General features: G+C 38.6%; 2 protein-coding genes across 3 annotated transcripts; one reads left to right on the top strand and one right to left on the bottom strand.

Moving 5' to 3' along the window:
* The first annotated feature begins 41,187 nt into the window (after positions 1–41,187).
* On the top strand, positions 41,188–42,752 carry LOC127120196 (ribosomal RNA small subunit methyltransferase, mitochondrial). The gene is made up of 2 exons (XM_051050602.1): positions 41,188–41,724; positions 41,848–42,752. The coding sequence occupies exons 1-2, from the start codon at positions 41,395–41,397 to the stop codon at positions 42,496–42,498; spliced, it is 981 nt and encodes a 326-aa protein (XP_050906559.1). The 5' UTR covers positions 41,188–41,394; the 3' UTR covers positions 42,499–42,752.
* A 1,180-nt stretch (positions 42,753–43,932) lies between these two features.
* Positions 43,933–55,039, bottom strand: LOC127120195 (3-epi-6-deoxocathasterone 23-monooxygenase CYP90C1). 2 transcript variants are annotated; one of them, XM_051050601.1, is made up of 10 exons: positions 54,580–55,038; positions 53,427–53,515; positions 49,865–50,186; positions 49,591–49,740; positions 49,181–49,456; positions 45,035–45,124; positions 44,848–44,926; positions 44,637–44,743; positions 44,410–44,537; positions 43,933–44,331 (listed from the first exon to the last, which is right to left on the bottom strand). In XM_051050601.1, the coding sequence occupies exons 3-10, from the start codon at positions 50,048–50,050 to the stop codon at positions 44,241–44,243; spliced, it is 1,107 nt and encodes a 368-aa protein (XP_050906558.1). In that variant the 5' UTR covers positions 50,051–50,186; positions 53,427–53,515; positions 54,580–55,038; the 3' UTR covers positions 43,933–44,240. The 2 variants fall into 2 exon arrangements, with proteins under 2 accessions (XP_050906558.1, XP_050906557.1); XM_051050600.1 differs by lacking the exon at positions 53,427–53,515 and having other exon boundaries at positions 54,580–55,039.
* Positions 55,040–72,089: the final 17,050 nt, after the last annotated feature.

Below are 72,089 nucleotides of genomic sequence, written 5' to 3'. Positions count from 1 at the left end.
ATCGCCCTGATCCTCGTTCCAGACGAGGTATGTAGGCAGGTGGTCGTGCGAGACCACTCCGGGCAACCTTTTTCTTTTTTGCGTGCGTTTACTTGTTATCTGATTGTATGTTTGGGTTCGGATGCCGACATAAGCCCAGTGATTGGCTGTCGGGCTCCACGTTTGCCCTTTTGAGTGTGTTTTGGTTCGGATGCCGACGTAATTCCATCCAGTGGTTGTCGGGCTCCATGTTTGCCACCCTTGCTTGTTTGTATGTTTTGTGTTGTTTGGCGTGCGTAAGCCGAACTACAGTGACTCTGATTCTTGTTCCAGACAAGATATGTAGGCATAAGGTGCGATACCTTATTGAGCCCGTTTCTCTTAACCCCACCTGTGTTCCCTTGCGTGTGTGTGTGATGTTTAGCAACCTTTTCTTTTCTTAGAACGTGGATCCCGTCGAGTACGACGGACGTGAGGGGTGCTAATACCTTCCCCTTGCGTAACCGACTCCCTTACCCTGTCTCTTTGGTCGCGAGACCATTTCCTTTCCAGGTTTCTCTGAGCGTTTCCTTTCCCTATCTTGGGATAAATAACGCGCAGTGGCGGCTCTGTGTGTGTTTTCTTTTGAGCTTCGCCGGTTGATTTTTCGCAGGATGCGACACATACGATGGCCAAGAAGATTCTAAGATCAGGGTATTATTGATCTACCATGGAAGTTGATTGCCACCATCACTCCAGGACTTGTCACAAGTGCCAGATCTATACGGACAAAGTACATGTACCTCCTGCTCCATTGAACGTGTTGACAGCACCTTGGCCCTTTGCAATGTGGGGCATTGATATGATTGGAGAGATTAAACCTACTACTTCTAATGGACATCGTTTCATTCTTGTTGCTATTGATTACTTTACGAAGTGGGTAGAGGCAGCCTCATTTGCTTCTGTCACCAAGAATGTGGTGGCACGGTTCATCAAGAATAGTCTTATTTGTCGATATGGCATCCCTGAAAGAATTATCACTGATAATGGTACTAATTTGAATAACAAGATGATTACTGAACTCTGTACGCAGTTCAAAATAAAACACCATAACTCTTCTCCGTACCGGCCAAAGATGAATGGCGCCGTAGAAGCTGCTAATAAGAATATTAAGAAGATCATACAAAAGATGACAGTAACATACAAAGACTGGCATGAGATGTTACCCTTTGCTCTTCATGGTTATCGCACTTCAGTGCGCACTTCGACAGGGGCAACTCCTTTCTCTTTAGTCTAAGGAATGGAAGCCATTTTACCAGTGGAAGTTCAGATTCCCTCTCTAAGAATTATGAAAGATGCAGGCTTAGAGGAAGATGAATGGATCCAGACTCGACTCGATCAGATAAATTTGATTGATGAAAAGAGACTCGCGGCTGTTTGTCATGGGCAGATATATCAGAAGCGCATGACCCAGGCTTTTAATAAAAAAGTCAAGAGACAGGTATATCAAATTGGCGACTTGGTAATAAAGCGTATCATTCTACCACAAGGTGATTCTAGAGGCAAATGGACTCCCACATATGAAGGGCCATTTGTAGTTAAGAAGGTATTCTCTGGTGGAGCCATGATGCTTGCTACAATGGATGGCGAAGACTTCCCACATCCCGTGAACGCAGACATAGTTAAAAAATACTACGCATAAAAGAGACCCGCTAGGTCGATGTATCTAGGCAAAAGTAAGGGCATCCCGGCGAACCAAAAGGGTTCGGGCAAAAATTAGGGATAAACTTATAAAAATGTACACCCGGCAAGTCGAAAACCTGAAAAGGCGGCTTGGGCAAAAAAGGGTATCCTGGTGGACTGAAACCCTGAAAAGGCGGTCCAGGCAAAAATTAGAGATTAAAGCGTATGACTATGTCCCGTTCTCGGTCAGCCTCACCAAAGTCAAAGGGACTGAGCAAGCCAATCACTTCTATTCGACAGCAAGGGATGAGATGCTTGAAGACATAATGACAGTAGTGGAATTAAAATCAATAAGACTTTTTCTTCATAGATTTTTCTTTGTTTTCTTGACAATTTCCTCTTACTAGGATTTCTGTCTCCTTGTACTCAACTTGCCTATTTATAGGCCCTCTTTCAATACAATTTATTTCCAAAAAGATGCTTTTGTCTTACTTTCTCTGTTTTGTTTGCATAAACGTCCATTGATTTAATTCGAATTAATATATGCGTTTGAACATGATTGATGTTTACCGAAAATACATGCATAAAATAGAAATAGCAGTTACTAAAAGACTTTAGGGTCGAGGATAAAGTCTAACCATGCTTTCCGATGAATCCGGTTGCTAATCCTATTCCCCAGCAAAACCAGTTATTTCCCAGAAGAAATTGGCATTACTAGACAGACTGGTCATCTCTTTTATCCCCCAGCCAGGTCCTGTTGAATATTTCTACCATCAGACAAGAAATCAAATATCCCCAGCTAAGAAAGGGTCATCAATACAAATATCTCCAACCAGAATATGGGGATTTATTTTCCCCTGGCAAAGTTTTTCGGACGCATAATTCATTCACGCATCATTTCACATCATATACGTGCATACAATGTTCGCATTTATTTTCAAAAACATAAAACATCTCATGCATCATGACATGGCACGAGGCTAACTTTTTTTCAGGTTAATTATCCTCCCGATACAGTCAAAATAAAGGTTCATTCAGACGAACACCCTCATCGGTTACATTTGAGATTCAGATGCATCTTTCAGATTCTGATAAGCATTCTGACATCCTCCTAATGATGGCATCTTTAAGCCCATCCCAGACATTTATCGCGAATACAACATATACAAACATTATCAGATATAACATAACATACAGCTTATTCTGATTCAGCCTAACGTATGGTTCCTTCAACTGTTCCAATACGGTCTAGCGTACGACCCATTTGGATGTTTATCCCCTTAGATACTACCTAGCGTACAGTACATTCTGAAGCGTAGTCTAACGTATGACTATCCCTCATCATCAGATACAGCCTAACGGACGGCTCATTCTGCTACTCAGATACGATCTAGCGTACGATCCATTCTGATCTTTATTCCTCAGATACTACCTAACGTACGGTACATTCTGAAGTGTAGTCTAGCGTATGGCTACCCCTTTATCATCAGATACAGCCTAACGGATGGCCCATTCTGCTCAGATACGATCTAGCGTACGATCCATTCTGATCTTTTATCCTCAGATACTGCCTAGCGTACGGTACATTCTGAAATATGGTCTAGCATACGACTACCTTTTATCATCAGATACAGCCAAATGGACGGCTCATTCTGCTACTCAGATATGATTTAGCGTACGATCCATTCTGACATGTTATCCCAGATACAGCGAGATGGACGGCTCATTCTGCTACTCAGATACTGTAGCACCTCAAATTTGCACCTACATTTTGTACATACATTTTCATCATTAGTTCATTAACATAATTTAGTCCACTGCATAACATTGCATTGTCCATTTGCCCAAGTGCAAGTTCAGCTGACAAGTTAGGTCAAACTGGTCAGGAGATCAGTCAATCAAGCAAGCAAGGGCAATTTTCATTGAGCCAAGGCCCTAGGGTTGGTCCAACATGTTCACATGACCTAGGGGTCCTTTTGAAGTGTTTTGGTCAAGGTTTGATTGCTCAGAAGTCATCAGTCATGGCTCAGTTCACCAGAAACCCTAAAAAGTCAACTGTTGGTCAACTGTGCATTTAATCAGTGATTGGATGGTGGGAATTGGTTTGAGAAGGCTCATTCATGTCCATATAAGCCTCATATAACATGTCAAACATCATCATGGAAGAATTTGAAGCCAGACAAGAAATTTCCAAAAATAGAAACTTGACCTGTAATTGAAACTTGCCAAAAATGGAAACTTCTTGATCCTAAACTTACATCATGATACAAGCTTCAAATGAATTTTTGCCCAACATGAAAGTTGAATATCTTGTTCTCCCATTTCCAAAAAAGTCCAAGAACACTCAATTCCCATGTATGGTTGGCAAGTTATGATCAATTCATTCTCAAACATTTTTGAACTTCAAAAGGCCATATCTCTCAAACCATTTGGCCAAATTGGGTGGGGTTTTTTTGCAACAAGTCACATTTGATCTCCTCTTTCCAAATATGTAACCATCATTCACCAAAACATCATAGATCAAAATGACATTTTTGGATTGGCTTTGAATTATTTCAAGTGTGGTACAAAAATGAATTTTTGAAATAACCATTTTTAATCAATTGTGCCAATTGGGAATGTTCAGGAATGACATTTGGAACATGTTACAAGGCCCAATTTCGCAGCTTTTGCTCATGCACCATGCACTTAGGCCAAAATGCTCAAATTAGCAAAACTTCTCATTAAACCAAATTGTGATTAGCATTCACTTAGCAAACCTTAAACAACACATATAAGGTTCATTTTCTGCTCAATGAAGCCATAGCAGCCACTTTACAAACATATTTTCTCACTCTCTCTCAATTTCTCATCTTGGCATTTTGAACCTCTCTTGGAAAAATTGCAAAGAGCACGACTCCTTCTTGGTTGCTACATGATATATCATCCTTGTTGAGCTCATTTCAAACCTCAAAAACCAACTGTAAGCAAAGCATATGACTGTTCCATTGAAGAACACATCAATGGCAGATTTGGATTTGAGCCATCCCAAGCTTTCCTGAGCCAAACTCCCTTCATCATCCATCAATACAAGCTGGAAGCTACATCTGTTTCGAGCTAAAACATCCAAATCCCAACTGTTTCACTATTTTCTTCAAAATCAAGTAAGATTTCGAACCCTACCATTTTCTAAATCTTAACATGTTTTGGAAAGGTCTTTGCATGCTGAGTTCTATGGTGGTCTTGGTTTTGAAAATGATTGTGTATTTTTGAAGTTATGTGGAAATGAATTTTTGTGTTCATTATTGTTCTTGTTCGATTCATGCTGTTTATTTTGATTTAATGAAAATGAATGATGGATTCGTGTTGTGTGATGTTTGCTGAGTCCAATGATGCATTTAATTTGAATTTCTGGAAAATTATTTTCGTGAGTTGATTGTTGAAGATGATGATATTGTTCATGTAAACCCTAAGTTCGTGTGCTGCCCAGAAAATCCTCTTTCACGTTGCATGACACTGTGCATTCATACTGGCCAATCACGTTATTTCATTCTCATGTACCAAAGCGCTGCGTTTTGATTAGTTGGTCCGGTATTTACAAATTTGCCATCGCCCGTGCCATTGGTCTCACTAAATCATGTTGGTTTTAATATTTATTTCATTTGGATACATCAACTTACAAAATTCATAAGTCCTTCATTTTAAATCCAATTTTCATGAGAATTTTTGCATTGTGTTCATCTGGATCTCTATTATTTAATCATGATTTTTCCTGATTTTTTTGCATGAGTGGATTTTAATTGGTATTAGGGTTTGTGACATGTGACCATTTTTTGTACCTTTTTCCAAAACATTTGTGAAATGATGATGCTTTGTCCAATGGCTTCCAAATTTTTTGTGCACAAACTAGACACATTCATGGTGATTTTGGTTTAGAGTTTATGAATTTATCATTTCTGGTGTGAGAGTTATGATTTTTTGAAGCAAGGTGTGACAATTTGTGTCACACCATTGATGTGCAACTTCATGATTTTCTTTACCAAGCTTCTTGACCTCAAATTGCTTCGAATTTTTGCATGAATGCACTTGGGTATGTCTAGTTTACATGTGATTTTTATTGGAATTATTTGTGGCATTTCCTAATTGTTTGGGATTTTCTCCCCTGTTTAGTCATATGTTAACTTTTTGTGACACATGTTCCCATTTCATTTGTGAAATTCTCATACTTTATTGGATGAACATGAAATTTGACATGTGATTAGTAGACATCTTAAGCTTTGCCATGGTTTTGATCCCATTCATTTCTCATATGCTATCACTGTTTTATGAATTATTCAAGTTGGTGCATGTTTGGTTGACTTCTTTGAGTATGCTTGAACTTGCCTTGCCTTTCTGATTTTCATTGGCCAACTTCCTTTGATCCAAATGAGATGAAATTTGATATGCATATCATGTTATGGATTATGTTTGAGCATGAATTATTTGATGATTTTTGGAATTGTTTATGATTGGTTTTGAGTTGAGTCTTGCTGTTGACTTCTATGAGCTTCCATATGCCATGCTTTGACTTTTTTTGCTTATAAAATGATGATGATGAATGATATGATTGTGAAACCAATTGAGTTTGTTTCTTGATTGTTTGAACTTGATTTTGGACACTTGCCACTTGCTGTTTTGACTTTCTTATCTCTTTTTGACCCTAGGCTTGTCCTAGTGGTCTTGTTGCTCATGTTTAAGCTTGTTGTTTCAGGTTAAGCAACAAATGCTTCAAAGAGATTAATACCAGTTGCTTGAGTTTGATGTTTTATCATGGACTAACTTGTGTGTTTTGTAGGTTGTTTAGCTCACTTGCTTTGAGCTTGTGCTTTGCACAACTGATTGACTGTATTATCTGTTTGGTTTATGTTGTTTGTTCTAACTTTGTGTCTGATATACTAACTGTGCTTGACTGATTTCAGGTACTTTAGTTGCTTTTAGTTCCTTGTGAACTTTGCTTTGCTTTGCTTGATAAGCAATTTGCATTGAGGTATAATTCCTTACTCCATGTAGTCTGGAAGACCTGGCCTGTTACTTGGCCAGGCAACTGTCTGAAGTCCTCCTTAAGAGGCAATGCTTGTGTGTGTTTACATTTGTCCCAAGCAGGAAAAGTCCTTTAAATAAGGCAATTGGTGGATATAAGAGATATGTAGTCTATCTCCCACTATTCTGTGAGTCTTCTCCTTGCTCCCATGACATGGTTGTAGCATTGAGATCCTAACCCAAGATCTATCGAGTCAATAATCTGTGGAGAGAGTTCCTACTTTCTGAACTCCCACACCTTCTGATATTCAAATGTTCTCCCTGACCAGGGATAAGAGCAATGAGGCACACCCCTCATATCCTTTCATCTGCTTCACCTTGGCTCTTAATGTCAAGGTTAAGAGCACCATTAACCCAGTTACAGAGGTTTGTTTGTTGAGGTTGATATGACCCCTCGACTAAAACCTAACCTTGATTGAGCCCATTGTTTGCATATAGTGTGTGCTACTTGTGCTTGTGTGTTTGTTTGACTTGCTTCCTGTGCAAGTTAGGTTTAGTTTAGCTTGCTTCCTGTGCAAGTTAGGTTTAGTTTGGCTTGCTTCCTGTGCAAGTCAGGGTTAGGATAGGCTTGCTTCCTGTGCAAGTTAGCTAGAAACCTTAACTTAGGGATGATTTGCATGATAACATCTAGGCTCGAGTCGTAGTCTCCCTAGTTGTGTCTCCCTCTGTTATCTGGTTAGGCTAGTCTTTCTCCCCTCTGTAGGGGAACTACATCGCCCTGATCCTCGTTCCAGACGAGGTATGTAGGCAGGAGACCGTGCGAGGTCTCTCCGGGCACCTTTTTTCTTTTTGTGTGTGTTGTTTGACGATTGCTAGGCTCGAGTTCCTGACTCCTTAGCAATTTGTTGTCTGTTTGTTCTTGTTGTGTGCTTGAAAGCCGGTATAAGTCCATCGAGTGGCATTTGGGTTCCAGTGTGCGTGTGTTGGTTTGGATGCTGATGTAAGTCCAGTGATTGGCATTCGGGTTCCACGTTTGCCTTTGCCTGTTTTTGTGTGCGTGTCAGCCGAGCTACGAATGCTATGATTCTCCTTCGTCCAAGGAGATACGTATGCATAGGACGCGATATCCTAGCGAGCATGTGTCGTTTCCCCAGTTCGAACTACTTTGACTCTGATGTCTATGCCTGATAGACTAAGTAGGCCCAGGATCCGATATCCTGCCGAGTCAGTTTCAGTCTTGTTTGTTTTCTTGTGTCTCTTTCAGCCAGTGTGTGTGTGTGTGTGGTGTTTGTTTTAGCAACCATTTTCCTTCCTATTGTGCGTGGATCCCGTCGAGTACGACGGATGCGTAGGGGTGCTAATACCTTCCCTTCGCATAACCGACTCCCGATCCCATTCTCTTTGGTCGCGAGACCATGTCTTTTCCCAGGTTTACTCTGAGCGTTTCCTTTTCCTCTTTTGGGATAAATAACGCACGGTGGCGGCTCTGTTGTCCTGTTTTCCCGCCGGTTTTTCGCGTAATGCGACAGCTGGCGACTCTGCTGGGGACTTCATAGATGTTGACCTGTGCTGGTCCATCTTTCCTAAGCGAGTCTCTCCTAGCGTTTTAGGATAGTTTAGGTTGCTTGTGTTGCTTTATTTATTGCATTTATTATTCTGACTGTGTATATATTTGCATAAATATTTGCATGCATTATACTACCATGTTGCCGTCCTCTGTGCAGGTGGTTCCTCTGTTTTGGGGTGGGTGTTCTGAGTGGGGCTAAAACCCAGGCCCGAGTATACACCCAGGATTAGTGTGGTCTCATGTTGCCTCCTCCATGTTAGGTCAATATGTGCCTGGCAACGTGATGTACCACAAGCCGGACGAGGTTCATTTGATAGTGCTCTCCTCTGTGGGGTACTCCACTTTGTTTGAGTTACTTCATTTGAGTTGTTGACTCTGGTGACCGATCATTTCCCAGATTTTTGGTTTAGACGATCTCAGGAGAGCTACAATGGCACACCCGAAAGGGTAAACCCATTGAGTATCTTTGCCCGATTGTCGAGACTATTATCCGCCTTAAGGTGACCTGATTAGAATTTACCTGTGAGGGGAGGGTGGTTCTTACAGATGCATGTTCAGATGGTGACTTTGTTGGTGACTTTTGGTTCCGTGGATCAGAGTCCTATTTATGAGTCGGATTTATGGTCATTTATTGCCGAGACGCCGGAGTGTTGTCCGAGTTATTTATCAGTGGGGATCCGTTTATTTCAGGATTCCCCGGGCCGATTCAGAGGATTATGGGTATTTGCTCAAAGATTGTCTGATGGTGATGATGGTGTATCTGTCAGTTCCGTTTATTTCGGAACCCTTGAGTTGGATTTGTGGTTACATATTCCCTCAGATGGTTGTGATCGGTTCAAAGATCAGGGCTGTGATTCAGTGCAGATGATCAGAGGACTTGGAGGATGGCAATGCATTGCATTCATACACTTGCATCATTCCCATTTTGCATTCATCTGCACCTAAACTACGTCTAGCCATATGGGGAGTATTGTTGATTAAGAATCTGGTTGAGAGACATCTGGATGTCAAAATGTTATTGGTGAAATATTATCTGTCTCGATGAAACCAGAATCAAAGGACAGAAGCTTCCTCATATGGATAGACGTTGCATTCATGCATATTAACCTGTTTGCTGTTTTGCAGGAATCATTGCTCGTGCTCGCAGAACTGTACCTTTGCACTCAACCCGACCTCACAGATACTTCACGAGGCGCAATACTCCCAGACTAATGGATCTCTCAAACACTGACATCCTCGAGCTGAAGGATAAGATGAATGAGCTGATCAACATTATGCAAGGCTTTGCAGTTGGTCAGAAGGCTCTAGCGGATAAAGTCGAGAAGCTCGAGCGGGCTTCAGCAGCAAACAGTGGTGTAAACTTGGATGGTGTCTCCAACCAGGGGCTGGGTGGTTCTAGAGATGGTGGAAAGAGAGCAACGGTGGGTATGGCGAATAACACCGCTGAGGGTTTCGGTGCTGTTGGTGGTCAACCGGGGCAGAATTTGAAGAATAGTCTGTTTCCTCCATTCTTCGGGGTTGAGGATGACAGAGAGGAAGACAGGGAAGCAGACCAGTTCTCGATGCATAATGAACCTTTTGGTCAGTACAGTGCTCCGCCGCAGAACAAAGAGATTCAGCTGCTGGCTGAAAAGATCAGAGCTCTGGAGAGCTATGCCACTCCCGGGGTGGTAAACATGTCAAACATGGGGCTAGTGGAGGGGATTGTGATCCCGCAAAAGTTTAAAGCGCCCGCGTTTGATCGCTATAATGGGAGTTCCTGCCCCGAGACTCATCTGCAGGCTTTTGTCCGTAAGATCTCAGCTTACACCATGGACCAAAAGCTGTGGATGTACTTCTTCCAGGACAGTCTATCCGGAGGCTCACTGGAGTGGTACACCAAGCTCAAGTCCTAAGATATCAAGAATTGGCAAGATCTGGGGGACGCATTCTTTAAGCAGTATCAGTTCAATGCTGATATGGCCCCGAGTCGTACCCAGCTACAGGGTATGTCTCAAAAGAATAACGAAGGGTTTAAAGAATACGCTCAGAGGTGGAGGGAGTTGGCTGCCAGAGTGCAACCTCCACTAGTTGACAGAGAGATGTCTGATCTCTTTATGGGGACTTTGCAGGGGGCGTATGCTGAGAGGATGGTTGGTTGTCCGGTGACCAACTTTTCAGATATAGTTGTGGCTGGGGAGAGAATTGAGAGCTGGTTGAAGCTCGGGAAGATTCAGGGTGTAGCTTCGTCGTCTGGGTCAAAGAAGCCCTTTGGGAATGGACAGAGGAAGAAGGAGGGTGATACCAGTGTAGTATACGCACAAAGAGGACCCAGTAGGGATCGTTACTTCCAGCATACTGCTGCGGTAACCATTCCTGCTAAGCATCAGCCTGCACAGCAACAACAACAACAACAACCTCAACAGCAAAGACAACCATTTCAGCAGAGGCCTCAGAGGGCTGGTTATCAGGTGTGGGGGAGAGCAGTTGATAGGCAGTTTGACAGGCCGCCTGTGACTTATTCTTTTCTGTTTAAAAAGTTGATGGACTTGGGGCTGGTACAGCTAAGGACTCTGGCACCTTTGAGACCTGATCAAAGGCCAGCCAACTATGATGAAAATGCAAAGTGTGAATTCCATTCGGGTGCTCCTGGACACAATATAGAGAACTGTAAAGCTTTTAAGCACACAGTTCAAGACCTGGTGGATTCGAAAGCTATCAACTTTGCACCATCTCCCAACGTGAATGCTAATCCCATGCCCGCGCATGGTCAAAGGGGGGTGAATGCTATCTCTGAGGAGGGCAGAGTTGGGTTGTCAAGTGTTAATCAGTTGAAGACTCCTCTGGCTGAGGTCAAGAGGCAGTTGTTAAAGAATGGGGTTTATCCAGGCTGTGATGAGCAATGTGCTGAGTGCGTTGGTGCCCCTGATGGGTGTGAACTCTTAAGGAAGACTGTCCAGAGTTTGATGGATGATGGGAGTATTTTGATTGAGAAGGTTGATATGGGAAAAGAAGAGGTCTCCACCATAACAATTTATTTTGACCCGGTAGATTTGTCTACCCTGGCGGAGGCGGCTCCAGTTACCATCACGGTACCTGGACCCATTCCGTATGACAAAGAGGATGCCGTACCATGGCATTATGGTGGAGAGGTATACTGCAATGGTGAGAGGGTAGAGGATCAGACTGCGGATGAAACCACAGTTTCGAAGGTGGATAATGCCGGTCCTAGCGGTTTCACTCGCAGTGGCAGACTGTTTGCTCCGGATGCCTTAAGGAGAGAAGAAGGAGAAAAAGAGAAAAAAGAAAAGGCCGAGGCTTTAGCCAGGGCAAAAGGGAAAGCAGTGGTGAGTGATAGTACTCCAGTGGTGACACCGGCGCCGCTTGGGTCGGAAGAAAAACTTGATGATGATGCAGAGGAATTCTTGAGAATCATCAAGAAGTCTGAGTACAAATTGGTTGACCATCTGCAGCAGACTCCTTCCAAAATATCCATTTTGTCCTTGCTGTTAAGCTCTGAGGGTCACAGGGAGGCTTTGTTGAAGATTTTGAGGAAAGCCTATGTTCCTCAAGAGATTACCATTAACTAGTTGGAGACGGTCGTGTCTAACATGCATGCCAGCCATGGGTTGGGTTTTATAGACATGGACTTGACTGTGGATGGGAGAAATCACAATCGGGCGTTACACATAGCGATGGAATGTAAAGGAGCCGTGCTTTCGCATGTGCTGGTTGATACCGGCTCCTCTTTGAATGTGTTGCCGAAGAAGGCTCTGGCAAAGTTGAATTGTGATGGGCTGATTCTGACTCCGACTGATTTAATAGTGCGGGCATTCGATGGGTCGAAGCGGGCCGTGTTTGGAGAGGTTGAGCTTCCTGTGAAGATAGGCCCAGAGGTGTTCAAGTCGACTTTTTACGTCATGGATATCCAGCCGGCATATAGTTGCCTGTTGGGTCGACCATGGATCCATGCTGCTGGCGCAGTGACCTCGACTTTACACCAAAAGTTGAAATACATCTGGGAGGGACAGGTCGTCACTGTCTGCGGAGAGGAGGATATCTTTGTCAGCCACCTGTCCTCATTCAAATATGTGGAGATGGATGGCGAAATCTGGGAGACGCCAAGTCAAGCTTTCGAAACCGTTAAGGTGGAGAATGCTCTGTTTGCCAAAGAGGAGGAGAAACCGTCCATTGCTTCGTACAAACAGGCCGCCGAGGTGGTAAAGAATGGAGAGGCTCCTGGTTGGGGCAGGATGATGGATATCTCCGCAAAGAAAGATCGCTTCGGAGTGGGTTACCAGCCGGGCCGAGGCTCAGGACAAGGCAGAGGACGCCGTACGTCAGTAACATTCACAAGCGCCGGAATGCTGGATCCGGATCACATCTGCATGATGAGTGAGGAAGCTGATAGCGACTGCGACATTGACCGGTGGATAAAGCCGTGCGCACCAGGGATGGGAATCCAAAACTGGAAGGCTGAAAAGATCATCCGGGTCACTCTGTTGGAAGAGTAATATTTTTCTTGTTTTGATTTTATGTGCATGAAAGCCATACGCGTTGCCCGACACGTAATGGTCCATTGTAAGGGCCACCTCATGTTTAAATTTGCAAGTTCGCATCATTAATAAAAGGATGTTTTTCAATTAAAAGCGGTGTTCCCTGTTTTTCATTTATTTTTGCAGTTTAAAAATAAAAATAAAATAAAAATGACAATGTTTTCATTTTTCTTTTTCAATTTGTCACACACCGGTTCTAAAGCAATGCATGAATCAACATTCATGCAGATGTGATTCTTCTCCGGATCTCATTGATAACAATCCTGTTACACCCTCGTATGACTTCGACAATCCAATCTATCATGCTGAAGAAGAAGGCGAAGAAGATTGTGAACTGCCAGGGGAATTAGCCAGGTTGTTGAAACAAGAGGAGAAGGTGATTCAGCCGCATGAAGAGCAGATTGAGGTTGTGAACTTGGGTACCGACGAGGTCAAAAAAAGAAGTGAAAATCGGGGCTGCTTTGGAGGAAAGTGTCAAGAGCAGAATGGTAGCACTGTTGAAAGAGTATGTCGACATCTTTGCCTGGTCTTATCAAGATATGCCAGGGTTGGATACCGATATTGTTGTGCACAAGCTACCGTTGAGAGCAGATTGTCCTCCAGTGAAGCAGAAATTGCGCAGAACTCGACCTGACATGGCGATGAAAATCAAAGAAGAAGTGCAGAAGCAGTGGGATGCTGGTTTCCTTGCTGTCACTAATTATCCGCCGTGGGTTGCAAATATCGTGCCAGTTCCGAAGAAGGATGGGAAGGTGAGAATGTGTGTGGACTACCGAGATCTGAACAGAGCTAGTCCGAAAGATGATTTTCCGCTACCTCACATCGATGGGTTGGTAGATAATACAGCTCAATTCTCGGTGTTTTCCTTCATGGATGGCTTTTCTGGCTATAATCAAATTAAAATGTCGCCAGATGATATGGAGAAAACAACATTCATCACACCGTGGGGTACCTTTTGTTACAAGGTGATGCCATTCGGTCTCAAGAACGCCGGTGCTACTTATCAGAGGGCCATGGTGACTTTGTTTCATGATATGATTCATCATGAAATCGAATGCTATGTTGATGACATGATAGCAAAGTCCCAGACAGAAGAGGGGCATTTGGTAGATTTGGCCAAGTTGTTCGACCGGCTGAGACAGTTTAGACTGAGGTTGAATCCGAACAAGTGCACGTTCGGAGTGCGGTCCGGTAAATTGCTGGGGTTTATTGTAAGTGAGAAAGGAATCGAGGTTGATCCTGCAAAAGTAAAAGCAATAAGAGAAATGCCTGAACCGAGAACGGAGAAGGAGGTTCGTGGTTTCTTAGGTAGATTGAACTACATTTCACGGTTCATATCTCATCTAACAGCCACGTGCGAACCGATATTCAAGTTGTTGAAAAAAGATCAAACGGTCAGGTGGAATGATGATTGGCAAGCGGCATTTGAAAAAATAAAAGAATATTTGCAGGAGCCTCCGATTCTGATGCCTCCTGTGGAGGGAAGACCGTTAATTCTGTACTTGACGGTCCTTGAGGGGTCTATGGGGTGTGTATTGGGGCAGCATGACGAGTCTGGTCGAAAAGAGCATGCCATATACTACCTTAGCAAAAAGTTTACCGACTGTGAAACAAGATATTCACTGCTCGAGAAAACTTGATGTGCTTTGGTCTGGGCTGCTCGCCGACTAAGGCAGTACATGCTGGTTCATACCACTTTATTGATTTCCAAGATGGATCCAATCAAGTACATTTTCGAAAAGTCAGCATTGACCGGACGGGTTGCGAGATGGCAAATGATTTTGACTGAATATGATATACAGTATACCTCTCAGAAGGCTATCAAGGGGAGTGTATTGTCTGATTACCTCGCTCAGCAACCCATTGATGATTATCAACCGATGAAGTTTGAATTCCCTGATGAGGACATCATGTTTCTCAAATCGAAAGATTGCGAGGAACCAATCCCGGAGGAGGGGCCTGACCCTGAATCCGAATGGATTTTGATGTTTGATGGGGCCGTTAACGTGAATGGAAGCGGTGTTGGTGCTGTTTTGGTTACGCCGAAAGGATCCCACATTCCTTTTGCTGCCCGGCTAACATTTGAGTGCACCAACAACGTGGCTGAATATGAAGCTTGTATATTGGGAATTGAGGAGGCGATTGATTTGAGGATCAAGAACCTTGTCATATATGGAGATTCAGCTCTGGTGATAAATCAGGTTAACGGGAAGTGGTATACGCATCAATCTCATTTAGTGCCGTACCGAGATTATACGAGGAGATTGTTGACGTTTTTCACCAAGGTGAAGATGCATCATGTGCCTAGAGAGGAGAATCCTTTGGCAGATGCTTTGGCTACTCTAGCCGCCTTGATTAAGGTGCAGTGGTGGAATCAGTTCCCCAGTGTTGAGGTTGGACGTTTGGATAGGCCGGCTTATGTGTTTGCTGTTGATACAGCGCCTGATGATGAGAAGCCGTGGTATTACGATATCAAGCGCTATCTGGAGACTCAAGAGTATCCCGAGGGAGCATCTAAAAAGGACCGAAAGACTCTGCGGAGGTTGGCCATGGTGTTCTACCTGAATAAGGATGGGGTTTTGTATAAGAGGAACTTTGATTGGGTCTTGCTAAGATGTGTTGATGATAAAGAAGCAAGCCAATTGATGAAAGAGGTTCATGAAGGATCGTTCGGTACCCATGCCAGTGGGAATGCAATGGTAAGGAAGCTGCTGAGGGCAGATTATTATTGGATGACAATGGAGGCCCAATGTTTTAATTTCGTGCGGAAGTGTCATAAATGCCAGATTTATGCTGATAAGGTGCACGTGCCTCCAAATCCTTTGAGCTTAATGTCGTCTCCATGGCCGTTTGCTATGTGGGGCATTGATATGATCGGAAAGATTGAGCCTACAGCTTCGAATGGGCATCGGTTCATATTAATGGCTATTGATTACTTCACCAAGTGGGTTGAAGCAGCCTCTTATACGAACGTGACGAAGCAGGTTGTGGCCAGGTTTCTCAAGAGAGACATCATTTGCAGATATGGGGTTCCCGAGAGAATCATTACTGATAATGGTTCTAATTTGAACAATAAGATGATGGCAGAACTGTGCCGGGAATTCAAGATCGAGCATCATAATTCTTCTCCTTATCGTCCGAAGATGAATGGGGCGGTTGAGGCAGCCAACAAGAATATCAAGAAGATTGTGCAGAAAATGGTGGTAACTTATAAAGACTGGCATGAGATGTTGCCGTTTGCATTGCACGGGTATCGAACGTCGGTGCGTACATCTACTGGGGCAACTCCTTTCTCATTGGTGTATGGGATGGAGGCTGTATTACCTATTGAGGTTCAGATTCCCTCTTTGAGAGTCCTGATGGACGTGAAATTGCAAGAGGCTGAATGGGTAAGAACCCGATACGAGGAGTTGAGCCTAATTGAGGAAAAGAGGCTGGCGGCCATCTGTCATGGGCAGTTATACCAGCAAAGGATGAAGCGTGCTTTTGACAAAAAGGTGCGACCTCGGGTATATCACGTAGGTGATATGGTGCTGAAAAGGATCCTTCCTCCTCAAAACGATCGAAGGGGCAAATGGACACCGAATTATGAAGGTCCATTCGTGGTCAAGAAGGTCTTCTCTGGCGGAGCCTTGTTGCTAACGACCATGGATGGCGAGGATTTTCCATCCCCTGTGAATGCGGACGCAGTTAAAAAATACTTCGTGTAAAGAGACCCGCTGGACGAAAAGAATAAAACAGTTCAGGCAAAAATGGGCATCCCGGCGAACCAAAAACAGAAAGAAAGGTTCGGGCAAAAATTAGGGATAAAATGAAAAATTGTACACCCGGCAAGTCGAAAACCTGGAAAGGCGGCTTGGGCAAAAAAAAAGGGGTATCCCGGTGGACTGAAAACCCGAAAGGGCGGTCCAGGCAAAAGAGGGATTGAAAAGAACAACTGCGTCCAGCATGATCGTTTGCGTTTTGGTTAAGGCATCATGGATAATACCCGGTGGGGATCAATCAGAAACGTCTTGTTCAGAAGGCAGAAAGCATGGAGAGTCTGAGGATATATGGGGTGTAACTAAGTTGGAACTCGATGAGATCACGGGTTTCACATTGCCATTAGGATAGATTTTTCCTTTTGTGCGCAATTACCTCTTTTCAGGAATTGCTTCCTTTGTATTGCTCATTTGAGCCACACTTTTTTCAATCAATAAAATGCATATTCAGTCAAATAATTTTGTTTTTGTTTTTCATTACCGCTTTGATTGCAAAAACATCCAATTATTTTTGATAAAGAATCTTGCATTTTGAGACATACAGGTCCCTTCCAATGCATGTTTATAAGATTGAGAGCTTGAAATCTTATTCGGAAGGTTGAGGGACCCAAGTGTTGAAATCTTGACACGCCTGGGGCACGGTTTTATCTGACGATCTCCTTTTGCAGGTGCTGTTAGATATTTTCGCTCACTTGCAGGTTGTGATGTGGAAGCTTTTGACAAGACAAATCCCCGTGGAGTCCGGTCAGGGACGAATGAATATGAAGGGATGACGAAGAGACGTTGAGACGTGCGACGATCCTTGAATGATAATCAAGAAGACTCTTCAAAGTCGGAAGACTGGAAAGTCTGTGGAAATTCCCCGCAGAGTCCAATCAGGGACAGGCGAGTTGGAGGAACGGTGAAGAGACGGCGAAGGACGTCCGAGGGCCTTTGAAATTAATCAAGAAGACTCTTCAAAGTCGGAAAATTGAAATTTCTGTATAAGTCCCAGGAGTTCGGTCTTCGTCGAGTGCGGAGCGATTGGAAATACAAGATGATGGAGCAGAAAAGGTCCAGACGAGTCTGGGAATTCTCAAAAGTGGAAAGCTGATACGAGATTAGGAGGCGGATACTATGGTTCGACAAGTCGACGGGTGTTCTGTACCAACTTTTCTCATTTCCCCAGCGTAGTCTCCAAACAGAGTCGTGAGAACTAACTCTCCAGCGGATCCGAGGTCTGTGGGTCCCCTAGTCGAGTCAGGATGGTTATCCCAGGCAGGTTTAAAACGATGTTTCCTCAGCAGCAGGCCCGAAGGTTGCTATCCCCGAGTGGAGCGGGTTGCAATGAAATATATCTCCAGCGGTGCTCATCCTACCAGTGGATTGGACGAGTTTCCGTAGCAGACTGATATCTGCATCCCCAACTGAGTTGATTCTACCTGTGGATTGCATGGGTTGTCCCCAGCGGAGTAGCATTCGTTTCCCCTGGCAGGGTCAGGATGGTTATCCCCAACAGGTTTTAGATCGATGCTTCCCCAGTTGCCAGGCCTGGAGGTTGCTGTTTCCTAGCGGAGTATCTGTGAGCATTTCCCCAGTGAAGTCGTCAGGTATCTGTGAGGGTTCTCCAAGCAGAGTCGGGATTGATATCCCCCGCAAGTCAAAGATCGAGGTATCCCCACTGAGTGTTGGTGGTTCCTATCCCCCAGCAATTCCCCAAGCGGATTGGGTGCAAAGGAGGCTTTCCCCAGCAAGGGTTACCTTTTCCCAACAGCAGCGTCATTCCCCGGTAGGGTGGAATCGGAGTATTGACGAGTTCCTCAGCAGAGTGTCTCGAGCTCCCCAGGAGAGTCCCTTGAGGGGGACATTTTTTATGCATTCATCATGAAGAATAAGCATAGCATATTGCATAATAAATCGCGTAGCATTATGGAGCATTACGCAGAAAAGTCAATCATGCATCATATTGCACGCATAAGCTAGGCTGAAGCCGTGGTTACCGTTTGAGACGTGGTTTTATCAGAAGTGAAGGTGTTGCTCCGCGGAGTTTAGTATCTTGATTTTGAATCAGAGGTGTTCCTCAGTAGTGCGATACTGGAGGAGTTTTCTATCGTGCGAGACAGCGATTGGAAGATGTTACTCTGAGGAGTCTAGCATCATGACGTCAGATCAGCAATGTTCCCCAGTAGTGCGATATTGGAGGAAATTTTTCTGTCAAGCGGAGAAGGAAATGGAATCAAAGGACGTTACGCGATCAGCGCGATTGCGGGGTTCAAACGGAGAAAAGGAAATGTTGAGGCATTTTCTGGGAACGGGGTTCAAATGGAGAAAGGGAAATGTTGAGGCATTTTCTGGAGAGCGGGGTTCAAATGGAGAAAGGGAGATGTTGCGGCATTTTCTGGAGAATGGGGTTCACAATGGCGATCGCGAGTTATCGTCAGGCGACTGGGGTTCAAATTGGAGAATGGGGTTCATTATTTTGGCAAAACAAGATGTTGGGGTTCAACTGCAGCGATCGGGGATCATTTGCGCAAAAGAAAAATCTCGGGGTTCAAGAAAAGCATGAAAAGGAGAGATAATAATCCTCAGCGGACGTGTGGTGTTCAGGCCATGGTTATCCCTGCGTTACCGTTTATTTTGGTATCCAGGTCGACGTTACTATTTCGGTGATCAGGCCGACTTTTTCCGTTCCAGACGGATTCTTGTTTCAAGACTGTTCCTTTGCCGATTATGACAGGCGTTGTTAATTATTTTCCCAGCAGAGTGCAAATTTCTACGGTTCTTTGGTATTCAATCCCTGTGTACCCTGAAAGTCTGACAGCCGTTGCTCTCATCCATTCGGGTTCCCAGCTGATTGAATAGGGGCAGCCGTAGCACCTCAAATTTGCACCTACATTTTGTACATACATTTTCATCATTAGTTCATTAACATAATTTAGTCCACTGCATAACATTGCATTGTCCATTTGCCCAAGTGCAAGTTCAGCTGACAAGTTAGGTCAAACTGGTCAGGAGATCAGTCAATCAAGCAAGCAAGGGCAATTTTCATTGAGCCAAGGCCCTAGGGTTGGTCCAACATGTTCACATGACCTAGGGGTCCTTTTGAAGTGTTTTGGTCAAGGTTTGATTGCTCAGAAGTCATCAGTCATGGCTCAGTTCACCAGAAACCCTAAAAAGTCAACTGTTGGTCAACTGTGCATTTAATCAGTGATTGGATGGTGGGAATTGGTTTGAGAAGGCTCATTCATGTCCATATAAGCCTCATATAACATGTCAAACATCATCATGGAAGAATTTGAAGCCAGACAAGAAATTTCCAAACATAGAAACTTGACCTGTAATTGAAACTTGCCAAAAATGGAAACTTCTTGATCCTAAACTTACATCATGATACAAGCTTCAAATGAATTTTTGCCCAACATGAAAGTTGAAGATCTTGTTCTCCCATTTCCAAAAAAGTCCAAGAACACTCAATTCCCATGTATGGTTGGCAAGTTATGATCAATTCATTCTCAAATATTTTTGAACTTCAAAAGGCCATATCTCTCAAACCATTTGGCCAAATTGGGTGGGGTTTTTTTGCAACAAGTCACATTTGATCTCCTCTTTCCAAATATGTAACCATCATTCACCAAAACATCATATATCAAAATGGCATTTTTGGATTGGCTTTGAATTATTTCAAGTGTGGTACAAAAATGAATTTTTGAAATAACCATTTTTAATCAATTGTGCCAATTGGGAATGTTCAGGAATGACATTTGGAACATGTTACAAGGCCCAATTTCGCAGCTTTTGCTCATGCACCATGCACTTAGGCCAAAATGCTCAAATTAGCAAAACTTCTCATTAAACCAAATTGTGATTAGCATTCACTTAGCAAACCTTAAACAACACATATAAGGTTCATTTTCTGCTCAATGAAGCCCTAGCAGCCACTTTACAAACAGATTTTCTCACTCTCTCTCAATTTCTCATCTTGGCATTTTGAACCTCTCTTGGAAAAATTGCAAAGAGCACGACTCCTTCTTGGTTGCTACATGATATATCATCCTTGTTGAGCTCATTTCAAACCTCAAAAACCAACTGTAAGCAAAGCATATGACTGTTCCATTGAAGAACACATCAATGGCAGATTTGGATTTGAGCCATCCCAAGCTTTCCTGAGCCAAACTCCCTTCATCATCCATCAATACAAGCTGGAAGCTACATCTGTTTCGAGCTAAAACATCCAAATCCCAATTGTTTCACTATTTTCTTCAAAATCAAGTAAGATTTCTAACCCTACCATTTGCTAAATCTTAACATGTTTTGGAAAGGTCTTTGCATGCTGAGTTCTATGGTGGTCTTGGTTTTGAAAATGATTGTGTATTTTTGAAGTTATGTGGAAATGAATTTTTGTGTTCATTATTGTTCTTGTTCGATTCATGCTGTTTATTTTGATTTAATGAAAATGAATGATGGATTCGTGTTGTGTGATGTTTGCTGAGTCCAATGATGCATTTAATTTGAATTTCTGGAAAATTATTTTCGTGAGTTGATTGTTGAAGATGATGATACTGTTCATGTAAACCCTAAGTTCGTGTGCTGCCCAGAAAATCCTCTTTCACGTTGCATGACACTGTGCATTCATACTGGCCAATCACGTTATTTCATTCTCATGTACCAAAGCGCTGCGTTTTGATTAGTTGGTCCGGTATTTACAAATTTGCCATCGCCCGTGCCATTGGTCTCACTAAATCATGTTGGTTTTAATATTTATTTCATTTGGATACATCAACTTACAAAATTCATAAGTCCTTCATTTTAAATCCAATTTTCATGAGAATTTTTGCATTGTGTTCATCTGGATCTCTATTATTTAATCATGATTTTTCCTGATTTTTTTTTGCATGAGTGGATTTTAATTGGTATTAGGGTTTGTGACATGTGACCATTTTTTGTACCTTTTTCCAAAACATTTGTGAAATGATGATGCTTTGTCCAATGGCTTCCAAATTTTTTGTGCACAAACTAGACACATTCATAGTGATTTTGGTTTAGAGTTTATGAATTTATCATTTCTGGTGTGAGAGTTATGATTTTTTGAAGCAGGGTGTGACAATTTGTGTCACACCATTGATGTGCAACTTCATGATTTTCTTTACCATGCTTCTTGACCTCAAATTGCTTCGAATTTTTGCATGAATGCACTTGGGTATGTCTAGTTTACATGTGATTTTTCTTGGAATTATTTGTGGCATTTCCTAATTGTTTGGGATTTTCTCCCCTGTTTAGTCATATGTTGACTTTTTATGACACATGTTCCCATTTCATTTGTGAAATTCTCATACTTTATTGGATGAACATGAAATTTGACATGTGATTAGTAGACATCTTAAGCTTTGCCATGGTTTTGATCCCATTCATTTCTCATATGCTATCACTGTTTTATGAATTATTCAAGTTGGTGCATGTTTGGTTGACTTCTTTGAGTATGCTTGAACTTGCCTTGCCTTTCTGATTTTCATTGACCAACTTCCTTTGATCCAAATGAGATGAAATTTGATATGCATATCATGTTATGGATTATGTTTGAGCATGAATTATTTGATGATTTTTGGAATTGTTTATGATTGGTTTTGAGTTGAGTCTTGCTGTTGACTTCTATGAGCTTCCATATGCCATGCTTTGACTTTTTTTGCTTATAAAATGATGATGATGAATGATATGATTGTGAAACCAATTGAGTTTGTTTCTTGATTGTTTGAACTTGATTTTGGACACTTTCCACTTGCTGTTTTGACTTTCTTATCTCTTTTTGACCCTAGGCTTGTCCTAGTGGTCTTGTTGCTCATGTTTAAGCTTGTTGTTTCAGGTTAAGCAACAAATGCTTCAAAGAGATTAATACCAGTTGCTTGAGTTTGATGTTTTATCATGGACTAACTTGTGTGTTTTGTAGGTTGTTTAGCTCACTTGCTTTGAGCTTGTGCTTTGCACAACTGATTGACTGTATTATCTGTTTGGTTTATGTTGTTTGTTCTAACTTTGTGTCTGATATACTAACTGTGCTTGACTGATTTTAGGTACTTTAGTTGCTTTTAGTTCCTTGTGAACTTTGCTTTGCTTTGCTTGATAAGCAATTTGCATTGAGGTATAATTCCTTACTCCATGTAGTCTGGAAGACCTGGCCTGTTACTTGGCCAGGCAACTGTCTGAAGTCCTCCTTAAGAGGCAATGCTTGTGTGTGTTTACATTTGTCCCAAGCAGGAAAAGTCCTTTAAATAAGGCAATTGGTGGATATAAGAGATATGTAGTCTATCTCCCACTATTCTGTGAGTCTTCTCCTTGCTCCCATGACATGGTTGTAGCATTGAGATCCTAACCCAAGATCTATCGAGTCAATAATCTGTGGAGAGAGTTCCTACTTTCTGAACTCCCACACCTTCTGATATTCAAATGTTCTCCCTGACCAGGGATAAGAGCAATGAGGCACACCCCTCATATCCTTTCATCTGCTTCACCTTGGCTCTTAATGTCAAGGTTAAGAGCACCATTAACCCAGTTACAGAGGTTTGTTTGTTGAGGTTGATATGACCCCTCGACTAAAACCTAACCTTGATTGAGCCCATTGTTTGCATATAGTGTGTGCTACTTGTGCTTGTGTGTTTGTTTGACTTGCTTCCTGTGCAAGTTAGGTTTAGTTTAGCTTGCTTCCTGTGCAAGTTAGGTTTAGTTTGGCTTGCTTCCTGTGCAAGTCAGGGTTAGGATAGGCTTGCTTCCTGTGCAAGTTAGCTAGAAACCTTAACTTAGGGATGATTTGCATGATAACATCTAGGCTCGAGTCGTAGTCTCCCTAGTTGTGTCTCCCTCTGTTATCTGGTTAGGCTAGTCTTTCTCCCCTCTGTAGGGGAACTACATCGCCCTGATCCTCGTTCCAGACGAGGTATGTAGGCAGGAGACCGTGCGAGGTCTCTCTGGGCACCTTTTTTCTTTTTGTGTGTGTTGTTTGACGATTGCTAGGCTCGAGTTCCCGACTCCTTAGCAATTTGTTGTCTGTTTGTTCTTGTTGTGTGCTTGGAAGCCGGTATAAGTCCATCGAGTGGCATCTGGGTTCCAGTGTGCGTGTGTTGGTTTGGATGCTGATGTAAGTCCAGTGATTGGCATTCGGGCTCCACGTTTGCCTTTACCTGTTTTTGTGTGCGTGTCAGCCGAGCTACGAATGCTCTGATTCTCCTTCGTCCAAGGAGATACGTATGCATAAGACGCGATATCCTAGCGAGCATGTGTCGTTTCCCTAGTTCGAACTACTTTGACTCTGATGTCTATGCCTGATAGACTAAGTAGGCCCAGGATCCGATATCCTGCCGAGTCAGTTTCAGTCTTGTTTGTTTTCTTGTGTCTCTTTCAGCCAGTGTGTGTGTGTGGTGTTTGTTTTAGCAACCATTCTCCTTCCTATTGTGCGTGGATCCCGTCGAGTACGACGGATGCGTAGGGGTGCTAATACCTTCCCTTCGCATAACCGACTCCCGATCCCATTCTCTTTGGTCGCGAGACCATGTCTTTTCCCAGGTTTACTCTGAGCGTTTCCTTTCCCTCTTTTGGGATAAATAACGCACGGTGGCGGCTCTGTTGTTCTTCGTTTCCCGCCGGTTTTTTGCGTAATGCGACAGATACGAGCTAGCGTATGATCCGGTCTGATCTTCCATCCCCAGTGAAGTCACCCGCCTAATGAACGACTCATTCTGCTACTCAGATACGATCTAGCGTACGATCCATTCTGATCTTTACCTCGCCAGATACAGCCTAGCGAACGGTTCATTCTGCAATTCAGATACGATCTAGCGTATGATCCATTCTGATCCTTTATCCCCAGCAGCGTATGACCCATTCTGATCCTTATCTCATCAGGTTCAGCTCACCCTAACAACACCTAATGGATGACTCATTATACGGTATAGCGTATGACCTAGTGTGACACCCATGTCTTCAGATATGGTCTAATGTACGACGCACTCTGAAGCTCTCATCATCAAACTTTCTGGATGGCATCTTTAAGCCCATCTCCATCAAGACTATCTTTTAATTAACAAGTGCAAATTTTTGGGCATTCTAAGTGTTCAATAATCTTCTACCTCTAGATCACGAATGGCATACATGCCATTCTAACTCTCTCGGTTTATGAATATTGAACAGGGGCAGCTGTCATACCCCAAAATTTCCCCGTTAAGTTTTCATGACATTTTTCAAGACATTCTAATCCATTTTCAAGACATCAATGTTAAAGGAACAAGGGTCCAGTGCACAGGTTACCAAATCCAGAAGATGACCTAAACTGGCATGCTCGCTAGGCGAGCAAACCCTTCTCTAAGCGAGGCCCACGCGTCATTCCTTCGCTAGCTGCTCGCCTAACGAATCCTTCGCTAGCTCACTCGCCTAGCGAGCTCACGAATATCAGAAAATTTTGGGCCTAATTCTGAGCCCACCAAGGCACAAAATTATTATAAATACCAGAACTTCACACAGAAAAAAGGAGACACAGAGAGAGACAGATAGACAGAGGAGGAGAGAGGGAACAAGCAAACCCTAACAGAGGCAATCGGAAAAACCTTGGAGGCTAACGAAGAGAATTCAGAGTAACCCCCGGATACCCCGAAGGAAACTCATCTACACAAAGGTTACCTCCGCCCAACTCAATCTGGTACAAACCATAAGAGTGATCTGCAAGTCCAACGGTGTAATTGCAATTGCAAACAGGTTTGCCACACCCCCACTAATTTTATGCTCCTAATTTGATATCTGCAAATACATGAGGCATTATGATTGAATTTCTCATTAGGTTTTGCATATGGGTTTAAGTATGCATGAATGTGTAACACAATATCTTGAATGTTTAACCATGTAATTTTTGTAATGGATGCCATAGGGTTTGGGGTTCCGGAAATCGCACTGTTATCAAAAGGAGAATCCAGAACCCGCAGTCGTTCGCCAGCACTTCGCTGAGCGAACATGTAGCGAGGGTTCGCCAAGCCTTCGCTAGGCGAGGCAGTAGCGAACATGACAGTATTTGTTTTTTCCGTTTGCATTCTAATCTGTTCTGTACTTGATTGACATGTTTTCTATTGCATCTGCACGCTGTTTTCCTGACACTATTATTGTCGTGATTCTTTTGTTTGGTGCAATTCTTGGTTGCACCCTAGCTTGATATTCTAACCCGTTTGTTGAATTTTGTGAGGGTTCACATACTCCTGAAGAGACAGTTTGCTAGGTATTCCACTTTATTTGTGGGATACCCTTGTGAAGATTCATTTTAATTACTTGACTAATTACATTACCTTCGAACATATGATCTGGGCCTTCTCTTTATTGCCTTACGATATTACGGTTATGTCCCGCGAATGTAAGGATACCCTTAGCAAAGACCCTTCAGTTAAATCATCATAGTCCCTCGAATGTTGCCTTCGAATACATGACTTTGTCCCTCGATGACCCTTCGTGGTAGCCTACGGTTAAATTATGATCGTCCCTTCGAATGTTAAGGTATCCTTACAAATGTTGCCTTCAATGACCAATCGATGACCCTACGATGTCCCTTTACATCCAAAGGATAAGACTACTTACTTCTCAATAGTAAGGACAGTTTACCCTCCTAAGGATAGGAAATACCCATAAAGACCTTGGTTAAATATGACTCTCAAATGCTTGCTCGCGGCTTAAAATACTTTTCACACCTCCCACTTTTCAAAACATCTTTTAGAAAATCACCACTTGGTATACATTCGCACCAGAATCATTGCCGAGTTATATTTTTCTAAACATCTTTCAAAATCAAACGAGATAAACACTTTGTATACATTCGTACAAGAATCATTACAAAGTTAAACTCTCCTTTCCAAATATTTTCTAAACACACCACATTTCTCAAACACTTTCTCAAACAAGGAAAACATAAGTGAGTTAAGCAATTAAGAGCCCATGGATAACCATGGATACAAAGGGTGCTAACACCTTCCCTTTGTATAATGTACCTCCCGAACCCAAAATCTAATCAAGGTCTTTCCTGTTCTTTTCCGCCTTTCCTTATTGGATAAAAGAAAAACGGTGGCGACTCTTGCTATCCGCGATATTTGCTTTCCAAAGCAAAAACACAAAAGTCAGTTCACCGTATAACACTATGTGTTTAGAATAGTCAAACAAAACAATTTCGGGAAAAAAAATAACATAGCCAGTATGATGGAACAAATTCTACTCCAAAATGGTCTTAATGTTGGTCCTCATAAGACAAATTTAACTTCTGCCTTGTCGAAGCATGTATTGCATACTGAACTCCCAAGGGGTTAGAAAATATCTAAGTTCACTGAGTTTCTCTCTGATACTAGTGAATAAACTATCGAGCATATTACTCGATATCAATCAGAGGCAGGTGATTTTACCAATAATGAAAACTTAAAAATAAATTATTCCCCTAATTCTATAACCAAGAGAGTGTTCACATGGTTCGCCACCCTTCCTACAAATTCTATATATAACTGGAATCAAATAGAAAGAATGTTCCATGAGCAATTCTATATGGGTAAGTCAAAAATCAGCTTAAAAGAATTAGCCAACATGAAAAATAAATTCTCTGAGTCGGTAGATGACTATCTAAATAGGTTTAGGTTAATGAAATTAAGATATTTTACATAAGTGTTTGAGCATCAGTTAGTCGAAATGGTTGTAGGTGGCCTAGATTATACCAATTAGGAACAAATTAGATACCTAATACCTAAGGGATATGGGTGGGTGGTAATGTCTTTTGGCTTAAAGAATGTTGGTGTAACATATCAAAAGGTGATGAATTCTACGTTGCATAATTTCATTGAGACCTTTATACAAGTTAATATTGATGATATAGTCATAAAATTCTCTTAGAAAAATGGTCATTTGTACCATATTCGACAGTCATTTGAAAGAATGAGGAAATTTGGACTGAAAATGAATCCATTAAAACGTGCTTTTGGTGTTTGTGGAGGCGATTTTCTAAGCTTCTTGGTTCACAAAAAAGACATAGAAATAAACCAAAACAAGACAAAATCTATACTCAATACAAAATCTCAATCGAGTGGAAAAATAAAAATATTATCTCCATTGTTGCGTTTAAAAAAGGAAGAAGTATTCATATGGGAACCAGGACATCAAAAGGCCATTGTTGAAATTAAGAGTTATATGTCGAATCCCCCTATTTGTTACCTCTTGCGAGGAATAGGTCTACAAAGTTGTAGATTTATGCATTTGAACTAACATTAGGAAGTATATTAGCTCAAGAGGATGATGATGGTATTGAAAAATCCATTTATTACCTTAGTCGAGTTTTAAACGATGTAGAAACTAGGTATATCCTAATAGAAAAGTTATTCCTTGGTTTGTATTTATCTTTACAAATCTAAAATGTTATATAAACCCCACTGATGTTTTTGTCAATTCCCATTATGATGTTATTAAGCATACATTGTCGAAACCAAATTTACATAGTCGAATTGGGAAAGGGGCTTTGGCTCTGAATAACTACTCTTTGATGTATGCATCCTTGAGGGTTGTGAAAGGTCAAGTTATTACTGACTTTATTATCGATCATGCAATAGTTGAAGTAACACAAAATTCGTGGAACCTTATTTTGCAAGTGATATGCTTTTAACAAGTACATTAACTTTTGATGATGACAACTAAAGTATTACGATAAGTCAAGCATGAACGATTATCAGAGTATCTCCCATTTGTTGCTTGATCATTTGAGTTTCTGCTCGGTTAAGTCTTAGAGAGTCTCAATTATACTTTTTTGAGCGTTTTCTCTGTTAATTCTTATAAAGCCACAATTATCCTCTATGGAGTGTTTTCCTCTGTTAATTCTCAGAGTATCTCCTAGTTGTTGATTGATCATTTAAGTTTCCGTTATGTTAAGTCTAAGAGAGTCTCAATTGTATCTTATTGAGCGTTTTATCAGTTTATCATCAGAAAGCCTCAATTATCCTTTGTGAAGTGTTTTTCTCTTTTAGTTCTCAAAGGACCTACAATTCGTTATTTACATTGTCCATTTGTTTGGTGGAGCAATTTCTCTGTTAATTCTCATAGGATCTTCCGTTTATTACTTACATTAGTGTAAGACCCTAATTTTGACCCTAAGATCCCTCATGGCATCATATCATTGCTCATTGCATTTGCCTCAAGGATCATAGCATCTTGACTCCTTAACCCTAGGGTGGGACTTGTGTGAGTGGTTTGAGACCACCAAGCATGCTTGAATTGTATATTATTGCTTTTCCTATTTTGTTTACTAACCAAAAGCACAAAAATATGTCACTAACCTCTTTTGTTTTGAAGCTTAAGCAGTCATGTGATCCAAGGCTCCTAGGAGGCCCCTATACTCAAAGAAATGGCTAGATGAAGATGAAAGAAAGAATGAAAATGGTCCCCAAAGCTCTCAATCATCATATATGTCTCCCAAGTATCTAAATTTATCAATTTGATCAAGATAAACCAAAGGGCTTGAGGATTGTTTCCCAAGGAAACCCTAATTCAACTATGCATTGATTGTGCCTTGCTCATGAAGAAACCTCAAACTATGATCAAATTTAATCAAGGGAAGTTATTTTATTCATCATTTTATGCATATATGAGCCTATTTGATTATCCTCAATCATTTATTCATCAAGATTGGAAGTTTGGCTTTGAGAAGTTGATTAGTCAAATCATCTTACTATTTTGAAATCCATTGAGACCTAAATTTTGATGTGTTTGTCAAATGAAGATGACTCTAAGAGAAACAATATTCTTAAGAACCATATGAACAACTTTCATGTTCATAAAAAATCCATTTGAAACTTGTAAGGTCATCATTCATTTCAAAACATTATAGGTCATTTTGACTAAAACCCTAATTTTGGGTCAACTTCCCAAGGACCTAACTCCTTCATTTTTTTATGATTTTGAGGTGAGACCAAGTGAATTGGAAATTTTAAGATGTCTACTTCAATAGTTATGTTGGAAAAAATTTCATAATCCTAAAAGAAACACATGTGATAATACAAAACATTATAGGTCACTTTGGACCAAAGCCATTGAATCTTGAAAAAGTCCAACTTCAAGTGCCCATAACTTTCTCATAAAAAATCCAAATGATGAAAAATTTAAGTCCAAATTTATTTTCATGAAAATATATACAACTTTGATGTTGGAGGTTTTTCCATTTGAGGCTTGCATCAATGAAACAGAAGGGCTTGAAGTTGGTCTTTTTTGGCAAATTTTTCAAATACATGTTTTGTACCTTGAACTTCATGGCCAGTTTTTACAAATTTCCAAACTCCAAATGAATTTTTGTTCAACATAACTTTTGTTCCTCATGTCAAGACCTTTCCAACCATTACCCACATGCTTATGTTTGAATTTTTCAATTGGGACTTTCAAAGAGATGAACTTTTGTGACCATTTATGCACTTCATGTTAAATCTTGATACACAAGCCATTGCCTTGCAAACTGCACGTCCATTTCAACTTGGTTGATGTTCAGCATTCATTTGCAATTGGTTTTGGGCCTCACAAGCGCCTGTATAGGCCCATGCATGGAGGATCCAATTTCATGCACACGAGTTTGCTCACACATTCCTTGCAGTTGTGGCTATAAATAGAATGCTTGCCTCACTCAAATCTCAACCTGAAGGCGCTTGAATCCCTGATGAATTCATTTCCCAACCTCACACCAAAGGAATTTTGAGTTTTCATTTCATTTTTCAAGTGTGATTTTCAACAACATCAGTTGATTATCAACACTAATTCCTAAGCCTAACTCTCATATCATACATCAAGATCAAGCTGCAAGTAAAAGATTGGTTGGATCAAGCTCATAAAAGCTGCATTACAAAGGTTTATACCTCAACTGTTTTGTTTCGAATCTCACTGAATATTGTGCATTGCTTGTGTTGGTTTGGTTTTCTGAAGTCCTCATGTGAGAGGCAAGCCAATGGTGGCTCTAATTTTGTGAATTGTTGAACTTCAGATCAAGTACCTGGATTTTCCATCTCTGATTTCTCCTTCTATAGAGATCTAGAGCACAATCCAAGGTTACAGGGGTGATGTACATCACCCCAGCTTTAATTTGGTATATGGATCGTGAGTTTTGGTTAAGATTGTAAAACCTGCGACTCGTGGCCGGATTATTGAGCTCACCGGAGAAGACGGTGGTTTCCACCACCGTCCCTTACGTGGAGGCCTCATGTCCATTGGATCCAAGTGCAATGATCTAATCCTGGCCTTGCATTATGTTTACTTTTTTAAATACAACATGTGATGCTGTTGACTTGTCCACACCATGCGCGCGCGTCTCATGACCTTTTGAGCAGCCACGTCAATTAATGAATCTTGATCAGACGCTTGTGGATTTTCCAGTTTTTGTTAATTTCTATTTTATTTTCTTTTATTCCATTTATTTTCAAAAAATCATAACTTCTTTATTTGGAATCACAAAAATATGGGACCAATTGCAAAAAATTTCTCTTAAATTCTAGTTTCATAAAATGATTGTTAATTATTTTTGTGATTCCATTTAATATTTTTTGTGAATTATTTCATTTATGATTGTTTTTAATTCATTTAAAATACCATTTGATGTTCAAAAATGCCAAAAATATTTTCCTAGCATATATGAATGATGATAAGTCTATGAAAAATATCCTCATCAATTTCTTAATTGATTTGAGATTTATTTGATATTTTAGTTCATATATGTTATTTTTCTCCACTTTTTAATTGTTTAAAATTAGTTTCTGTTTTAAAAAAATGTTGAGAAAAATTGTCAAACCTTGTTTGACCATGTTAGACTTATGATGATCCAATTGGACTTATCCAAGTTGATTTGAATTGGATTTGAAGTTTGACCTTTATTTGTTCATTTTATTTGATGTATTATTTTAATTCCAAAAAATACCAAAAATATGTTTGACCTTTCTTGACTTCTAATCTTCATTTCACTTCTGTTTACCATTGATTGATGTTGATTCCATTCATGTTTGATCAACGTGTTTTGGTTATGTCATTTTCATTTTCATTTTGTACATTCCATTTCCATCTTCATCTTCTTCTTTTTCTTTTGACCAATGAGTTAATGATTTGTGGTTAGCCTTGACATATGAGAGGCTTAACCTTCTTTGATCCAAATCAAATTCAACTTGATCAAAGATCAAGTGAATTGCTTTGTGTCCAAGATAGTTTGCTTCTTGGTCAAGCAAAGAACCTAAAATCCATACAAGGTCATTCTTCTTTTCTTTTTGGCATGACAAGTTGTAGGAGCTTGGCTTACTAGTCATGGTCTCTAACTTGTGTTTATTTGCCTATAGTTTTATTGATCGGCCTCAGATAGGTGTGACTACTACATTAGTCCACTTACGATTGCTTAACATAGCGCTAAATTGTCTTATGACACACTAACACTAACTACTAATTACTAGCTTTTAATTCAAGCATTTAATTCTTGCAATTTACTTTAATGCAATTTAATTTCTTTCTCATTTATTCATATTGTCTTTTCCCTTTGCTCATTTGAGCTCATGTTTATGTTTATGCCATTTGCCTTTTTGCTCACTTGAGCACATTATTGTGTAAATATACTATTGCCTTGTGCTTGTTTTGTTTTGTTTGTGTGAACCCAATGCAAAAAGGAGAAAGGACTTAGACTTAGGACCTTACCTATGCTTAATGGAGCTCAAGAGCAACTAGGCCTCATGCCTTTAGAATGCTAAAATTGTTGAAGAGCAACTAGGCCTCATGCCTTTAGAATGCTTAATCTTAAAGTTGACTTGAAAGGACCCCTAATCTAAACTCTCTCTTTGTCCATGTCTATTATTGCATTGTGGAACTTTTTGATTTGTTTGTTCTTGTGTGATAGGGATTCCAAACTTGAGCTAGTTAGAAGGACCATTGTCATGAGCACCCAAGTTGAGAGAAACAAGTCTAATTGGAAGATCCTAGGAGCTTGATTGAATATTTGCTTGATTGTTTGAGTTAATTGCTTATTGCTTGCTAAGTCCAAAGGAAAGGATCATCTTGGATCATCTTTATGATCTCAAGAAAGGAACTCTAAGGGTTTTATTATCTTTTCTCATCTTTGCATGTTTAGGATTAGCCCTTCTCTTCTTCCCTCCACTCTAACCCAAGCCAAACTCATTTTGTGCAAACATTGACATTGTTTTCAAAAATTAGAAACCTAAGCATTATTCCTTTGATTTTTCCAAACTCTTTTCTTAATACTTATTTTGAATTGAATCTTAAGTCAACTTTGACTTTATTTTGTGAATACTTCTAATTTGTAAATACAACTCACTCAAGTTTGTTTTTGTGGTTCCAATGGCCACCTTTGCCAAAGATTTTCATAAACATTAGCTATTAGGTTTGATTTATCATAGTGGTTGATGTAAACCTCACCTTATCCTTAGTGATTGGACTATAAGTCTTCCATACTTATTATAGGGTGGATCCCTCACTAGTATGTTGAAGCTCTCCTCACATGGTAGATTGTTGGTTTAGGTTGAGTTTTCTCCCTTTGATAACAAAAGACCTTAAGGCTTTTGACAAATCAATTCACCAACTTCTTTTGAGATTTTTACCCCGAACTACGAGGTTTTGATCCTACCTTTGTGATGGTACGTAGGCAATGAGTTCATCCATTCAAACAACAAAATTGTAAATAATTTGTATATTCTTTTCCCATCTCCCCAATCATGTTTGCACAAATATTTTCACAGATACCAACCTACCATACAACATTTGCAAAAAGAGATCCCTTAAGAATGTTTTGGGTGCTTAAAACCTTCCCATTGCATAACCAACCCCCTTACCCAAATCTCTGACATTTTTATTAGTTTTTGATTTGATAAAACTTCTCGGTTTTTGTTCGCTTTCTAACCTTTCCTTTGGATAAATAGAAGTGCGGTGGCGACTCGAATTATATGATTTACTTTTGATTTTGTTAATAAATCTAAAGGTAACGAATACCCTGCTACAATTAGTTATTTTAAAGTTTTTATTTTGAGAAGATTTTCCATTTATCATTCATTTAGCATCACAATCCTTACATGGCATTTGTACAATAACACTCAAACATACACACAACCATATCATTCAATGAGCATCGCACATCCATGGAACAAAAAAAGAAAAATTAAATTGAAATTTAAAGAGAATTGAATTAAAACAAAATTATGCTTTTATTAACCAAAATGATAACATGAGAATTACATGGTTACAACTACAACATCAACACTTCATACAACCATTCCATTCTTTCACCATTCCTCATACATACATACATATCAAAGTGAAATAAATAAATAAATTCAATTCAATACATAAAACGAGATGTACATATGTGAATCATACAGATTGCACCACAACTGCATGTTACACTCCACCATTTACATGAATATCCCAACCATCATCCATGGCCTTGAACATATACACCCATAATCACACCTTTCACGCCTTCACAAAGTCACACAAATGACCCTCAATCACACTCTCATCACCTTATTTCACACACCTACATTCTCCCACCAAAAACGTTTCCCACGAGTCTCAAAGTTCCCTCACTCTCACCTATAAAATAGGACCCTCACTCAATTTCTAAACACACTGAAATCCATGTAAAGCCGCTGCAAAAGTTTTCTTCACACATCACTCAAAGCTCATTCTCAAAAGGTTTTTGAGAGCTTTTTCTTGAAGCTCCAAAAATTTGAGCAAGAGCCTCACATGCACCTTAAACGCCTAAGAAGTAGAAGGATAAGAGTTCAGAAAAAGTATAATCATATAGGAGCAGAAGGATAAGAGTTCAAAAGGAACATACCTGAGGGAGAAATAACCCCACTTTGATTTTTTCTTCATCTTCTTTTATATTTCCATGTTGATGTACACATTTTCTTGCATATTTATCTCTATGTTATTTTTAAATCGATGTATCATGTTATAATTGGACTAAATATTGAAGGAATTGGGGTTAGGGTTTTATTTAGGGAAAAAGGGCCGATCTACTCCATATGTGTGTTGTTTAGTAATTCTAACGCCATATTCATGATGAGGGAAGAAAAATAGTGAAGGTTTGTGTTGTTAGTTTTTGGATTTGGACGAAGTTTGGAAATATATGGGGAAATGAGAGAGATTAACACTCAATGTGTTCATCTCTGTTCTTCAGTTTTCAACCATTTTGATCATTTTTTATAAAAGATGAGTGCTGGAGAGAGAGAGAGAGAGAGAGAGAATCAAATTGAGGCTCATGCGTGCTTATTCCATTATTTTCATGTCATCGCCCATATCATTACACTGAGACACATGGTTGCATTATAGCCCTCATATGTGTTTACCTAATTCTTTTACCAGGGGTCCCATGTGGGCCCCCCACCATAAGGCCATTGCTCCATCTGTAACAAGCCCTTAGATCCATATGGCAACTGATCAACGCCTCAAATTGAGAGTTAAAATTTTGACTCTCTTGGCCATTTGATGGGCTAGCACTTTTGGGCTTCCAAGGCCTTAAGCTAGTTTTTATATGCGCCCCCTCCAGTTCTCCTTTTGGCTGATTGTTTTTTCTTCTTTATTTTTATTTTCTCCTATTTTTGCTTGTTGGGGCCTTTTGGACCACCTTTGTTTTTACATTATCATCACCCTTACCATCACCATGCACCCCTCCTTTATTTATCTTTTATTTCTCTTTTTATTTTAGTAATTAGTTTCATTAATTAAATAAGTTAAAAAAAACCTTTTCAAAAACAAAAACCTTGATCAATGTCAAACATTCTCAAAAATCAAACTCAAGAAACATTTTCATCAAATTCAAACTATTTTTAAAGCAAAACAAAATGCTTGATCGCTATCAAGTTCTTTTCAAACTCAAGCGCTTTGCCAAGATCTTTTTTCTTAATAAATTCGAAAGAAAAAAAGGACATTAAAGTACACACTCCTTGAAACTCGAATAATCGGTCCCGAGGCATACATCTTGGTCTTACTGAGCATTCTTTTTCTATTATAAAACACTTAATAAAATTAGGATGAAAAAGGAAATTTAGGTTTACACTCCTTGAACCTCGGATAATCGGCCCCTATGCACACATCTTTGTCTTCCATAAATAATTTTCATAAGCACTTGGATAAAAAAAATATTGGAGTACACATTCCTTGAAACCTTGAATGATTGGCCCCGAGGCATATGTATTGGTCTTACCGAGCATTCATCATCCTCCTAAAATCACCATCCACCCCATAAAACTACCTTTTTAGCCCGCACGCGCTTTCGAAAACCTTTTCACAAACGAACAATGTTTATCCATTATATCGCCACATAAACAAACACCTAAGTCGTCCCCGCTCGAGCATACAAGTAATGTTTAACCGTTAGAATGCGACCTAAACATTCATTCCCTAAAATCAACCAGCAAATACATGGTTTTCTACACATAACTACATAATTTTGAATTCGCACATAAGAATACGTAGGAGCAAGACTCATAATCTTGTCAAACACCTTGATAAAAACCTATTTTGAGCCTTTTTTTTTCATTTCCAAATTCCAATAACTAGAAGAAAACAAATAGTGTAAGTTATCATTTTATTCACAAATCTAACTAAATGGTTCCTATTGAGTACAAAGGATGTGAGGGGTACTGATACCTTCTCCTTGCATAATCAACTCCCAAACTCGAATTTGGTTGCGATAACCATTTTATTTATCTTTTGGAATTTTATCAATATTTTTCCTTTTCCTTTTTGGAATAAATAAACTTCGGTGGCGACTCTGTTATTATTTTGAACATGCAAACACCTGTGGTATTTTTCACGTCGCGACAATTATGCCTTATCCATAATCGATTAGAGGACTCATTTTGGAAATATTTTTCAATCATATAATTTATGGTGCAAATAATCATTAAATTAATGGATTTTATCACGAAAATAATCCCATAAATAATGCTCTATAATAGTATGCTCTCATCCATTTTTTTGCATATATTTTCTTGTTTCTTTTGTGTGTAATCTTATGAGTTTCCACTCTACGCCATTAGTATCATCATCTATGGATCCAATATGACGTCTCCCCACTAGAAGCTCTTATTCAAGAAATTCATTCTTGGAAGGATCATCTCCGAAAAGTCAAGAAAGGAAATATCCAACTGCACAATGTTGCAGTCCATAATCACGGAATGAGCCTTTCTTAGAGAATTCAAGCCATACAAAAACATTTGTCGAGGTTTTCTAAGAGAATTCTTCACTAAGATACCATATCAAGTTTATCTAGATCTTGTCAAATAATTCTACTTAAATCTCAAGATTGAATATTTATCCTTGAATACCTTAGTGAATGGAACACATATTTGTATCCACAAAGATCACTTTTGTATAATGTTTGAATTATCCTTCTATGGAGTATCCTACATTTATGATGGATCAATAAAGCTCAATAATTTAAAACTCTCCACTGCCATCCTTTTTTTGGGTCATAAATCTTATGGAATAAAATAAGCTTTCTATCAAAGCAATATTCTTGAAAGCCAAGATTCATGTGACACACTATTTTCTCACACATATACTCCTCTCCAGATAAGATAATCTTGAAGTTATCATTATAAAATATATGGTTCCTTTGTGGTTATTAACCTAACAATTTCAAACAAATTGGGTTGACAAAATTCTTCTCCATATGATTTTCTGCAAGCAGACTTAACTACTCCTCTCTCAGTAGTATAAGGGTTCATATATTTCGAGGATAATTGAGGAATGACTCCATGGATGAAATCGAAGATTTAGTCTAGCCAACTGCAGGAAATGATACAATCATCAATAACCTTCTGGCAACCTCTTAGCAAAACACTTGTTTTTCAAAACTTAATGAAGTACGTGGTTATCACCAAGAGTAACACACGAATAAAAACCATAAATAGAGATGATGATATTGACGTCAACGAGTAGTTGTCTCACTTATGTGTTTCCTCCCTTTTATAGTAATTTAATTCCTATTTATTTCCTTTCTTGTACCTGAATTATGTTATTTCAATTAATTAAGTATATTTTCCCTTTAAATGTTTGAGCATTATTTGATCTATGTGCTTGTATACTTCCTATATTTTCCTATATGTTTATTTTCTCGCCTTTTTGATAACATCAAAAGGGGAGAAGTATACTTTTAGGGGGTAAAATATACTCTCTTTATTTTTCAGGGGGTTTAACCAATCCAAGTTGATCACCCTTGTTTATCTGTTTGTCCAAATTCCTGAAATATGCATTATCATCATCAAAAAGGTGAAAATGTGAATTTATGTGCTTACATGTATGAAGTTTGCAACAATGTGTCGATTTAGTTGTGATGTTGATGATGCTCTTAAGAGAAGTCTTTATCACTCTTGGTGTTTGATGTCTGGTTTGTTCTGATGACATCATCTAATATGTGGATTAAGTGACAATGCTTGATATGTTGATCAAGTGATGGTTCTTGACACATTGCTAATCAAGTGACGTGGCTTGATATATGGATTAAGTGATGCTGCTTAATATGTTGATCAAGTGATGAAAATTAACATTTGTTGATCAAGATAATGTTTGAAGATCATATGATGTAGTGATCAAGTGAATATGATAGAATATCAAGTTATGATGATCTAGTTATGCCAATCAAAGTTGTGATCAAGTTATGATGATCAAGGTTGTTATGCTTGGAGATCAAGTTATTTTTGCCTATCTGTGAAGACAACGCCTTATGTCAAGCGACATTTGGTGACGTCAATGAAGATCTATGATCAAAAAGTTTGTTTGACGATGGAGGTGATCATGAAGAGTTATCTCAAGCCATATTAGAAGAAGATTCAAGGTTCTGGATAAATGTTAGTCAAAGCTAACGTGGCAAGAAACCAGAAGCTTAAGAGTTATGAAAGAGAGAAAGTGTGAAAGTTCGCATGTCTGTGTCGAGTGATCAATGTGTGTAAAGGTATACGACTAACTCTCAACTTTAATAAGGAAACTCACACACATTTAAACCTTTTGAAAAACCTATATTGATTTTATAAAATCACCTAAAAATGTTTTAAAAGCCTATCCAATTGATTAGAAAGTTGCCTGATCAATTAGAAACATGTTTTACAAAGGGATAATCGATTAAATCTTTGGTATAGTCGATTATTTTGTAATGCTTAAAATTGATTACAGAAGTCCCTTGATGGTTGACAACGACTAGAAATAAGAAAATTCCACTTTTGGGTGCTGTAATCTATTTTGCACTTGTGATAATCGATTATGAACAATAGAAAGCCCATGGATTGTTTTCATATCTTTTGTCCTATAAATAAAGAGCTTTTTTCTTATTTCAAACACACCAAAAAGGCGTTTAAGATACTCTCTCGCTCTCTCTCTCATATTTCCCTTAGTGCCTTTGAGAGTAAACTCCTTATATCTTTGAAACAATCTGGTATGGTGTAACAAAATATTTGTAATATCTCATCGAGTGAAAATATATTTTGATTGTAAGCTAAACCAATTGAAAAACACTCTTTTGGTAGTTGAGGTAAACCAAGTAAAACCTTTGTTTGGTTGGGGAGGTCTTCGTTATTAGAACTATCAGTTAATTTCTGAGCTTAGTCATTTGTTAAAGCCCTCTTTTGGCCCGTGAATTTAGTTTATGCTAAAATCTCTAAGTTGGTTGTGGAGGTATCCATACTCAAGACTACAATCTTGGTTGGGTAGTGAGCCATTAGGGAGAGTGGAAACTTCAAACCTTGTAAAAGGTTGTAAAAGGAAGTTCATGGGTATATCGTATTAAAGACTCTCAAGATTGTGGAAACTCTCAAGGAGGAATTTTTAGAAGAGAAGGATGTCACTCCATTAAAACTAAAACTCTATAATTATGGTGTTTTCCCTTATCAATTAACTCTTTAATTTTCAGTCATTTTTTTCCGCTACATCTTTGTTTTCTTTTTAACTGATTTCACTCTGTTCATTTTACAAAAGCTTTTTAAATTTGGTTTATGTAAAATAATTTGTTTTTTTTTAAAATGGATTTTCAATTACACACAATTCACACCCCTCTTGTGTTTGGAGTCTCATGACAAACAACCTCAACCACCTCAATTAGATTTTCCTGCTCTAAAAGATTTCCACATGAAAATTACAGATAAAGTTTAAAATTTGAGGTTGAATAGTGTCTCTTCGGCGAATGATGTCGATGTTGATCGTTAGTTAATCTTACCCAAACTCTAGGTAGTTAAATGATTTCAAGTAAATAAAACTGGTGAAAGATAGTTTGATGAGGAAAATATTAGAATCACTATTGAAACCCTCTCCAAGTGGGTATGTCTCTTAACATAGAGAAAAAAGCTAAAAAAAAAGTGTTGACCCAAAGCATCTTCCTTCACATGGTGCTCTAGGAGATTAAATTGCATATGTGGTTATAAATGTTTTTTTATTTCGATATAGAAGAAGCTCTTAAGAATCCAAAGGTATAAGCAAGAGAGATATGCTCCCATCTTCTAGTGTTCCACTTTGCATGATTTTAGGATTCTTGGTGAGATGTTTGTATCTGAAATTCAACCTAAACATCCCAATTGCTCAATGAAATTTGAGGTCTAATACATCGATCATTATTAATAAATGATTATCATGACCAGGCCAACCAACTCGTAAGGCGACCCAAACAAAAACTTTTTGCCTAAAAAATTTGGTTCAAAAAAACCCTCAAATAAATTCAATTTAGTTAAAAATATATAAAATCACATATATTTTACATATATTCTCATAATGGAGTTAGTAAAAGGAATGTCTCTTATCTTTTTAATCTTTTGTTTAACTCTTATTAAACACAAATTAATTTTTCTTTATATATTTTAAAAATCTTATTTTAAAAGTAGATTTTAGGTCTCTGAAAAGATTGAGCGCTCCTAATCATTATTACAACAAATAAGTCTATTTTAATATGATATAGGGCCCGTTTGTTTTGACTTTTTTTAAAAATGATTTTTATAGTGTTACATATTTTAGTGTAAAAAAAATTTATAAAGAAACTTTTCATAAAAGTTTCAAATGAAGATTTGGTTTGAATAGTTATTCTTAAAATGTTATTTTAGTTATTTCATCATTTTATCGAAAAAAAATTTGGATATCAAAATTTTAAAAAATCACTTAATTTTGAAGCTATTTCAAATAGCTTTTCATAAAAATCATTTTTGAGATACAATTTTTTGAAAAAATTGTGATTTTGACTATGTTTTGATCTTCAATAATGTATATTTATGTTATTGAATGAACAATTCAATCTTTTAATTTATAAAAAATAAATTTAAAAAAACTTCTAATATTTTAAAAAACGTTTTTATAGAATCCATTTTAAAAAATACAAAAAAAAAATCCATTTTTTTAAAGTCAAAATAAACTGACCCATAATATAATACTATCAATTTTAGTTTAACTTATCTTCCATCTGTTTGACCCCTCCCCTTTTCATAGTAATTTAAAATAGAAAATCAATGATTATTTTTGTTTTGAATTGGGGATGACTCCAATTATATTGTTCCCGAAAAAACAGTCTAATTCTGTTCTTCATTCATGTCATCATTTTTCTATAGCAGACTACGACAAAATGATTTGGGCGTCACAATTTCATTACAAAGCATGGTTACAAAATGAAATTTAAATTTTCCAAACTTAAGCATTACGAGTATGACTACTATAATTAACACAGCTCTTTTATTGGTGCACGTTACATACACATAAAATTGAGACAAGATATCAATACAAAACTTTTTTATAAAAATGTTTCTTAATAAATATGAAAATATATTTTTTTGAATAACTACTAATGCCATGAAATTTGAAGTTTCACCAAGCAGAGACTTCCCTCAACAAATTCACTTTGAAGAGTAAAATGAATACAACTTGAACCATGCTTCGCGCCACAAAACGCGTTCCTGCATTCATCCCTCGTTTTCTACAACCCCTCCGTCAACTCCATGAAGACATTGAAGAAAATATACATTTTCACAAGAGCAAAGGCCAACACATCCTCACAAATCCCCGAATCCTGGACACAATCGTCACAAAATCCGCAATAAACCCCACCGACACGGTCCTCGAGATCGGTCCCGGCACCGGAAACCTCACCCTCAAACTTCTAGAAGCTTCCCACGAAGTCATAGCCATCGAACTCGACCACCGCATGGTTCACATTCTCGAAAATCGCGCCATCAAACGCGGCCTCCGCAGCAAGCTAAGGGTACGTTCCCTTCCATTCCATTCCCTTTCATTTTCATTGCATTTCACATGTTCGATGAAATGCCCAATCCAAAATACACAAAACACGTGACTCAACCACGTGACTCGTAATTTTTTTTTGCAGGTGATAACTAAAGATGCATTGAGAACAGAGTTTCCACCGTTCGATCTCGTGGTAGCGAACATCCCTTACGGTATATCTTCACCACTTATAATTAAACTTATATACGAAACGACCCCGTTTCGGAGCGCGACTCTTCTACTTCAGAAAGAGTTTGCTCGAAGATTACTGGCTAATCCCGGTGACTCTGAGTTTAACCGGTTAGCCGTTAACGTTAAGCTTTTAGCTGATGTGGAGTTTGTTATGGACGTTAGCAAGAGAGATTTTCTTCCGCCACCTAAAGTTGATTCCTCCGTCGTTATAATTCGACCTAAAGTTAACGTTCCCGACGTTAATCTCCGTCAATGGAGGGCTTTCACTAGGACATGTTTTAATAACAAGAATAAAACGCTTGGTGCTACGTTTAAGAGTAAGAGGAAAGTTTTGGAGCTGTTTGAGTTTAATAATGTGTCTGGTTTGGTTAGAGAACAAGATGATGTTTGTTTGTTTAAGGAAAAGATTGTTGGAGTTCTTAGAGAGGCAGGGTTTGATGATAAAAGACCTTTGAAATTATCGATTGAAGAGTTGTTGCATTTGCTTTCTTTGTTTAATAAAGTTGGAGTTTATTTTGATCACCATGGGGAAGTCATGAATGAAGATGATATTGATGACTAATAGTGAAGAATTGTGCGAGTGAATGAGAAAAAAATATAAACTAGATAAGAATATTGAATAAGTTCGAAAAACTTAATGTATCATTTCATCACTTGTATATGGTCACTTTAATTGTTAAAAGAACAGATCATCTAAAAGCGTTGTATCGATGAATAATACATAGCAGGTATTAGTTTTGTAGTTTTGTTTCCTCTGATAACTGTTACAATGTTATGGTGACAATTCAAGTTTGTTGGGAAGAGTTATTTAACTTACTTTTCTTGGCTGCAAGGTGTGGTGCTGTTTGTTCTTTAATTGTGACTTGTAAGAATATATATGCCAGATTCTGGTCTGATATTTGTTGTTACTACTGAAAAATCAGATTGTTCTATTGAGTCAAGTTGGCAAGGAGTTTCAAACGATGGCTCTGTTTGGAAGCTGGGGCATACCATGAATTAATGTCGGTATGTGAATACTTGTTTGAATTGTTTGGATGCAACTTGTTCGTGTGAAACTTTAATAATGTTTTACTTTGATAATCCTTGTACTCAGTTTTAAGATTAATAAGATGTTTGCTTTTTAATCATGATACACTAGCTTCTAGGATAGCAAATTTATTATTTGACCAAGCCAAAGCAACTTAAGTCACCCATCCTTTATGGATATCCGCCCACCCCTTCTCGACCAAGCCATAGTCACACGCCCAGCGCCAGCCAAAATTCATCCAAAGTATGACAGTAGCATATGCTCCCATAATTGTTCAATTCATGAATCATTACTCGAATTACAAGTTGAGGCTGCTACAAAAAACATCTAAGTGTGGAGTGGTGATAGAACAAAAGCCCAACTAAATATATGCAAAATTTCTCCTCAAATTATAATGCTTATCAGTCAAACCATTACTAAGTTTTATGTGTTACATGATTACATAATTATATTGGACCTAGTGTTAAATTTCATTGAAAACTCAGTTATACAGGCAGGGACAAACCTATTTAGAAGTTAGCATACATAGACTTGGTTTCCGCTTAGACAACAATGATGCATGCTATCAGTCAAACCATTACTAAGTTTTATGTGTTACATGATTACATAATTATATTGGACCTAGTGTTAAATTTCATTGAAAACTCAGTTATACAGGCAGGGACAAACCTATTTAGAAGTTAGCATACATAGACTTGGTTTCCGCTTAGACAACAATGATGCATGCTACTAATTTGCATAACTCTGCTTTCTGGTGTGGCCTTAACGGGGTGTAGTCTAATGATATTTTTTTCTTCTTGTTATCACATGTCCCCTTTTCACTTAAGGTTATATTCTATTCAGCATCTTAATATTTTAGGCTTATTAGCTAAGAGTTGTACTATCACTACATTTGAGATAAATAACTCAGGGTAGTGGAGCATGAGTTTATGTCATGGCACGGGCCGGGACTACCTCAAAACCCACATGGAGAACATAACCACCACAAAAGTTGCATTGGAATCAAACAAATAAACTAATGTATTGTATACAGTATAGACACAGGATCTAAGAGTTATCTTCGATCATATCCACCCGCTATTATGACTTTCAAAGATAGAATAGGGGTCCTTAAACTCCTCTATCCTCTGAAGTATTAGTGTTACGCAAGGTCTAACACAATTTAGCACACAACACTATTTTCTGGAAAGGCATCGTTATTGTTCTGCATGATCTAGCACAAAATTTAGTACACAACACTGATATCTCTACAAGATATCTGTGATGGTGTAATCCAATCAAGCGTTAATGGGTTGGACTCTAATTGGGAGCTTCTTCTTCATCTTAACAGTTGGAAAGTATACTATTTCATCCTTCTCAGCGACCCATCTGCATATTATATACCAATCACATGTTAAAGTCATTAAACATTATGAGAGAAAAAAAACAGTGCAGCTATTATATTACCTGTATGTAGTAACAAGATTGTGAAGGAAAATAGAGAGCTCTAGCCTAGAAAGTTCTAACCCAGGGCATAGTCTATGTCCACCACCAAATGGTGCAAAGCGGATGTTACTAGCCAAAACTTCAATTTTCTGAAAACATAGAACATCATGTATATAGTTGCTGCTGTAATTATGAGATTCTTATATAAACATGAACATGACTAGATATAGCTCTATAAGATTAATTACCTCCCATCTCCATGGATCAAACTTAAAAGGGTTTTCATAGTTCTTTGGGTCCAAGTGAACAGAGATAAGACATGCCATAACACTCCAATTCTTTGGAATTAGATACCCTGCATTCATTTGCAGAAAAGTTAATCTGTATTAGTTTGTATTTTATTTGTATGCATTAAGGCCAAAGATAACTAAATGCTACTTCCTTGAATAACTAAACCACCTTTGATTTCTACGTCTTGGACTGCTTTCCTCCAAATTCCATTGACTATATTGGCCATTCTAAGAGTTTCACTTATGACCTTTTAGAAAGGAGATAGAATTGAAATCAATGAACAGTGATAATTACATATTTTTATATAGGAACATATGATTTTGTATGTAAATGAAATCTAACAACGGAGACTCACATTCTGAGTAAATGGTAGGGACATGTAGTCAGTCCATCTATAATCTTCTGAGTTATCAGTCTTCTGCTTCTTCAGTTCCATGTTCTCCTCCTAATGGCAAAACAAACAAATAAATCAGATAACCAGATATAAAAATTGGTCAAGAAAACCAGATACAAAATTATTTATTATTAATGTACAAAAGTCTAATTAATGTCACCCAAAAACATAATACTAGAGTTTTCAATTTTATTTGAGAAGTGAAGATGATTTTTGTTTAAAAAATGCTACACGTTCAAATTTTCATTTTTGATTTGCTCCCAGTAGCGAGTGCTCTACTTTTTAGTATATATTTATTGTTAATTATTGTTAAGCTAGCTAGTAAATACAAAACGATATAAAAATAACACTTTATATAATTATTTTACATAAAGTCTATAGTTTATACACTTTTTTTAAAAACTTTTTTTATAGTGTCAAAAGAATCTTCATAGCACTTTTCTCTTTAAACTTGTAACAATTACATATTTATAGATTTCAACTTTAAAGGGGAAAATGTTATGAGGATTCTTTTAAAATTAATAAAAAAGTAAAGGAAAAAAAGGTGTATAAACTATATATAAAAAAAGTGTTTAGACCCTACCTCAAATAAAACAATTAAGGGTTAAATACACTTTTCCCCCTGTAATGTTAGCGAGTTTAGGATTACCCCCTGTAAAAATATTTTTTGTAAACCCCCCTTATGTTATGTAGATTCCTTCATAGAACCCCCTAATATCCAGGTGGCATGGAATCTAATAAGAGGTCCTACACCTGGCATATTTTTAATTTTGTTAAAGTGATTATGTGTCATTTTACACTTTTTAATTTCAAATACCCCCTTAGAAAATTAGGGTTCTGAACATAGCAGGGAAGACGAAGACGAAATTTCCAGGGGAAGACGAAGACGAAGAAGAAGAATGCAGGGAACGAAGCAAACGAGAAAGACGACCGCAGTGAAGACGAAGATGAAGACAACCTCAGCGAATACGAAGAAGCGATCCAGCTCAGTGAAGACGAGCTCAGTGAAGTGTCCAAAGTCCGAGGTTAGTAAAAATTTGAAGTTCATCAATGTCGTAGGGTAAAATTTTGAAATCAACAATCTTTGACATGTGGGTATAATATATTGACAGGATTCACAACACTTTAGTGTTACACTCCACCATGGGGGTGAATTTTACAGGGTTTTTGAAGAAGAAATTATATACAGAGGGGGTACGGATACGACAGTTAATGGGATACATGTTTCAAATTGGAACATGGATAACATTGAGAAGTTGTTGAGTAGGTTAGGGTATAAGGCTGATTGTGTTAGGGTATGGACAAAAGTTTTAGAAATTCAAGATGGTTTTTTTCTGATTAGGAAAGATGATGATGCTGTTGATGATTTTGCTCTATACTTTAGTGCAATGAATGTGAAAGGAGATTTGTATGTTGAACATAGTACTGGGAACATGGACCCTGCTGATAGGGAACCTAAATGTGTGAATGATGATGACCACCCCCCTGATAATGGAATTGATGGGTTAGATGAGGAGAAGGTAGAGGGGTTAGATGACAGTGAATATGAAAGAGCTACTGCTTACTTTGATGGTTTTGAAGGAATAGATGTTACTAAGCCTATTAGGGAGGAGCCCAATAACAGTATGGAGGAGCCCAATAAGAGTATGGATTCAGATGATGTATACTATAGTGATGAGTTGAATAGTTCTGACCCAGATGATTCTTGTGATGAAGAAAGGCCCAAGTATGCTAGGTTTAGGAAAGAGCATCTAAACAAAGACTTTATATTCAAGTGGGGTATGGAATTCAACACACTTGATGACTTTAGGGCAGCTATCCGTGAGTGGTCAGTGCTTAATGGGAGGGAAATTTCTTTTGTGAAAAATGAGGGAGATAGGGTAAGGGTGGTGTGTAAGCATAAATGTGGGTTTTTAGTCTTAGGCTCTAAGGTGGGCCACAAGGAGACTTTTGCTATAAAAACACTTGTACATAAGCACACATGTGCTAGGGTTTTGAACAACAAGTCTGCTAGCTCAAAGTGGGTGGCCAAGCATGTGGTAAAGAGGATGCAAACTTCTGATACAGTCAGGATAAGAGACATCATCCAAGATATGAGGCAAACATATTCTGTGGGTATTACTGTTGCAAAAGCATGGAGGGCTAAGCTAATTGCCAAGAAGATAATTGAAGGTGATGCTGACAATCAGTATGCTTCCATATGGAGGTATGCAGAAGAACTAAGAAGGGTAAACCATGACAACACTGTGAAGATAAATGTAGAAAGACCTTGGTTGCCATGGTTTACCCTTCTTAGTTCTTCTGCATACCTCCATATGGAAGCATACTGATTGTCAGCATCACCTTCAATTATCTTCTTGGCAATTAGCTTAGCCCTCCATGCTTTTGCAACAGTAATACCCACAGAATATGTTTGCCTCATATCTTGGATGATGTCTCTTATCCTGACTGTATCAGAAGTTTGCATCCTCTTTACCACATGCTTGGCCACCCACTTTGAGCTAGCAGACTTGTTGTTCAAAACCCTAGCACATGTGTGCTTATGTACAAGTGTTTTTATAGCAAAAGTCTCCTTGTGGCCCACCTTAGAGCATAAGACTAAAAACCCACATTTATGCTTACACACCACCCTTACCCTATCTCCCTCATTTTTCACAAAAGAAATTTCCCTCCCATTAAGCACTGACCACTCACGGATAGCTGCCCTAAAGTCATCAAGTGTGTTGAATTCCATACCCCACTTGAATATAAAGTCTTTGTTTAGATGCTCTTTCCTAAACCTAGCATACTTGGGCCTTTCTTCATCACAAGAATCATCTGGGTCAGAACTATTCAACTCATCACTATAGTATACATCATCTGAATCCATACTCTTATTGGGCTCCTCCATACTGTTATTGGGCTCCTCCCTAATAGGCTTAGTAACATCTATTCCTTCAAAACCATCAAAGTAAGCAGTAGCTCTTTCATCTTCACTGTCATCTAACCCCTCTACCTTCTCCTCATCTAACCCATCAATTCCATTATCAGGGGGTGGTCATCATCATTCACACATTTAGGTTCCCTATCAGCAGGGTCCATGTTCCCAGTACTATGTTCAACATACAAATCTCCTTTCACATTCATTGCACTAAAGTATAGAGCAAAATCATCAACAGCATCATCATCTTTCCTAATCAGAAAAAAACCATCTTGAATTTCTAAAACTTTTGTCCATACCCTAACACAATCAGCCTTATACCCTAACCTACTCAACAACTTCTCAATGTTATCCATGTTCCAATTTGAAACATGTATCCCATTAACTGTCGTATCCGTACCCCCTCTGTATATAATTTCTTCTTCAAAAACCCTGTAAAATTCACCCCCATGGTGGAGTGTAACACTAAAGTGTTGTGAATCCTGTCAATATATTATACCCACATGTCAAAGATTGTTGATTTCAAAATTTTACCCTACGACATTGATGAACTTCAAATTTTTACTAACCTCGGACTTTGGACACTTCACTGAGCTCGTCTTCACTGAGCTGGATCGCTTCTTCGTATTCGCTGAGGTTGTCCATCTTCGTCTTCACTGCGGTCGTCTTTCTCGTTTGCTTCGTTCCCTGCATTCTTCTTCTTCGTCTTCGTCTTCCCCTGGAAATTTCGTCTTCGTCTTCCCTGCTATGTTCAGAACCCTAATTTTCTAAGGGGGTATTTGAAATTAAAAAGTGTAAAATGACACATAATCACTTTAACAAAATTAAAAATATGCCAGGTGTAGGACCTCTTATTAGATTCCATGCCACCTGGATATTAGGGGGTTCTATGAAGGAATCTACATAACATAAGGGGGGTTTACAAAAAATATTTTTACAGGGGGTAATCCTAAACTCGCTAACATTACAGGGGGGAAAAGTGTATTTAACCCATAAAAAAAAGCATGTCAATGATAAATGTTTTCACACTCAATATTTGTGTTTTAATATGGACAAAAAAAAGTGTCTGTGAGCTGATTATTGTCCATATTTATTCAATTAGAAACAATTCAATAATTAGAATGAAATATATAACAACATTGAACCAAAAAAAGGAAATACATAACATGATTAAGTATTGAACATACCATAAGTTTGGATAGAGCAAGAGGTGAGTCAGATAGGAATTTAAGGGCCAAGGTCATGGCTGTAGGAAGGGTCTCTTCCCCTGGAATCATCATCTCTATGATGTTTTGGCTTATCATTTCCAACTCCAAGTTTGAACTTGAGCTACTAGATTGGGATAACTCATCCTTGCCCCTTAATAGTACATCCACAACATCATTAACTTCATTATTATCCACTATTTGGTTCTTTCTTTCCTCCACTATCTTCCTCACCATCTTCATCATCCTTTCCTTAGCCTGCACAATTAATCCATCAATTCACACATAATTAATTACACATTTCAATCATAAACTAACTAATTAGAAGCTTAATATTACGTGCCTAATATTTCATAAATAATATGTACTGCGATATGTTTAGTTTGTGGGACCTTCAAGGATTTGTATAGTGTTGTTCCTGGAAACTTGATGGGTAAGCAAATCAACCCTTTGATGAATACTTCAAATTCTCTTTTCAACAAGTCCAAATCTTCACCAGGACCAAGACTCATCAGAACTTTATTCAAAATTGGAAATGTAATCTGTTGTTTATGCACATCCACAAAAAGTTCAAAAAGAGAAGATAATTAGGAGATTGCATATTAAAAAAGAATAATTTTTTCTTAAAAAAAAGCTTTAATGGGAGGGAGTGTGAGAGAGAGAGACCTTTTTGACTTCATCTTGAATGTATATTGTTTTGTTGGTCCAAGAAGCTAAGCGTTGTTTGACAGAATGTTCAATATCTGTGGTGATTCTTGCTTTAAATTGTGGAGATTTAAGAAACACTGCAATGATTGAATGCAGTTTCTTGTGCTTGTTACCATTCAATTGGAGTATGGAGTGTTCTCCCATTAATTCTTTAATTGATTTTGGATAAGCAGGGATGAATATGTTCTTTTGATTATGCAGAATCACCTTGTTCACTTCTGGGTCGGTTGAAATGATTAAATTGCTTCCCAAAATGTTTGTCTTAAACACATCCCCATAGCTGCATTTATAGATACACATAAAAAATCAAATGATACTTAATTGATATGAATTTCGTATGTCATTATATCATTTCTCTTCTTTCTTTTCTTTTTGATTGAAGCATTTCAATTCTTTATACGGATTGAAAGAGAATGTTAATTAATTAATTAATCGACCTCTATAACTTCAGGGATTAAAATGTTGATTCATTAATGTATTGCTAGTTGTTTATATGGCAGTTATTACATCACATGAATACTATTACCATTTCCTTCCACACAGTCTAAGAAGCAATCTACTCTAGCTGACAAAAAGATACTCTCGGACGTTGGCAAAATCTTAATTTTAGAAAAATAAAATTATGGGAAGAGGGGCTAAATATATTCAAAACGAGGGTGAGCTGTGAGATTAAGAATACAAGTCTCTATAGTGAGCTTTTATCTGAATTGTTTTTATTTAGCCACACTACATTGAAATTTGCAAGTTGTTGTACTAATGAAACAGGAATGCAGCTGATTATTGATAAATTATAGCTATTGGTGTTAGTGTGAATTGCACTAAAAGATTTGGATTCTCAACAATAAAAAATTATTGAGGGAAAAAAAATTAATAAGTATACTTTATTTTCACATGATTTTTTAAGAATGACTTAGATTAAATATAAAATTTAATATGATATTAGATTATTTATTTGAAATATTGAAACATCAATGGTACCAGAAACTCCGATTTAAAAAAACTGAAATTCTACCTAAGATAAAGGTAAAATAAGAGATAAGTTTCTAAAGTATAAAAATCCAAAAATCTAATAGATTGAGATATACTTTATTTTCTCATACGATTTTGTAAGAATAATTTAGATTAAATATAAAAATTTAATATGATATAAGAGATTATCTATTCGAAATATTGGCACATCAAATGCAATGGTACTGAGAAATTCCAATTTGAAAAAACGGATAGTTATATAAAAATATCAGATATATAGATGTGGATTCGAATATGCGATTAAGAGATATACGAATTGAGTCAATTCACATAATCCAATCAAATCCACTCAAAAAAAATTCAAAAAATTGAGTCATATGGATTTAAAAACTAAAAAATCCATTAAAAATCGAATTTCAGGTAAAATAGACCAAAATCCAAAAACCCATTGAACCGCTAATCAAATATTAATTATTACAATTTTAATAATTTTGATGAATATTAACTTAATTGTTACAATTTTAGTCTCTTAGACAATTACTATTTAGTGAATCACACCTTTAACTAATTTTGGATGTTTCACTCTTTAGTTATTTTGATGTTAATATTATGTCATACAATTTTAATTTGTTGTTATTATTTTATGATAATTTTTATTAGTTGATATTATCATTTATTATTTTATTTATTATATTAAAAAATAGTAAAAATATGTTATCTAATTTTTTAAAGATAAAAATGTTGAGTAATTTTTATGAAAAAATATGATGACTTATTGTTTAGTCATTTAATATTAACAAAATAGAAAAATTATTTGGACAACCCATTATTCAATTCAATCCAACTCTAAAATTAATGGATTTGCTCAAATCCCTCTATTGGTATACGAGTGGTTATTTTATCTCGTCCAAACTAAAGGTTTTAACTTGCCACCCCCACACCTGTATTTGAGACCCCTCAATCCTTATAAATAGACAATATTAACTTTGGAATATTTTTCACTTTTTTTTCAAAATTTATCAAACACTTGCGCGAATTCTAAATTGTCTGGCCGATATCGAAAATTTCATTTTTACTTTCAGAAATTTCAAAATCAATATGTTTTTTTTACCAAAAATTACAAAATTTGCGTGAATTTGTATAGTAAATTTCAGAATTTTCGATATTTTTGAAAACATTTTTTCCATAAATTTCACAATTATATACATTTCCCCCAAAATTTCAGAATTTTTTATAGTTAAAAAAATATTTTTTTCCGGAAATTTCAGAATTCCCGTTGAAATTAGAGAAATTTTAATTTTTTTGAAATTGATCTTTTTTCTTTTTTCGATTTTTGTAGTGAAATACAGAGGAAGGGACGACAATATTGCAGGTAGAGCAATAGATAAAACAAAAATCCAGACTAGGGCTGTTGAGGTTGAGTCTTTCCAGATACGGGCTGGACGAATGATTCCAACCAATTCACACCAGAAACGGTTGACTGAGCAAGAGCAGTTCCGCGCATCCTATAACACCCGACGCCAAGCGGTGAGATCAGTCGAGCAACCTAGAGATGATGTTGAGGCTGTTCATGCCCATGATGTTCAGGATCCAACGGCCGAGACAAATGCAACATATGTTGCTGATGAGGTGGCAGATGGCGTAGTCCAACCAGATGCCCTTGCTGTAGATGACATGGTCCACCCAGATGGTTGTTGCTGATGAGGTGGCTGCCACGGGAGAGGAGATGGAAGGCCAGACAAGCATATCCATGTGGATGACAGAGTCCACTGTGAGTTTGATGACTATTCTTTATATTCAGGTTATATCTGGTGGAAGACCTTGTTCGCTAGACACTTGCTTGAGAGGTGTCTGCGACATTATGATTATGTTCAGAGAATCTCGCGACCAGTTCTGCATATTCTATCTGCGTGCATTGACAAGTGGTTTCAAAGTAACATCATCGGCCCTGATCGTGCCATTAGAGGTCACACATTTAGGGTTCAGCACGCCTCACAGTGTGACGATGGTTACTTGGACTGGTACCTCCCTACATCACACACTCACATCATTCCATCTGTTGAGCATACAAATGATGCTGGGGTACCTGTCGATGACGTGCTGTCAACGCCGCCACCTCCAACTGATGCCGATGACCAGCAACGCCTCAAGACGTTTGCAGCTATTATAGAAAACCTTATAGGTTTTTTGTAAACTCATATGGTGAGGTTTTTACTGGTTTATTTTTATGTATTACTATCTCTGTTCCTTTGTATAAGAGACAACCCAGTTTTTAAGTTCATTGGATAACCAATGTATTTGGTCAGTAGACTAAATACATTGGTTATTCAAAGAACCTAAAAAGTGAATTGTCTCTTATATAAAAGAACAAAAGTGCATTTTTATTATTATTTGTATATTACGTGTAACATTACTCAAACATCTGCATTGAATTTTTTATTAGATAATATTTTGGATCTTCCGTTGATGCAAGATGAACATAATTTAGCATTTGACATAACTTAAACATAACTTAAGAAAACGATAATAAATAAGAAAACTTAAACATTACCAGATGATTATGGATGTTTCATCATTTTAATTATATCGTCAACAAATCTTGAAATCTTCGCATCTAACTCGATTGACCCCTTTGGTAACCTACAACAAAATGATCTCCACGTAACCTTCAGATATTCATCGGCCTTCAACTCAATAAGGTTGTATTCACCTTTCCATCATATCAATTCAATATTCACGAAACTCGATCTTTCTCACTTTTCTATTATCGGTATCAGACAACAATTCATTCAACTTGGATGTCAAGACAACGAAAGATGTGATGTCATCCGAAAGACGAAACTCTACGGGAGGTGAAATTCCGTTGAAATACACCTCTATCTTAATCAAAAATTGAGGAAGAAACATTTTGAGATGTTTTTATCAAACACCCATATTTATACAACTTTGCATTTATTCCGAATCACACAAAACTGTCTGTATAATCACAACCGTCCAAAACGGGCGACAAAATCCTTACCGTTTAAAATTTTAAACAAATTAAACTACCAAAAATTTCACTTTGATTGAAATTTCAGGTATAATAAGGTACTTTTTAACATTTCCGATAATATTGTGAACTCACAAAATTTTTAAAAATTCTTATATATCAAAAATTCTAATACACTATCAAAAAATTTGGGGGTACAATTTTTTTTAAATTGTCTACCAAAAATTTTATATATAAATATGTTTTAAATTTTTGTCTGGAACAGTTATGAAATTGTAAAATTATAGATGGTATCAAATACAAGTATGGGGTGACAAATAAAAACCTCTCTAACCTAAAGTGTTTTATATAAATCAAAAATTATAGATGGTATCAAATACAAGTATGGGATGAAAAAAAAAACTATTCTTTAAAGTATGTAATCATAATCTAGTAGGAGTAAGAAAGTTTTAGGAGTAAGAAAGTTTTAGCGGTGTGTGCGCGCATGTGTTGATATTATTACTAAGATTCACATTTCACTATTGACAATTCTGCTCCTCAATGATGTAACACTCTATAACTAACAGTATTAAAAGGAAAAGTGTTGGATTGAATATTCGGTGAGCATGTATGTCCATCATCATCCTCGTGAAGAGAAATTAATGAATAACAGATATTATAAAAAATACTGAAATATATAAATAAGTATTACTACATAAATATGAAGAAAACTTACATAGACTTGCGATTTTCCATGAAGGTGACAGGGCGAGAAGAATAACAAGAAGCAACGAAATCAAGAGTTTCTCCAATTAAAGGCCAACCTGAATTCCCTTTTGGAATTTTAATTTCATTATTATTCTCCTTCTTCATCAAAAACCACCAACTCATAAACAACACAACTATTCCCACACATACACCTATACACCATTCCATGTTTTCCATAACACTTCTTCTAAATATATATATATATATAACACCAGTTTGAAGATATATAGATATAACTCTGAAAAAGCAGCTTCCCCTATATATATAGGTAGTTCAGACTTGATCTGTATAGACACAGGACTTCAGCTACCTGTTTTGATGTACTTATGCTTGTTTTTTTTGTTTAGAAGAGAGAAAGAGAGAGAGAAAGAGATGAGGAGAAGAAGAATATAAAGAGAGATCAGATCAGAAAGAAACGTGATCTGAATATATTTAGCAAGAAATTGTCTTCTTTTGACTTGGAGATTCTCATTTATATATTTTACCATTTTATTAATAAATAAATTGGACTTTTCTAAATTTAGATGATAAAAAGCATATATATTCTATCATAAATTTAGAAGTTATCTTATCATATTTTGTTATAAAATATTTGGATTCAAGGAAATTTTATAAGAAAGTTGAGAAAGATGCTAGTTTTAAAAATAATTGAATTATAAACTTTATTTTTACTTTATAAATAACTTTATTTTTTTGACAAAAATATTTTCTTTTACCTAATATACCAATTAACTTAATTGCATGCTTACAATAAAAATTAATTATTCAAAACTTATTTTATTTTGAAATTTTAAAAACAAATTAATAATAAATATCAGCTAAGCCCAAATAGCCACCATTATGTTCTTCCTATAATTTTTTTCTTCTCTTTTTTTTTTATCTCAATTCCTTTTTTCCCCCTTTCTCTTATATATACACTTAAAAATCTTATGGAATAAATTAGAATTAGAAATGACATTTAAAAATCTTGTGGAATAAATTAGAATTAGAATATAACTTATAAAAATCGTGTGAAATATATTTTTTTAAAGGAAAATATGATATATAAGAATATGAATGAAGATACTACAACCGCATAACAAAGAATTTCGGGAAAAGACACAAAAGAAATAACAATCCCGGGATTAAAACCAAAACGAAAACATTAAATAATTCTTGATTACAACCAAACTAGCTACTAAGAAGAAGGAACAAACATAAAACAACCACAAAAACAAACATAAAAACCAGCATCAAGCAAAGCTAGATCTCAAATATGAGGATACTTGAAAAGAGCAACAAAACCACAAACACATCCAATGTAGGTTAAAGACGCTCACTCATATATTGGCTTAGAAACATGATAGGGTTCTCTCACAAGGTCGCGAAACCACATGAGTTAACCATATACGTACCTAAATACCATTTCTAAGCCAAGAAGATGCACAAAAATTGTGTCATTCTGAGTTTTCCAAATCGACCAAACAACGACATGCCAAATTATCCTCATCCAGCCTCTATTCCTAGCACCCCCATGTGAAGGGATGAACATCTGAAAAACGGTCAAAATATGTCTAGGAAAAACATCACACCACCATAACCACCTAAAAATCCTATACCAAATAGAGGATGCAACCTCACAAGTCACAAAGAGATGTGAGGAGGAATCAATGCCCAACAAGCAGAAGGGACATGAAAAAGTCCCAAAAGGTTAGGAAACTCCCCTTTTAAGTAAGTTTTATCTAGTTAGCATATGATCCCAGAGAAGTTGGCAAGAGAAAACTATAACTTTAGACGGATCCCAACTACATCAAATGGTCGGAAGAACTAACTCTGCGGGAGAGGCTTGACGACCTGGGGGAAACACTCGGGCCAGAAGACAAGAGTAGGAGGAACACACATGATAAACCCCATCACTCGAGTCACGCCACCTCCACCTACCACTCTTAACGAAAGGGCTAAAACATCTCAACAAAGACTGAAGATCGCTAAAAGATCCAACTCATAATAAAATAGAAAAGGTTTCCTCCACTTGAGATCCCAAACACATCTATCCTCCTCCCATCTACCAATCTCCCCAATAAATTTTGAGATATGATAAAAAAAATAAGAAAGAGGCGAGGGAATCAATGGCTAAGGGTGGAGGCTCAAACCCATATATCCTCCCAGAAGGAGTTAAGAAGATCAGAACTGACTTTCAAGGAGAGACCATCTTGAAACCAATCAGTATAATTATCAACTCTAGATCCAAGAAGGGAAACCCCTCTCAAAATTTTGTGGAGTAAATTTAAATTAGGATATGACCTATGTTATGTAGTTGTGGGTTTAATTTGTTAAAAGTTTTAATTTTTTTGGGGGCAAAAAGAGGGCCTAAGCCCAAACAATAACAACACTAACCAATCCCAACAACCCAAGCAAAAAGGAGGGACAAAAATCGAAAAATACAATCAGAAAATCGAAAAAATACAATTAGAAGATTTAGAATTAAGGCTAGCCGTAGCTAGCTGATCCGCACACATATTTTCTTCGCGAAGAATATGCTTAAAATGATAATTATCGAGGCTCTTGAGATCTTCTTGGATTTTGCGAACCAAGCTAAGAACAAACTTTCTAAGAGGCTTGGAAGTAGATATATATTTGACTACTTGCACATTATCAACCTGAAACTCGACTTTGGGAAGATTGAATTTCTTAGCCAACTGAATTCCTTCATGAACTCCTGTCATACGGTGAACTGACTTGGGGTGTTTTGCTTTTTATCGCAATGTCGCGGATAGCAAGAGTCGCCACCGACTTTTCTTTTATCCAATAAGGAAAGGTGGAAAAGAACAGGAAAGACCTCAATAGATTTTGGGTTCGGGAGGTACATTATACAAAGGGAAGGTGTTAGCACCCTTTGTATCCATGGTTATCCATGGGCTCTTAATTACTGGATCACTTATATTTTCGTCTGAAAAGTGTCGGTGAATTGCTTAAAAAATGTTTGAAAGAGAGTTTAACTTTGTAATGATTCTCGTATGAATGTATACAAAGTATTTATCTCATTTGATTTTGAAAATGGTTTAGAAAAATATAACTCGGTAATGATTCTAGTATGAATGTATACCAAGTGGTGATTTTCTAAGATTTGTAAAGTATAAAGTGTGAGGGGTGGAAAATGTTTTAGGTTATGATCCAGTAATTGAGAGTTATACCTTCCTGAGGTCGTTATGGGCATTTCCTATCCTTATGAGGGTAAAACTGTCCTTACTATTGAGAAGTAAGTATTTTTATCCTTTGGATGTAAAAGGGTCATCGTAGGGTCATCGATAGGTCATTGAAGGCAACAGTTGTAAGGATACCTTAGCATTCGAAGGGACGATCATCATTTAACCGTAGGCTACACCGAAGGGTCATCGAGGGACAAAATCGTATTTTCGAAGGCAACATCCGAGGGACCATGATTTATTTTATGATGATTTAATCGAAGGGTCTTTGCTAAGTGTATCCCTACATTCGCGGGACATGACCGTTATACCGTAATACCGTAGGGCAGCAAAGAGAGGTCCAAGATCACTTATTTAAAGGCAATATTTTAAAGTTAATTAGGTAATTAGGACGAGCCTCCATATTAAAATCAATACATTAAAATTAATACATTAAAATTAACACATTAAAATTAATTAAGTAATTTAGGGTGAGTCTCCACAAGGGTATCCCACAAATAAAGTGGAAGACCTAACGGCAATCTTTTCCTGGGACATGTGAACCTTGGCAAAATTCAGCAAACGGGTTAGAATACCAAATCGGGGTGTAATCGAAGATTACACCGCAAAAGAAAATACAGCAGCATGAATGTCAGGCAAAACAGTGCATAATTAACATAGAATAGATCAGATACGCATAAGACATAACAAACAAAATATTAGCGACTGTCCCGTTCGCCTCTGCCTCGCCTAGCGAGGGCCTAGCGAATACTCGCTACATGCTCGCTTAGCGATGTGCTAGCGAGCGGCTGCGGGTTTTGAATTTCAGAACAGTATGACTTCAACCTGCGGCATGGCTTATGGCATCCAACACATAATTATATGGTTCAGCATTCACAATATTCAGGCACACTTAAATTCACATGCAAAACCTCAAATATGTTTATGAATTCAATTATAATATCACATGCAAGTTAAGAACATAAAGCGGTATCACATGCAAATTAAGAAAATAAAGCGATAATAGTAATGCAAACCTGTTTGCAATCGAATTGTAACCTTGAGTTGGCCGATCGGATCGAATTGAGCGGAAGTGACCTTGCTGCCGCCGGCTTTTCCTTCAGGGTTTCCTTTAGGGTTTTCCGTCTGTGAGCGCTAGGGTTTGCTTGCTAGGGTTCTCCTCCGTCTTCCTCTGTTTTTCCTTTTCCCTTTCATTACTGAAGTGCTGGTATTTATAATGCCCTTTTTCATGACCTAATGGGCTCAGAACGAAGCCCGAAATTTTTTGTTGTCTGTCAGCCTCGCTAGGCGAGCTGGTAGCGAACGTTTGCTTCGCTAGGCGAGCGTGTAGCGAACGTTCGCTAGGCGAGCGTGTAGCGAACGTAACGTTCGCTAGGCGAGCGTGTAGCGAACAGGCCAGTTTGGGCCATTTTCTGGATTGGGCCATTCGTGAGCTGGGCCTTTGTCCCTTTAAGACCAGTGCCATAAAATGAGTCGGAATGCCCCTGAAAAATGTCTTGAACTATTGATGGGCAAATTTTGGGGTATGACAGCTGCCCCTGTTCAATATTCTTGAACCGAAAGAGTCAGAATGGTATGTGCCGTTCGTGGTCTAGAGGTGAAAGATTATTGAACACTAGAATGCCCCAACAATTTGCGCTTGTCCATCAGTCTTGACGGAGATGGGCTTAAAGATGCCATCCAGGAAGTTTGATGAGGAGATTTCCAGATTGTGTCGTACGTTAGACGATATCTGGAGACATGGGTGTCACACCGGGTCGTACATCAGACCGTATAGTGAGTCATCCATTATGCTGTCGACTTCGCCGGGGAGTCGGAGTATGCTATATACTGCTGGGGATAAGGGATCAGAATGGATCATACACTGGACCGTATCTGAATACCAGAGTGAGCTGTTCGTTAGGCAGATGACTTTGCCGAGGATGAAAAATCAGAATGGATCATACGCTAGATCGTCTCTGAGTTGAAGATCCAAATGGGTCTTATGATAGACTGTATTGGAGTTGCAGGATGAGCCGTCCATTAGGCTGAATCTGATGATAAAAGGGGGTAGTCGTACACTAGACTACACTTCAGAAATGTACCGTACACTAGGTAGCATCTGAGGAGACGAAGGTCAAATTGGGTCGTACATTAGACCGTATCTGAGCAGACTGAGCCGTCCATTAGGCTGAATCTGATGATAAAAAGGGGGTAGTCGTACACTAGACTACACTTCAGAAATGTACCGTACACTAGGTAGCATCTGAGGAGACGAAGGTCTAATTGGGTCGTACATTAGACCGTATCTGAGCAGAATGAACCGTCCATTAGGCTGAATCTGATGATAAAAGGGGGTAGTCGTACACTAGACTACACTTCAGAAATGTACCGTACACTAGGTAGCATCTGAGGAGACAAAGGTCCGATTGGGTCGTACATTAGACCGTATCTGAGCAGAATGAACCGTCCATTAGGCTGAATCTGATGATAAAAAGGGGGTAGTCGTACACTAGACTACACTTCAGAAATGTACCGTACACTAGGTAGCATCTGAGGAGACGAAGGTCTAATTGGGTCGTACATTAAACCGTATCTGAGCAGAATGAGCCGTCCATTAGGCTGAATCTGCTGATAAAAGGGGGTAGTCGTACACTAGACTACACTTCAGAAATGTACCGTACACTAGGTAGCATCTGAGAAGATGAAGGTTTAACTTGGTCGTACATTAAACCATCTCTGAGCAGAATGAGCCGTCCATTAGGCTGAATCTGCTGAAAAGGGAGTAGTCGTACACTAGACTACCATTCAGAAATGTACCTGTCCGAAGGTAGCATCTGAGTAAGGGAGTAGCCGTATACTAGACTACCATTCAGAAATGTACCTGTCCAAAGGTAGCATCTGAGTAAGGGAGTAGCCGTATACTAGACTACCATTCAGAAATGTACCTGTCCGAAGGTAACATCTGAGTAAGGGAGTAGCCGTATACTAGACTACCATTCAGAAATGTACCTGTCCGAAGGTAGCATCTGAGTAAGGGAGTAGCCGTATACTAGACTACCATTCAGAAATGTACCTGTCCAAAGGTAGCATCTGAGTAAGGGAGTAGCCGTATACTAGACTACCATTCAGAAATGTACCTGTCCGAAGGTAGCATCTGAGTAAGGGAGTAGCCGTATACTAGACTATCATTCAGAAATGTACCTGTCCGAAGGTAGCATCTGAGTAAGGGAGTAGCCGTATACTAGACTACCATTCAGAAATGTACCTGTCCGAAGGTAGCATCTGAGTAAAGGAGTAGCCGTATACTAGACTACCATTCAGAAATGTACCTGTCCGAAGGTAGCATCTGAGAAGATGAAGGTTTAACTTGGTCGTACATTAAACCGTACTTGAGTTGTTGAAGATCAGAGTGGATCGTATGCTAGATCGTATCTGAGTTGTTGAAGGTCAGAATGGATCATACGTTAGATCGTATCTGAGTTGAAGGGGTCATATGTTGAGCTGAATCAGGATGAACCGTACGCTAGGCTATATCTGATAGTATTTGTATATGTTGTATTGGCGATAAATGTCTGGGATGGGCTTATAGATGCCATCGTTGGGAGGATGTCAGAATGAATGTTGACATGGAGTATATCTGAAAGGTGTAGTTGAATCCTGAATGTAATTGATACAGATGTCCGTCTGAATGGACCTTTGTGTTGATTGTATCAAGAGGATAGCTAACCTGAAAAATAAAGTTAGCTTCATGCCATGTCATGATGCATGAGATGCAAATGTTGTATGCATGCGTGTGCTGTGAAATGATGTGATGAGTGAATTATGCGTCTGGAATAAATGCGAGCATTGTGTGCATGTATATGTTATGAAATGATGTAATGTATATGATGCGGAATGAAAATTGTATGTAGGTATGTGATGTGAAATGATGTAATGAATGCACTATGCGTCTGAAACGTTCTTCCAGGGGACTCTACTGGGGGAATAAATCTCAGTCTTCTGGTCGGAGATATTTGTATTGACGACCCTTTCTTAGCTGGGGGATACTTGATTTCTGTCTGACGATGGAACCACTCAACAGAGCCTGGCTGGGGATGGAAGAGATGACCTGTCTATCTGGTGGTGCCGACCTCTTCTGGGGAATAATTGGCGTTGCCGGGGAATAGAATTAGCAACGGATTCATTGGGAAGCAGGGTTAGACCTTATCCACGATCCTGAAGTCTCTTAGTAACTGCCATTACTATTCTAGGCATGTATTTTTGGTAAATATTGATCATATTCAAATGCATAAGTCAATTCAAATTAAATCAATGGACATTTACGCAAACAAAACGGAAAAAGTGAAAACAAAAGCATCTTTTTTGGAGATAAAATTGTATTGATTTTGAAAGAGGGCCCATAAACAGGCAACTTGTGTAAGGGAGACAGAAATCCTAGTAAGAGGAAATTGTCAGGCAAACAAAGAGAAAGCTATGCAGAAAAAGTCCTATTGATTTTAATTCCACTACTGTCATCATGTCTTCAAGCATCTCATCTCCTGCTGTCGGATAGAAGTGATTAGTTTGTTCAGTCCTTGGAACTTGGTTGAAGCTGACAGAGAACGGGACATAGTCATACGCTTTAATCCCTAATTTTTGCCTGGACCGCCTTTTCAGGTTTTCAGTCCACCAGGATACCCATTTTTGCCCAAGCCGCCTTTTCAGGTTTTCGACTTGCCGGTTGTACATTTGTATATGTTTATCCCTAATTTTTGCCCGAACCCTTTTGGTTCGCCGGGATGCCCTTACTTTTGCCTAGGTACGTCGACCTAGCGGGTCTCTGTTAGGCGTAGTATTTTTTAACTATGTCCGCGTTCACAGGATGCGGGAAGTCTTCGCCATCCATTGTAGCAAGTACCATGGCTCCACCGGAGAATACCTTCTTAACCACAAATGGCCCTTCGTATGTGGGAGTCCACTTGCCTCTGGGATCCCCTTGTGGTAGGATGATGCGCTTGATCACCAAGTCGCCAATGTGATACACCTGTCTCTTGACTCCTTTGTTAAATGCTTGGGTCATGCGCTTCTGATATATCTGCCCGTGACAAACAGCCGCAAGTCTCTTCTCATCAATCAAGTTTATCTGATCGAGTCGAGTCTGAATCCATTCATCCTCGCTTAAACCCGCCTCTTTCATGATCCTTAGAGAGGGAATCTGAACTTCCACTGGTAAGACGGCTTCCGTTCCGTAGACTAAAGAGAAAGGAGTTGCCCCTGTCGAAGTGCGGTAACCATGAAGAGCAAAAGGTAACATCTCCTGCCGGTCTTTGTATGTTACTGTTATATTCTTGATATTGTTAGCAGCCTCCACGGCGCCGTTCGTCTTTGGCCGGTACGGAGAAGAGTTATGGTGCTTTATTTTGAACTGCGTGTAGAGTTCAGTTTAGTACCATTATCAGTGATAACTCTCTCAGGAGACAGCAGGTTTCTCAAGTAGATATTTGATAGAATCCATCTTAGAAATCAATAAAGTGGTATGATTCAACATATACTGTCTTAGTCGGCGAGCAGCCTAAGCCAAAGCACAGTAAGCTTTCTCGAGCTGTGAGTATCTTGTTTCACAGTCGGTACCTTTTGCTAAGGCAGTGTATGGCATGCTCTTTTCGACCAGACTCGTCATGTTGCCCCAGCACACCCTATTGAATTTTCTAACACGGTCAAATACATGATTAGAGGTCTTCCGTCAACTGGTAGCATTAGAATTGGAGGTTCTTGGAGATATTTCTTGATTTTGTCATTCATCATTCCATACCATCTCTTGATTTTTCTTTTTTGGTAATTTGAAGATGGGTTTGCAGGTAGCAGTCAAATGTGGGATGAATCGGGCAATGTAATTCGAGTGCCCCAAGAAACCTCTGACTTCTTTCTTGTCTATTTCAGTACCCATTGCAATTTCAATTGATTCCTCCTGCGGCTATATGGTCTTTTCTTCTTGTAGTAACAGTCTGACAAGTTCACCACGTACTTCACAATCTTCCACACTTCCATCCTCGGCTTGGTAGATCGGATTTTCAAAGTCATAATGAACAGTAGCAGAACTATTATCAACAGGATCTGGAGTGGATATGGATACGCGATTTGTTACGTGAGTGTGTGCAAGAAAACATAGCTCGTTTTGAAAAAATGACAGGAAAGATAAAGAGCGCAATATTTGAATGCAAAAAGTCCATTGATTTATTGAATATAAATATGCTTATGAAATGACAAACCCTTAAAATTAGCTATTATGCCCCAGGTATAGACACAATGCTTTGAACCACAAAAATAGCAATAACAATTACTCCTGACTAAAGGAAATCGGGATAGTGTCTTCAGCCTTCCAATTATTGAGTCCATCATCAATTATTGGGAGAATCCAGCTATCCAAGTCACAACCGCTATCAGTATCCTCCACAGCATTGACAGTCTTGTCATGATTAGGCAGAGGGGCAGTGATGACATTAGGAGTCTCCGGAGGCTCGAACTCAATTTCCCCAGCGTCGATCATGTCCTGAATTTTATTCTTTAACAGCCAACAATCGTTTGTATCGTGCCCAGGGCTATCGGAGTGATATGCACACCTGGCATTGGGATTATAACGAGGCGAAGCAGTGTTGACATTTGCAGGAGGACCTCTGAGAGTGATTAAGTTTACCTTTAGCATACTTTGCAGTGCTTGTGCTAAAGTCATATTGAGCTTGGTAAACTGCCTTCTTGGTCTGTCTGGTCTTTGCTGGAAGTTTTGAGCTGGCGGGGCGGCGATTGTCACTGCTCCAACGGCATGGTCACCATTTTTCTTGTTATGATTCTTTTGACCATACACAGCATTCGATTCATTCTTCCCATGGTAGGACTTTTTACTGCTTGTAGAAGTAGCTGCCTGTAACTTTCCACTTCGAATGCCGCTCTCTACCCGTTCACCTGTCAGTATAAGTTCAGTGAAACCTGATGAAGAACTCCCCAGTAGGTGGCTGTAGAATGGGCCAGTCAGGGTACCCATGAACAGGTCTACTAATTCTCGGTCAGTCATAGGGGGTTTGACCCTGCCGGCCAAATCTCTCCATTTCTGAGCATACTCCTTGAAGCTTTCTTTAGATCCCATGGCCATATTCTGCAACTGTAGCCGAGTAGGCGCTAGCTCAGAATTGTACTGGTACTGCTTATAGAAAGCCGTTGCTAAATCAGTCCAGGTGCGGATGTCAGAGCTCTCGAGCTGATAATACCATTCCAACTGAGTGCCAGACAGACTTTCTTGGAAGAAATGGATCCATAGTTTCTTATCAGTGGTATGCGGCTGGATCTTTCTCACATAAGCCCTTAAATGCATCTGAGGACAGGATGCACCATCGTACTTAGTGAAAGTGGGGATTTTGAATTTGTGGGGAATGGTCACATCGGAGACCAGGCCCAAACTTTCGAAATCTAGACCAGGCGCCTTCTGACCCTCCATGGCTAGCATGCGTTCTTCCAGCAACTTGTACTTATCATCTCTCGGAGAGTATTGTTCATTTTCATAGTTCTCATCGTCATCCTCAGGGTTGGAGAAATCAGCGTTCTCTTCCTCTGAGTCATTCTCCGCCCCCTCCTCTGGACCATTCGGGATTCCAAATTTGATTCCCGTAGCCTGTCCTTTACGCCTTCTTCCTGGGTTAATGAAACTCACAGCTTTCTTGTCTTTCTTCTTTTCGACCAGAAGAGCCTTCAGTTCCTCCTGCCCCTTGGATAAGCTTAGCATCATCTCCTTGAATTGAGCATTCTGAGTCTGGAGATCTTTGACAGTTTGTTCGAGATCCATTTTTCTGTTTGGAGGAAAACCGTGAGAACATTGATCCCTTTAGAGTACCTGTTATGCTATGTTATGCTATGCAATGTATGAAATGTTTTCAAGGACTTTTGGAATTTAACTTTGCATAAACTACCAAAAAAGGAAACTTTTTTTTTTGTTTTTTTTTTGTTTTTTTTTTGTTTTTCTTTTTGTTTTTCAAAACAGAGCAAAGTTAAATCCCTAAGTCCTTGAAATGGTTAGTACAATGTTATGATGTCATGATGTTATGATGTTAAGATGTTAAACAAGCATAAACAAGTCCCACAACAATCATCCCTAGGTTTTAAGGCTTGCATGAGTTCCATAGGTAAGTACCCTCCCCACTGAAGTTTAGTTGGTTCAACCTGTCCTAGAATAGTAACCGGGTTCTAGAAGGATCTCAAATCATCGACCTTTCTTTAAGTCCACTTCAGTGCAACACCAAGTGGTTGACCGAAGCTTCCCTAAAGTCCAATCTCAAAGAGTGTAGTATCGAGTCTCAACCAACCCCAGTCGGAACCGAAGTCAGTTATCTCACTACTTTCTAATGGCCAGGATGAGTCAATTAGGGTTCTAAAGGTCTGGTTAATGCTTTGATGACACCACGCGAATGCCAAATTTTTCCTCAAGTAAACATGAGGAACATCAGGACATCCAAAGTGTCACATTAACCGTAGCCATCATTTTAACCATTCCAGTATACGCCGGATAGTCGCGATGATCTATTGCTACTTACCTAAGGTACACTAGATCCGGGTGTAGGATCTTTCACTCAACAATACCCTTAAAAGAAGGAACAATTGGAAAACATAAATGATTTTTTTTTTTTTTTAAGGTGACCTCTCTTTCTTTATCCCCAGCAGAGTCGCCAGTTCTGTCATACAGTGAACTGACTTGGGGTGTTTTGCTTTTTATCGCAATGTCGCGGATAGCAAGAGTCGCCACCGACTTTTCTTTTATCCAATAAGGAAAGGTGGAAAGGAACAGGAAAGACCTCAATAGATTTTGGGTTCGGGAGGTACATTATACAAAGGGAAGGTGTTAGCACCCTTTGTATCCATGGTTATCCATGGGCTCTTAATTACTGGATCACTTATATTTTCGTCTGAAAAGTGTCGGTGAATTGCTTAAAAAATGTTTGAAAGAGAGTTTAACTTTGTAATGATTCTCGTATGAATGTATACAAAGTATTTATCTCATTTGATTTTGAAAATGGTTTAGAAAAATATAACTCGGTAATGATTCTAGTATGAATGTATACCAAGTGGTGATTTTCTAAGATTTGTAAAGTGTAAAGTGTGAGGGGTGGAAAATGTTTTAGGTTATGATCCAGTAATTGAGAGTTATACCTTCCTGAGGTCGTTATGGGCATTTCCTATCCTTATGAGGGTAAAACTGTCCTTACTATTGAGAAGTAAGTAGTTTTATCCTTTGGATGTAAAAGGGTCATCGTAGGGTCATCGATAGGTCATTGAAGGCAACAGTTGTAAGGATACCTTAGCATTCGAAGGGACGATCATCATTTAACCGTAGGCTACACCGAAGGGTCATCGAGGGACAAAATCGTATTTTCGAAGGCAACATCCGAGGGACCATGATTTATTTTATGATGATTTAATCGAAGGGTCTTTGCTAAGTGTATCCCTACATTCGCGGGACATGACCGTTATACCGTAATACCGTAGGGCAGCAAAGAGAGGTCCAAGATCACTTATTTAAAGGCAATATTTTAAAGTCAATTAGGTAATTAGGACGAGCCTCCATATTAAAATCAATACATTAAAATTAATACATTAAAATTAATACATTAAAATTAACACATTAAAATTAATTAAGTAATTTAGGGTGAGTCTTCACAAGGGTATCCCACAAATAAAGTGGAAGACCTAACGGCAATCTTTTCCTGGGACATGTGAACCTTGGCAAAATTCAGCAAACGGGTTAGAATACCAAATCGGGGTGTAATCGAAGATTACACCGCAAAAGAAAATACAGCAGCATGAATGTCAGGCAAAACAGTGCATAATTAACATAGAATAGATCAGATACGCATAGGACATAACAAACAAAATATTAGCGACTGTCCCGTTCGCCTCTGCCTCGCCTAGCAAGGGGCTAGCGAATACTCGCTACATGCTCGCTTAGCGATGTGCTAGCGAGCGGCTGCGGGTTTTGAATTTCAGAACAGTATGACTTCAACCTGCGGCATGGCTTATGGCATCCAACACATAATTATATGGTTCAGCATTCACAATATTCAGGCACACTTAAATTCACATGCAAAACCTCAAATATGTTTATGAATTCAATTATAATATCACATGCAAGTTAAGAACATAAAGCGGTATCACATGCAAATTAAGAAAATAAAGCGATAATAGTAATGCAAACCTGTTTGCAATCGAATTGTAACCTTGAGTTGGCCGATCGGATCGAATTGAGCGGAAGTGACCTTGCTGCCGCCGGCTTTTCCTTCAGGGTTTCCTTTAGGGTTTTCCGTCTGTGAGCGCTAGGGTTTGCTTGCTAGGGTTCTCCTCCGTCTTCCTCTGTTTTTCCTTTTCCCTTTCATTACTGAAGTGCTGGTATTTATAATGCCCTTTTTCATGACCTAATGGGCTCAGAACGAAGCCCGAAATTTTTTGTTGTCTGTCAGCCTCGCTAGGCGAGCTGGTAGCGAACGTTTGCTTCGCTAGGCGAGCGTGTAGCGAACGTTCGCTAGGCGAGCGTGTAGCGAACAGGCCAGTTTGGGCCATTTTCTGGATTGGGCCATTCGTGAGCTGGGCCTTTGTCCCTTTAAGATCAGTGCCATAAAATGAGTCGGAATGCCCCTGAAAAATGTCTTGAACTATTGATGGGCAAATTTTGGGGTATGACAACTCCCCCACAACTTAGCAAAGTACCTATTATAAGAACTTAAAAACTTAGAAAAACCTTTGATCTAACCACCCGAAGAATTTCTAACAATGCCCCACACCCATCTCTTCACAGATTACGGACACCATTAGAGATGCCTCTAATACTAACAGCCCCATCAACATTTATAATCGCCAATTCTTCAGCAGCTGGGGTCCACCCCACATGATGCCCATTCTGCCCAATACGCAACACCTTCTTTTGAAGCAACATAACTCTGTTGTATTGAGCAACAAAAAGCTTAACCACTTCAGATAAAGAGTCATGAAATACAAAATTCGGAGTGTGAATAAATTGATTTCGCCACTGCCAAAGTTTATAGCAAGTAGTAGCCAATAATGCTGCCTAATATAAACTATGAATGCCCAGGTTCTTAGACAGATTTAGAGCAATCCACTTATCAAGATCAAGGGAGAAAAAGGAAGAATAATGAATATTAGGAACCAAACTCAACCACACATTCTTGACAACCTAACAATCACGAAGCACATAAAGAAGAGACTCAACAACACCATTACAATTGCCACAAAATGAATTCCGAAGCTTACGCTGAAAAAGAAGCTGATTAGTTTTCAAACCTTGAATATGGATCATCCACACATGGAAACAAATTCGCTCAGGGACAACAAGCTTCCAAATTCTACTCCACTTCCTTGCATGAGCAACATGGATGGAAGTGTCACGCAACTCGTAAGAACTTGCTATGGGAAACAAGCCATTAGCAGTTCCGCTCCAAATGCAACAATCTTTATGCCAACTATTCCTATGGGGAGGAGCTATTGCACGAATTTGCTGCACAACCGGCCCAAGAATGTTATCCTTAATCACTCTCAAATTCCAATTGTCGTTAATATTAACCAAGTCAATGAGCATAGTGTCAGTTGCAGACAAGCCATGATTAAACATAACATTGTGAAGCTTACGACCAACCTGCACCCAATAGTCATCCCAAGCTTTAATCGAAGCCCCATCACCAATTTCCCACTGAATAAACTTGCTGTTAGTCGCCCATTCTCTAGCGAAGTTCTTCCACAAGCTTGAATCTTAAAGTTTGAGTTCCATAATGTTACCATCAATGCCTTTTCTGTTATATTTTTTATTCATAATTTTGCACCATGAAGCCTCATCACCACTTTGAAGCTTTCAACTCAGCTTGGAAAGACACACTTTGTTCATCTTGACAAGGTGCTTTAAGCCCAAATCCCTTAACCTCTTAGGTTTGTAAATATCCTGCCAACAAATGGTATGCATCTTCTTATCATCCCCACCGTGCCCCCAAATAAAATCATGTTGCAATCATTGATTTTTTTAAAGATAATCCTTAGGAACCTTACTACTCATCATTGAATAAGTATGAAGAGCTTCAATCACTAATTTTGAAAGCGTAACCCTTCCATCAAAGGACAATTGATTACACTTCAAGTGGCTTAGCTTAGCATAAACCTTGTCAATGAGAAACTGATAGTTGTTGATCCTAGGACTCTTTCCGGAGAGAGGAACCCCCAAATACAAACCAAGATCTTCAACTTCTCTAAAACCATACAAGGTAGCGATATTCCTATGAATTCCTACTGGAGTGTTGGACGAGAACATAATTCTAGTTTTCTCCTTGCTTATAAGTTGACCAGAAGCAGCACATAAGTCATCTAAAACTTCCATCATGTTAGCAATTTGACTTTCAGTTGCCTGGCCAAAGAGCAAGAGGTCAGTTGTAAACATAAGGTGAGAGATGAAAGGATCTTTCCAACCCACTTTAATTCCAACCCAGTGTTTATTGTCCATCACACCCAATATTAAATGAAAAAGTTTATCCATACACATCACAAAGAGATAAGGAGAGACGAGGTCACCTTGTCTTAACCCTTTCATGGACTTAAAATAGCTACCTTTATTACCATTCCAATTCACTCTCATTTGAGCAGAGGAAATAGCATGCATAAAAATATATTTAAGATGATTAGGAATGCCAAGATCCATAAGAACAATCTCCACAAGTTTCTAACTAAGACGATCATACGCTTTGGCTAAATCAACCTTAATAAAGAAACAACACGAATTGCCTTTAAATGGTGCATGGTGTGCATAATTTCTTGCGCAACCACAATATTTTCCTGGATGTTTTTGTTAGGAATAAACCCAGTTTTGTTAGGAGAAATGATAAAGTCCATAAGCCCTTTCAATATGTTAACAACAATCCTACTCACAATCTTGTACACCGCATTACATAACATAATGGGACGAAATTGGCTAATAAGCTCTGGCTGAGAGAATTTAGGGATAAGACAAATATTTGTGAAATTAATCTCAGTAATTTGCACATAATGCCTCCATAAATGTAGGATAAACTTGCATACCACTTCTCTAACAATATCTCAAGAGGTTTGAAAGAAATCAGTAGGAAAGCCGCAAAGACTCGGGGATTTCCAAGCTGCCATCTTAAAGGTAGCTTTCTTGATTTCATCCACTACAAGCTTTGTCGCCAAACTGAACTTAGAACCCTCAGATAGAGTAGGAAACAAATGGAATGTCGGAAAACCTTCACCAACCTCAGCATCAGAGGTATACAACTGATAACATTTCTCTCTAAAAGTAGTAGCAATCTCAAGAGCATTGATTAACCAAGTCCCATTAACATACTTTATGGAGTGCATATGCTTGTTACGTCTTTGTTGAAGAGCTTTAACGTGGTAGAAGCAAGTATCTATGTCTCCATCTACAAGCTAAAGATCCTCGTCTCTCTGAAACCAGGAAAGTTCTTCCTGACAAAGAATTTTGTGGAGCTCCTGTTGCAAGTTAGATTCCATCCTACTAAGACTAACATGGCTAACACCTTCATGAACTTTTCTTTGAATCCCTTTTATTATTTGCATAATGGCTCTCTGTTCCTCCAGTAAACTCTAAATAGAGTGCATTTTCCATATTTTAGCATGCTCCCTAACTTCCTCCAAGTTCTGCAACATACCTAAGTCAGACTTCCAGGCAGACAATATCATAGACTTGAAGGAATTTTCTAGAATCCAAGCACATTCAGATTTAAAACCCTTCACCATAGGTCCGCGTTGATCCTGAAGGTGAGAAAAACAAGAAAGGGGGGTTTGAGTTGTTTTGGAAAATAAGCGCTTTTTCAAAAAGAGAACACACAAAATTTTATACTGGTTCGCTTATAACACAAAGCTACTCCAGTCCACCCGGCCAAGGTGATTTCGCCTTCAAAAAGGACTTAATCCACTAATCTTGAAAGATTAATACAACCAAACGTCTAAGAGAATGATCTCTTAGTCCTCCCAAGTATACAGGTTACGCAGAGTCACTTGAGGAACAAAATCAATTTAGCAATAATAGATTGTAATCGAGAGTGCTTCTAAAGATAAGCAAATATTACAGCAGAAAAATCAAGTAGGTGGTTTCACGTATGAGCAACAACTCGTGAAAAATTAAGAGAGAATGTAAAGAATTTTCTGTGCGTTGTTGTGTATCTCTCACTGAAATATGCCGTCCTTTATATAGTGGTGAAAAGGACCGTTGGAGTGATGACATAATATTGGCCTTTGATGAGCATTCAATGTCATTACTTCT

The sequence above is a fragment of the Lathyrus oleraceus genome, chromosome 2 (genome assembly GCF_024323335.1).
Source record: "Lathyrus oleraceus cultivar Zhongwan6 chromosome 2, CAAS_Psat_ZW6_1.0, whole genome shotgun sequence".
NCBI classification, from domain to species: domain Eukaryota; kingdom Viridiplantae; phylum Streptophyta; class Magnoliopsida; order Fabales; family Fabaceae; genus Lathyrus; species Lathyrus oleraceus.
This window is presented reverse-complemented; position numbering and strand designations above follow the sequence as displayed.

What these genes read in the sequence shown, in the direction of transcription:
- LOC127120196 (XM_051050602.1), top strand. Translation starts at nt 41,395, where the DNA reads ATGCTTCGCGCCACAAAACGCGTTCCTGCATTCATCCCTCGTTTTCTA. An exon ending in GCCTCCGCAGCAAGCTAAGG is followed by an intron (nt 41,725 to 41,847) that starts GTACGTTCCCTT and finishes TTTTTTTTGCAG; the next exon opens with GTGATAACTAAAGATGCATT.
- LOC127120195 (XM_051050600.1), bottom strand. Translation starts at nt 54,788, where the DNA reads ATGGAAAACATGGAATGGTGTATAGGTGTATGTGTGGGAATAGTTGTG. An exon ending in TTGCTCTATCCAAACTTATG is followed by an intron (nt 45,125 to 49,180) that starts GTATGTTCAATA and finishes TTTTGCCATTAG; the next exon opens with GAGGAGAACATGGAACTGAA. An exon ending in AATCTTGTTACTACATACAG is followed by an intron (nt 44,332 to 44,409) that starts GTAATATAATAG and finishes TATAATATGCAG; the next exon opens with ATGGGTCGCTGAGAAGGATG.